General features: G+C 43.8%; 2 protein-coding genes across 4 annotated transcripts; both read left to right on the top strand.

Annotated features, from left to right (window-relative positions):
• The first annotated feature begins 709 nt into the window (after window positions 1-709).
• On the top strand, window positions 710-28724 carry paox (polyamine oxidase). The gene is made up of 10 exons (XM_014154375.2): window positions 710-979; window positions 10241-10417; window positions 10683-10813; window positions 10903-11090; window positions 11897-12087; window positions 13798-13967; window positions 14090-14175; window positions 14275-14387; window positions 27323-27471; window positions 27564-28724. Exons 1-10 carry the CDS (start codon window positions 820-822, stop codon window positions 27714-27716), a joined length of 1518 nt encoding a protein of 505 aa, XP_014009850.1. The 5' UTR covers window positions 710-819; the 3' UTR covers window positions 27717-28724.
• Window positions 28725-34811: 6087 nt separating this feature from the next.
• mtg1 (mitochondrial ribosome-associated GTPase 1) lies at window positions 34812-65881 on the top strand. Of its 3 annotated transcripts, none has more exons than XR_006760297.1 (12): window positions 34812-35067; window positions 40380-40444; window positions 41602-41706; window positions 41983-42069; window positions 42990-43046; window positions 60289-60379; window positions 60505-60566; window positions 60663-60759; window positions 62001-62082; window positions 62287-62399; window positions 62603-62856; window positions 65858-65881. XR_006760297.1 is itself a non-coding variant. In XM_014154376.1 (11 exons), exons 1-11 carry the CDS (start codon window positions 34965-34967, stop codon window positions 62698-62700), a joined length of 960 nt encoding a protein of 319 aa, XP_014009851.1. In that variant the 5' UTR covers window positions 34812-34964; the 3' UTR covers window positions 62701-64336. The 3 variants fall into 3 exon arrangements, 1 of the variants encoding a protein (XP_014009851.1); XR_001322026.2 differs by lacking the exon at window positions 65858-65881 and adding an exon at window positions 64365-65851; XM_014154376.1 differs by lacking the exon at window positions 65858-65881 and having other exon boundaries at window positions 62603-64336.
• Window positions 65882-66232: the final 351 nt, after the last annotated feature.

Genomic DNA, 66232 nt, shown 5'->3' with positions numbered 1-66232 from the left:
AAGATGTGGGGCTCCACTGCTCCCTTCTCATATAAACTTAGGATTCATGAGATACCCAGTAAGAGCTTTTGTGCACAAACCCCTTCAGTGTCATAAATGTAAAATATTTGGTCATGTGTCAAGTGTGTGCAGAATGGAAGAAATGCTGCAATTGTGGTGGTGAACATGCGCCTGAATTATTGGAGTGCCCTATGAAGGGTGAAGGAGAATGAGGTGGCAAGGGTAAGGAGTGTCCAGCGTGTCTCTTATCTGGAGGCGGTGAGAAAATGTAAAGGAACGTGTGGTGGGGAACAAGCAATGATAAGTACAGCCACCACGACCAGCGAAGGTTTCTCATCAACCGAGGGATAGTGAAATGCTACATGTTAAAAAGGTGGACTTTGTATTATTTATTGCGATAGTTATAAACTGTACAGCACAAGCGGAGAAGAAGTCTAAGAAAATTGGAATCATTGTGAATGCTGCTGAAGTTTTTTGGGGTCTTCTTGATTTCACAGCCAATGCAGTGCAAGAAATCCTGTCGATGAATGTAGCCCCAACACAGGCCCCTGAGCCTGTGTAGGGATGCATTTTGGAGTGGACTGTGATTGTAGAAGTATGATGTTTTTATTTTACTTGTTATTTTACGTGTTTTATTTAGTGTGATGTCGTTTTCCCCCTTTCCCGGAATGTTTTTTGTTGTTCGTATTCAATACCCCGTCCAGCTGGTGGCGGTAATGAACCATTAACATTGGATGCCAACCGCCGTTAAACCCCATCGAAAAAGAAGAAGATCGAGTAGAGAGTCGAAGACTGGTTGATAGACATCAGGACACCGTAATGGCTTTGCGGCACGGTTTGGACTCGCAGATAGTAATAGTTGGCTGTGGAATATCTGGTATTGGAGCAGCTTTGAAGTTAACCAAACATGGTTACCGCAATGTGAGGATCCTGGAAGCGACGGGGCGGAGTGGAGGAAGGATAAAGACAGGCAAAATGGGTGAGTGTAGAGGGGACATGAGAAAGGGGTGCGGTCCATCGGATCACTTAATTTTGCCAAGTCGATTCTCACCGCTTTTCAAAGTGTTGCATTATGGCGATAAAATCGTCCGATTTACGCTTAACTGCAGGAACTTTACAAAAATCATGTGATCAAAGGTCATGAATTTATGTCTTCACTTCACCAACCGCATCCTGCAACCATCAAGGTGATGGGCGAAAAACGTGAAGTTCATTGATCCCAGTCTAGGAAGTAGCTGTTTTGTTGTATATGACAGTACAACATTCTTATGATGACTATAACATGTGTTGGCACCTTGAATCTTCTCATAAAAAGTATACTTCTCTGTCGACTCAGGCAAATTTGGCGAACGGCTAAACTTGGACTCTCGTACACCTCGTAATGAAGACAGCCAATGGCCTGCTTCTATCTACTTAGGAGTCGTAAACACAGCCCGTTGTGAAAACGCAAGTTGCTGTCTGATGAAGAGGAATAGCTATAGATAAATATCTGTTTTCGAGTGCACTTGAAATATGCAGCATGCAATACAATTTGTTTTGATCGTATGAAGAGGTAACATCGTTGACCATTTAGCCAATTTTTTAATTTTTTTATTTTTTATTTATTTCACCTTTATTTAACCAGGTAGGCAAGTTGAGAACAAGTTCTCATTTACAATTGCGACCTGGCCAAGATAAAGCAAAGCAGTTCGACAACATACAAAAACACAGAGTTACACATGGAGTAAAACAACATACAATCAGTGATGCAGTAGCAAAAAATAAGACTATATACAATGTGAGCAAATGATGTGAGATAAGGGAGGTAAAGGCAAAAAGGCCATGGTGGCAAAGTAAATAAAGTACACTGGAATGGTAGATTTGTAGTTTGAAGAAAGTTAAAATATAAATAATATGGTGCAAAGGAGCAAAATAAATAAAATAAATAAATACAGTAGGGGAAGAGGTAGTAGTTTGGGCTAAATTATAGATGGGCTATGTACAGGTGCAGTGATCTGTGAGCTGCTCTGACAGCTGGTGCTTAAAGCTAGTGAGGGAGATAAGTGTTTCCAGTTTCAGAGATTTTTGTAGTTCGTTCCAGTCATTGGCAGCAGAGAACTGGAAGGAGAGACGACCAAAGGAGGAGTTGGCTTTAGGGGTGACCAGAGAGATATACCTGCTGGAGCGCGTGCTACAGGTGGGTGCTGCTATGGTGACCAGTGAGCGGAGATAAGGGGGGACTTTACCTAGCAGGGTCTTGTAGATGACCTGGAGCCAATGTGTTTGGCGACGATTATGAAGCGAAGGCCAGCCAATGAGAGCGTACAGGTCGCAGTGGTGGGTAGTATATGGGGCTTTGGTGACAAAACGGATGGCACTGTGATAGACTGCATCCAGCTTGTTGAGTAGGGTATTGGAGGCTATTTTGTAAATAACATCACCGAAGTCGAGGATTGGTAGGATGGTCAGTTTTACGAGGGTATGTTTGGCAGCATGAGTGAAGGATGCTTTGTTGCGAAATAGGAAGCCAGTTCTAGATTTAACTTTGGATTGGAGATGATTGATGTGAGTCTGGAAGGAGAGTTTACAGTCTAACCAGACACCTAGGTATTTGTAGTTGTCCACAAATTCTAAGTTAGAACCGTCCAGAGAAGTGATGCTGGACAGGCGGGCAGGTGCAGGCAGCGATCGGTTGAAGAGCATGCATTTAGTTTTACTTGTGTTTAGGAGCAGTTGGAGACCACGGAAGGAGAGTTGAATGGCATTGAAGCTCGTCTGGAGGGTTGTTAACACAGTGTCCAAAGAAGGGCCAGAAGTATACAGAATGGTGTCGTCTGCGTAGAGGTGGATCAGAGATTCACCAGAAGCAAGAGCGACATCATTGATGTATACAGAGAAAAGAGTTGGCTCAAGAATTGAACCCTGTGGTACCACCATAGAGAGAGGTGCCAGAGGTCCGGACAGCAGGCCCTCCGATTTGACAAACTGAACTCTGTCAGAGAAGTCGTTGATGAACCAGGCGACGCAATCGTTTGAGAAACCAAGGCTACTGAGTCTGCCGATGAGGATGTGGTGATTAACAGAGTCAAAAGCTTTGGCCAGGTCAATGAATACGGCAGCACAGTATTGTTTCTTATCGATGGCGGTTACGATGTCGTTTAGGACCTTGAGCGTGGCTGAGGTGCACCCATGACCAGCTCTGAAACCAGATTGCATAGCGGAGAGGGTGCGGTGGGATTCGAAATGGTCGGTAATCTGTTTGTTGACTTGGCTTTCGAAGACCTTAGAAAGGCAGGGTAGGATGGATATAGGTCTGTAGCAATTTGGGTCAAGAGTGTCACCTCCTTTGAAGAGGGGGATGACAGCAGCTGCTTTCCAATCTATGGGAATCTCAGACGACACGAAAGAGAGGTTGAACAGGCTAGTAATAGGGGTTGCAATAATTTCGGCAGATAATTTTAGAAAGAAAGGGTCCAGATTGTCAAGCCCAGCTGATTTGTAGGGGTCCAGATTTTGCAGCTCTTTCAGAACATCAGCTGAATGGATTTGGGAGAAGGAGAAATGGGGAAGGCTTGGGCGAGTAGCTGTGGGGGGTGCAGTGCTGTTGAATGCAGTAGGGGTAGTTAGGTGGAAAGCATGGCCAGCCGTAGAAAAATGCTTATTGAAATTCTCAATTATAGTGGGCTTATCGGTGGTGACAGAGTTTCCTATCCTCAGTGCAGTGGGCAGTTGGGAGGAGGTGTTCTTATTCTCCATGGACTTTACAATGTCCCAGAACTTTTTAGAGTTGGAGTTGCACGAAGCAAATTTCTGTTTGAAAAAGCTAGCCTTGGCGTTTCTAACTGCCTGTGTGTATTGGTTTCTAACTTCCCTGAAAAGTTGCATATCGCGGGGGCAGTTCGATGCCATAATTTATTGAAAGCTAGGCAATATTACAGTTTGACTAGCCTAGCCAGCTAGTATAAACGTCAATTTGTGTTTAATTATCCATATCCCTGTCAGTGAATTAAAATGTTTTGGCATGATTTCTCATTTCAAGGAACTAGCTGCAAGCTTAACAAAACATTCTATAATATACTTTGCATAGAATCCCAAATAAAAGCATGTGTATGCTAGAATGGAGGTTAACAGGCTTACTACACCGCTCGCGTCGCAAAATACATTTAGAAATCTATATAAACCCATAATGCAATATTCCACAGCCAACCATTGCACCCACACTGCTCGCGCGCTTCAACAAGCGAACTCACGCTGCAAGTCCTGCCTCTCCCATCTCATTGGTTTATAGAAGCAGGTACCCATGTGCCATCTCCTCATTGGTTATGCCCACGTGGGTGATTGAAAGCCGAACTGTGTTGTCGGTTGTCGTGGTAATACTATGAAAGTTTAGATGCCAATCGCCATTTAAGTTCAAAGATGAAAAAGCCTGGAAAGAGGAGAGATGACTAGAAACGATTCGGTTGACCGTTTTATGTGTGGATTAACCTCTATGGGCTAGGTGGGACGCTAGCGTGCCACCCGTGGTGCACTCCATCAACAGCAGGTGCATTTCAAGAGCGGCAAATTTGAATCCAAATAAATGTCAAAATTCAAATTTTTCAAACATACAACTATTTTACACCCTTTGAAAGATAAACATCTCCTTAATCTAACCACGTTTTACGATTTCAAAAAGGTTTTACGGCGAAAGCATAAATTTAGAGTATGTTAGGACAGTACATTTACAAGAGTTGTGTGTAATGTTTTGTCAAGCCAAAGACAGGGTCACCAAAACCATAAAACCAGCTAAAATGATGCACTAACCTTTTACAATCTCCATCAGATGACACTCCTAGGACATTATGTTAGACAATGCATGCATTTTTAGTTCTATCAAGTTCATATTTATATCCAAAAACAGCGTTTTACTATGGCATTGATGTTGAGGAAATCGTTTCCCTCCAATAACCGGCAGTCAAGTCAGCGTCACAAATTAAATAATTAAAATTAGAAAACATTGGTAAAATATTATATTGTCATTTAAAGAATTATAGATTTACATCTCTTGAACGCAATCAACTTGCCAGATTTAAAAATAACCTTACTGGGAAATCACACTTTGCAATAATCTGAGCACTGCGCCCAGAAAAATACGCGTTGCGATACAGACTAGACGTCATGTTGGGGAGATCTAAAATCGAAAATACTATGTAAATAATCCATTACCTTTGATTCTCTTCATCAGATGTCACTTCCAGGTATCACAGGTCCATAACGAATGTAGTTTTGTTCAAAAAAGCTCATCATTTATGTCCAAAAATCTCCGTCTTGTTAGCACATGATCTAAGCCAGCCGGACTTCCGTCATGAACGAGGGGAAAAAATATATTTCCGTTCGTTCAAACATGTCAAACGTTGTATAGCATAAATCATTAGGGCCTTTTTTAACCAGAACATGAATAATATTCAAGGTGGACGAATGCATACTCTTTTATAACGTATTGGAACGAGGGTACCCAACATGAACTCGCGCCAGGTGTCTAATGGGACATCATCGTTCCATGGCTCTTGTTCGGTCAGATCTCCCTCCAGAAGACTCAAAACACTTTGTAAAGGCTGGTGACATCTAGTGGAAGCAATAGGAAGTGCCAAAATATTCCTCAGCCCCTGTGTTTTTCAATGGGATAGGTTTAAAGTCAATACAACACATCAGGTATCCACTTCCTGTCAGAAAATGTCTCAGGGTTTTGCCTGCCAAATGAGTTCTGTTATACTCACAGACACCATTCAAACAGTTTTAGAAACTTTAGAGTGTTTTCTATCCATATATAATAAGTATATGCATATTCTAGTTACTGGGTAGGATTAGTAACCAGATTAAATCGGGTAAAAAAATTTATCCAGACGTGCAAATGCTGCCCCCTAGCCCTAACAGGTTAATTGTCGGAGTAGAGGACCTTGTGCATTTCAGGTAAAATAACTCAATGTTTATATCCCAGGACAAATTAGCTAGCAACAGCAAGCTAGCTAAATAGGACAAATTAGCTAGCAAGTGAAAGCTAACTAGCTAAATTGCCATAAATGTTTTAATGCTTTTCGACCTGTTCCCAAATTAATGTAATTGGTTCAGAGTTTGTTTTGATATTTTAACCTGCGTGTCGTGATTGCGTTTGGTGTGGGGGGACAAAATAAATGTATGCACGATGGTGCACTTGCGCAGCTGGTTTGGGTTCCGTGTTAGAGACCGCTGCAATATGCATATTTGCCAAAACATATTTAAGCAATAAGGCCAAGGGGGTGTGGTATATGGCCAATATACCACTGCTAGAGGCTGTTCTTAGGCACGACGCAATGCGTTTCCATATACCACAATACCCTGAGGAACCTTATTGCTATAATAAACTTGTTACCAACGTAATTCGAGCAGAAAATATACATGTTTTGTCATACCTGTGGTATAGGTCTGATATATCATGGCTAACTTAATTGACAGAGTAAAAAGAAGGAAGCTTGTACAGACTAAAAATATTCCAAAATATGCATTCTGTTTGCAACAAGGCACTAGATTAAACTGCTAAAAATGTGGCGAAGAAATTAACTTTGTCTTGAATACAAAGCCTTATGTTTGGGGCAAATCCAACACATCACTGAGTACTACTCTTCATATTTTCAAGCGTGGTGGTGGTTGCATCATGTTATGGGTATGCTTGTCATTGGCAAGGACTAGTGCGTTTTTTCCGATAAAAATAAACGGAATAGAGCTAAATCTTAAGAGGGGAAAACCTGGTTCAGTCTGCTTTCCAACAGACACTGGGAGACAAATTCACCTTTCAGCAGGACAAATAACCTAAAACCCAAGGCCGAATATGCACTGCAGTTGCTTACCAAGAATGTTCCTGAGTGACTTAGTTACAGTTTTACTTAAATCTGCTTGGAAATCTATGGCAAGACTTGAAAATGGCTGTCTAGAAATGATCAACAACCAACTTGACAGAGCTTGAAGAATTTTATTGTACGATCCAAAAATATTGTACGATCCAGGTGTGCAATGCGCTTAGTCTTAACCAGCGATTAGGCTTAGAGTCTTAATCGCTGCCAAAGGTTATTCTAACATGTATTGACTCAGGGGTGTGCATTCTTATATAGGTACGATTTCTGTATTTAATTTTTCTAAAACATGTTTTCACTTTTGGGGCATTATGTGTAGATGGTTGAGAAAAATATATTTCATCCATTGAGTTCAGGCTGTAACAAAACTAAATTAGTTCTCAACCAGATTAGTTCTCAAATAGCAGCTGACCAATTCCATAGTGGGCATGCATAGAGTTTGATGCATTGGAATATAAGGTATGGAGAATGATAAATGACCTGTAGGGTTATAGAAAAAGCATTTGGGAAATTAATATTTGAGATTCAAATACTAAATGTTCAGTGAATGAGTATATTTAGGTGGTTTAAATTATTAACTTTCCTACTAACCTCAAAAGGTGACTGTGCCTAAATCTTTCCAATCCATTTGTTATTCTACTAACTATGACTGAGTGTGAATGTTTCACCATTTATTGAGAACGGAGACAAACTTCAAATACTGCCTGAGACACCTTTGCTATATCTAATTATAGGTTAAACTACCAATCAATGTATATCAAGTGCTGTGGAGGGCACAATCTTACAATGTTGCAGTCCAGAAATGAGAGCTTTACCATCTATGCCAAAAGCCTGGGCCTCTGTCGACTGTAGAACTGTCATCAACGGATGCTTCAGTATTCCCCCTTCTCTCTAGGAGAATTTGTGTGCCCAGGCCCCATAGGCATGTCGAAAGCAGTGGAGGTTGGTGGGAGGGGCTATAGGAGGCGGGCTAATTGTAATGGCCGGAATTGAATTAATAGAACAGAGTCAAACGTTGTTTCCATAAATTTAATGAGTTTGATACCATTCCATTCCAGCCATTACAATGACCCAATCCCCCTATAGCTCCTCCCACCAGCCTCCACTGATCGAAAGGATCCCACCCTGGTCACCAATGTAGCTGACCGATGTAGAGAGCAACAAGTGCCTTAGCAGTATGCAATCTAAAGCTTGTGTGGTCCAGAGATGAGAGCTCTACCATCTATGTCAAAAGCCTGGACTCCTGACGGGAACAAAAGAATTCTCCCCACTGCATGTTACAATAGTAAAATAATCTGTTTGTCACCTGTTAAACTGATTCTACATTGCATTGGTTGGTGTTCTTCAACTCTAAAATGCACTACACTGTGTAAGACAAACTCCACGACGAGCAAATGCATATGTGGTATCAATGTCTAAAGGGTGACAGCAGGGCTAATTTCGAAATCAAATAAAATACATTTTTATTTGTCACATGCGCCGAATACAACAGGTGCAGTAGACCTTACCGTGAAATGCTTACTTACAAGCCCTTAACAATGCAGTTTTAAGAAAAATAAGAGTTAAGAAAAAAATCATTTTACTAAATAAACCAAAATTAAAGAGCGACAATAAAATAACAATAACGGTGCTATATTGAGGTAATATGTACATGTAAAGTGACTTTGCACAGATAATAGTTAATTAACAGCGAGTAGCATCAGCGTAAAAATGCAAGTAGTCCCGGTAGCCATTTGGTTAGCTGTTCAGCAGTCTTATGGCTGGGGGTAGAAGCTGTTCAGAAGCCTTTTGGACCTAGACTTGGTGCTCCGGTACCACTTGCAGTGCGTTATCAAAGAAAACAATCAATGACTATGGTGGCTGGAGTCTTTGGCAATTTTTAGCATTCTCACATAGGTGTTCCTTTTGTCCAGGTGGGAAAGGGCAGTGTTTAGTGCAATAGAGATGATGTCATCTGTGGATCTGTTGGGGCAGTATGCAAATTGGGGTGGGTCTGGGGTTTCTGGGATAATGGTATTGTGAGCCATGACCAGTCTGTCAAAGCACTTCATAGCTACAGACGTGAGTGCTACGGGTCGGTAGTCATTTAGGCAGGTTTCCTTGGTGTTCTTGGGCACAGGGACTATGGTGGTCTGCTTGAAACATGTAGGTATTACAGACTCGGCCAGGGACAAGTTGAAAATGTCAGTGAAGACACTTGCCAGTTGGTCAGCGCATGCTCGCAGTCCACGTTCTGATAATCCGTCTGGCCTTGTGAATGTTGACCTGTTTAAAGGTCTTACTCACATTGGCTACTAGCTTACAGAAACAAAATAACAATGTAGACCTATCTTTGCTAAATATGTTAACTTGAACCCGTTTGCAGTCCACATTGTTCTAAGTAATTGCATGGCTGCAATAGCATTCACACTGATCTAGGTCTATTGTAAATTGCATTATGGCTGTGCATGGACATGCCAAACATTGTCAATAAGCAAGATTACATTAATTATTGATAAGGCCTAAAAAGAAAATGAATAATAAAATTCAAATTCTAAATAGGCTATGTCACACTTACAGGCACCATCATTTCTCCCTGTGGGCATATAATGTTAAAACAACGCAGACTATGGATGGTTTTACACACATCCAAACTTTTCACAGTAGCTGGACAAAGATCCAATATATGCTGAACAAAAATATAAATGTAGCATGCAACAATTTCAAAGATTTTACTGAGTTACAGTTCATATAAGGAAATCAATTGAAATAAATTAATTAAGCCGTAATCTATGGATTCCACATGACTGTGCAAGGGCGAGATCATGTTTGGGCCTGGGAGGGCTTAGGCCCACCCACTTGGGAGCTAGGCCCAGGCAATCAGAATGAGTTTTTCCCCACAAAAGGGCTTTATTACAGACAGAAATGTGCAGAAGCCAAATGTGGAGGTCCTGGGCTGGCGTGGGCTTCACGTGGTCTGCGGTTGTGAGGCCAGATGGACGTACTGCCAAATTCTCTAAAACAACGTTGGAGGTGGCTTATGGTAGAGAAATTAACATTCAATTCTCTGGCAACAGCTCTGGTGGACATTCCTGCAGTCTGGCCATCTACTCCGATTTCAGGGCACCTCTCGTCTGATTGTGCAGAATAACTGATGAATTTAGAAACGTGCAACACCCGTTGAATATGACCGGTGTCAGTAAACATTGTCAAAAAAGCATGTGATACAGTAGGCTGTATCTTTATCAATATGCCGTAATATATCAAATCATGATGCTTTTTTAACTGCAGTCTGTATCATAAAACAAACACTTATTTTTATTGCTGTGTAATTGTGTAACCTACTCATATGCTGTATGTTGCTAAACTTGTTTGAATGTATTACTCTCTCTCTCCCTTCCCACTCTCTCCTCTAGGTAATAACATCATAGAGATTGGTGCTAACTGGATCCATGGTCCATCGGAGGCTAACCCAGTGTTCTGTCTGTCCAGACAGTACAACCTGCTGGACCCAGAGAGCCTGACTCAGGAGAACCAGGACCTGGCTATAGGAGGTCACCCACCATGGGTACCAAACTGGTTCTCCAGCTCCGGTAAAAAGTTGGGCCAGACAGAGACTGATTTTAATGGATGAAAATGTAATATTACGTCACCCAGTCAGTTTTTGTCTGTCAAAAGTTAAAATGAGTTGAACTAACATGAGTTGCATATGTACACGCGACAGACCAAACTGTGGATGCGCTCTCCGTTCTTTTTTTCCCAGGTCAATGTATGAACCCCATAGAAAAACCATTGGCTCATACAAAGTCTTACTTAGCTAGTCAGTAGTTTGTTAACATTATGTTATGTTTCTACCAGGTCATAAGCTGACTCCAGAGCTGATGGGTCCTGCTCTAGAGCTGTTTGCTGAGCTGTTGGAGGAGGGAGGAGAGTTCAGCGAACAGGGAGGAGAACCGTATAGCAGTGTTGGGGAGTTCATAAGGACAGAGGTACGTCACACATGCGCCCACATATATACACACACCGTATACCTATATCTCTGTCTGCCTGTTAAATGTGTGTGTGTGTGTGTGTGTAGGTGCGTCAGCGTGCAGCAGAGCGGTGGCAAGGTGACAGTCTGTCCTGTCAGTCTGTCCGTCTGTCTTTGATCAGTACTCTGCTGAAGGTGGAGTGTTGTGTGAATGGAACACACACTCTGGACATGCTGGGCCTGGGAGCCTTTGGACTGTACAAGACCTTGCCTGGATTGGACTGCACCTTCCCCCGGTCAGTTTGTGTGTGCTCGCAGGGATGGGGAAAGTAGGGATGCGGCTGGGTTAAATGGAATAGTAACTGAAATCTGGACAATGACTACTCCTATAACCTCTCACATGTAGCCTAATAGAATATTAGTAGGCTACAAAATTAACATTTGATGTATCATTTTACAGCAAGAAACAATTTTGTCTCTGGAACAGGAGTGGAGAGAAATGATGTATTTATTTCAGCATCTTGAGAGCATGCGAATGGCCCGTTAAGTACTTTGCAAGCGTGCTATCTTTTTCAGAGAAATAAAGCTGACAGTAGACTATTTTAACCACATAAAATATGCATCCAAGACCAACTGAAATATTACCTGAATCTTGTTGGATCGTTTTCACAGCTTTCCATTAAACCGGTCAAACTGATGTCATTTGGAGTTTTACAGAAAATCTTTCTGGGTAATTGCAGTTTCTCCCCGGTCTCTAAACATTAATAAATAACTTTACAGATGTCAACTAGATTATTAATACATTTATTCTATTGATTTATGACTTTATTCTGGTGAGCAAGGCTTTATTAAGTATTCTAGGGCAACAAGTAATGACCGAAGAGAAGCTGCATGTATCTAATTCTAAACAAGTTGAGTAACAAATAGCCTACCAAATGTCATAAATTCTAAGCATAAAAATATCTAAATTAGGCTGTCAAAAAATCCTTCTACTGTCTGTGTGTGTCTGTGCATGCTTGTGTGTGTATAGACATCGATTGCACTTTTCTCAGTTTACCGCTGTGTGAGTGACTTGACTAGACTGTTGTTCTGTCTCTTTCAGAGGTTATGAAGGGTTAATCAACAACTTGATGAAAGAGCTTCCTACTGGGATAGTCTCTTACCATCGACCAGTCAGCTGTGTCCACTGGCAGAGGGTGGTGAGCAAAGGAGGGAGAGGGTACCCTGTAGTGGTGGAGTGTGAAGATGGAGAGAGAATCCCAGCGGACCATGTCATCCTCACTGTCCCTCTCGGTAGGTCTCTCTCACACACACACACACACACACACACACACACACACACACACACACACACACACACACACACAGAGATGTCAAATGACTACTGTTAAAATGTTCTCTTTTATTACATTTATTATTACATTTTATGACATGTTTCTAAACATTAACCTTTTATAACCAGTAACAAACATTGTGACCTTACCTTCTCAAAGAACTGGAAGTCTGAGTTTTCTGTGCTGCCAGGCTACCTAAAGAGGCACCATGCCATGTCTCTCTTCTCATTTACTATTTTTTATAACAATCTCCATAACTACACTGAACAAAAATATAAATGCAGCAATTTCAAAGATTTTACTGAGTTACAGTTCATATAAGGCAATCAGTCCAGATATGCATCTGTTGGTCACAGATACCTTTTTTTTTTTAAGTAGGGGCGCGGATCAGAAAACCAGTCAGTATCTAGTGTGACCACCATTTTCCTCATGCAGTGCGTCACATCTCCTTCACATAGAGTTGATCAGGCTGTTGATTGTGGGATGTTGTCCCACCCCTCTTCAATGACTGCGCGAAGTTTCTGGATATTGGCGGGAACACGCTGTCGTACACGTCGATCCAGAACATCCCGAACATGCTCAATGGGTGGCATATCTGGTGAGTATGCAGGCCATGGAAGAACTGGGACATTTTCAGTTTCCAGGAATTGTGTACAGATCCTTGCGACATGGGGCCGCGCATGAACATGCTAAAACATGAGGTGATGGAGGCGGATGAATGGCATGACAATGGGGCTCAGGATCTCATCATGGTATCTCTGCGCATTCAAATTGCCGTTGATAAAATGCAATTGTGTTCGTTGTCCATAGCTTATGCCTGCCCATACCATAATCTCACCGCCACCATTGGGCACTCTATTCACAACGTTGACATAAGCAAACCGGTACAGTTGAAACCAGGATTAATCTGTGAAGAGCACACCTCTCCAACGTGCAGGTGAGCAGTTGCCCACTGAAGTCTGATACGACGCTGAACTGCAGTCAGGTCAAGACCCTGGTGAGGACGACGAGCACGCAGATGAGCTTTCCTGAGACGGTTTCTGACAGTTTGTATGGAAATTCTTTGGTTCCGCAAACCCCCGATTTCATCAGCTGTCGGGGTGGCTGGTCTCAGACGATCCCGTAGGTGAAGAAGCTGGATGTGGAGGTCCTGGGCTAGCATGGTTACACGTGGTCTGTGGTTGTGAGGCCGGTTGGACATACTGGCAAGTTCTCTAAAATGACATTGGAGGCTGCTTATGGTAGAAAAATGAACATTTAAATTCTCTGGCAACAGCTCTGGTGGACATTCCTGCAGTCAGCATGCCAATTACACGCTCCCTCAGAACTTGAGACATCTGTGGTATTGTGTTTGACAACTTCACATTTTAGTGGCCTTTTATTGTCTGCAGCACAAGGTGCACCTGTGTAATGATCATTCTGTTTAATCAGCTTCTTGATATGCCACACCTGTCAGGTGGATGGATTATCTTGGCAAATTAGAAATGCTCACTAACAGGGATGTAAACAAATTTGTGCACAACATTTTTGAGAAATTTGCATAATGTGCGTATGGAAGATTTCTGGGATCTTTTATTTCAGCTCATGAAACATGGGACCAATACTTTTTACATGAAGTGTTGACATTTTTGTTCAGTTTACCTAATAATATCTACTATTATCCTATCAGGTTATCTGAAGAAGCATCATGGTACCCTCCTCTCCCCTCCTCTACCCCTCCACAAGCTGCACTCTGTTCAGAGGATGGGCTTTGGAACCAACAACAAGATCTTTGTGGAGTTTGACCAACCCTGGTGGGACGACGACTGTGAGGTCATATACCTGGTCTGGGAAGACGAGGTATGAAACACAGCATGCGGTGAAAAGAGTAGTGGGCCCAAAACGGATCCTTGAGGAACACAATATATATCTATCATTGCAAACACATAGACAGTAACAGTAGTTTTACTGTTGCCCTCTAGTCAGACTTGGTGGACCAGGTATCAGATGTGGAGAGACTCTGGATCAAGAAACTGTTTGGTTTCACTGTCCTCAAACCCACTGAGAGGTAACTAAGACATACACACAAACAAAAAATCTTGAACTTGAACTCCCCACGCCTCTTGCCTCTCACCCTCTTTCCCCCTCTCTACCCCTGTCTCTCCAGGTATGGCCATGTGTTGTGTGGCTGGATCGCTGGTCATGAGTCTGAGTTCATGGAGACTCTGCCAGAACAGGATGTCACACACTCCATAACACACCTGATACGCAGGTTCACAGGTAAACCTTCTAACATCTAACCCCTCTATCACATGCCTCATACACAGGTTAACCCATTGTACTTTCATGTCTGTAATCTACACTTCAGTCAGTAGTGTGTTAATCTTTTGTTCCCTTTTTGTTCGCAGAGGCGAACTAGCTACTACTAGGTATTCCTGCTTCCCCACGGTGGAGTTGCTTGGGTAGCTCTCTTGTTTCGTATAGCGTTAATTCGCTTGGTTATTCTAAACGGACCGTGCTTTGGTCAATAAGGCTATCTAGCCTAGCTTGGACTGAAAAGACTCCTGGCTAACGTCAGCTAGCAGGCTTGACTTCCTGTGAATGAAGCTTTCCCCCAGCATTATGGCAACCCCATTCCTATTTCCAATTCCTGGAGTTGGAGGATGACGAGGAAGCGGGTCTTGCGTGCACCTCCGATGAGGAAGCAGCCCCTTTAAACTTGGCCAGGCTAACCCCCGGAGCGAGGGGCCTTAACACAGGTCTGAGCGACCAATGTGCCGCGCCCCTCCCCTCCACCCTGGGTGTCTCATTACTGGGATTCATTGATGATTCCTGCCTGTAGCTCACTAGTCCCTATGAGGTGTCTAGTGGTACAGGTTATGGGCTCTGTAGGCGATTGGTTGTTGGTAACGGAGTCGAGGGAACAAGCAGGGTTGGATCCCGAAAGGAGCGGTCTTTCTCGAGCTCAACACTTTTCATTTCTGGGAATTCTATTTTATTATGAATCTACCCTGGGTCATTCCACCACCAAAAAGAACAAGAAAAAGGGGTTATGACACCCACCATCTCAGATTGTTCAGAAATCGTTTATTATGTTAAAAACGGATCAAATTAGCATTCCTGCAACATTATTTTGTTGAAATAGAATTTGATCTCTGAGAAATTAAGCTAATTGATTGCACCCAAATTGGCAATTTTTTTATTTATAGGATTCATATATTTTAGTATAGTACCTAACAGCTGATTTGAATCAAACTTATTTGGACATGAAGAATCCAAAGAAATGGTAAAAAGCCACCCATGGACACACCATGCCAATCCCACCCCAAAAACTAGTATATAGTATCAGTGCTCCATGTCTGAAAAGTAGTATGGAGCTGCGGCTCGGAGTATTGTTTCTTCATCCTCGGATATGAAGTGTGAAAATGCTAATATAGGTTCCATTGACTTGCATTGGATTTGTGCCACAAACGCTAAAAAGGTTAGCATTTGAAACATTGGTCAGGTAAACAAAACCAAAGCATGGGTTTCTGTCATACCTTATCCATAGACTGCTTACAGGGTAAGGAAACTAATATGTAATTGGGGTGATCTATTCCTTTAACATTGAGGGGGGGTGATTCTTAAAAAAAAAGTCATCTAGTCATCAGAACCTGATAATATCAGGATGTACAGTTTATTCGGAAAGACCCTTTCACTTTTTCCACATTTCGTTACGTTACTTATTCTAAAATTGATTAAATCATTTATTTTTTCTCATCAATCTACACACACAATACCCCATAATGACAAAGAAAAAACAGGTTTTTAGAAATGTTTGCAAATGTATTTAAAATTGAAAACATATCTTATTTACATAAGTATTCAGAGCCTTTACTCAGTACTTTGTTGAAGCACTTTTGGCAGCGATTACAGCCTCGAGTCTTCTTGGGTATGATGCTACAAGCATGGCATACCTGTATTTGGGGAGTTTCTCCCATTCTAATCTGCAGATCCTCTCGAGTTCTGTCAGGTTGGATGGGGACCATTGCTGCACAGTTATTTTCCGGTCTCTTCAGAGATGTTCGATCGGGTTCAAGTCTGGGCTCTGGCCACTCAAGGACATTCAGAGATTTGTCATGAAGCCACTCCTGCATTGTCTTGGCTGTGTGCTTGGGGTCGTTGTCCTGTTGGTGAACCTTCGCTCCAGTCTGCACTCTGAAGCGGGTTTTCATCAAGGATCTCTCTCTACTTTTCTTCGTTCATCTTTCCCTCGATCCTGACTACTGAAAAACATCCCCACAGCAGGATGCTGCCACCACCATGCTTCACTGTAGGGAGGGTGCCAGGTTTCCTCCAGACGTGACGCTTTGAGTTCAGGCCAGAGAATCTTATTTTTCATGGTCTGAGAGTCCTTTAGGTGGCTTTTGGCAAACCAAGCAGGCTGTCATGTGCATTTTACTGAGGAGTGGCTTCCGTCTGGCCACTCTACCATAAAGGCCTGATTGGCTGAGTGCTGCAGAGATGGCAGAAACTACCAGAAGGACAACCATCTACACAGAGGAACTCTGGAGCTCTGTCAGTGACCATCGGGTTCTTGGTCACCCCCCTGACCAAGGCCCTTCTCCCCCGATTGCTCAGTTTGGCCGGGCTGCCAGCTCTAGGAAAACTCTTGGTGGTTCCAAACTTCTTCCATTTAAGAATGATGGAGGCCACTGTGTTCTTGGGGACCATCCTTTCTCTGAGCTCTACGGACAATTCCTTCGACCTCATTGCTTGTATTTTTGCTCTGACATGCACTGTCAACTGTGGGACCTTATATAGACAGGCATGTGCCTTTCCAAGTCATGTCCAATCAATTGAATGTACCACAGGTGTACTCCAATCAAGTTGTAGAAATATCTCAACGATAATCAATGGAAACAGGATGCACCTGAGCTCAATTTCAAGTCTCATAGCAAAGGGTCTGAATACTATTTAATATTTATTTATTTTTTATCTGAAAACCTGTTTTCATTTTGTCATGTGGTATTGTGTGTAGATTGAGGAATATTTTGTAATTTAATCAATTTTAGAATCAGGCTGTAACGTAACAAAATGTGGAAAAGTGAAGGGGTCTGAATACTTTCGTAAGCACTGTAAGCACAAAAACTTTACTTTGTCATGACTCTCCTGATAGGATCCAAAGATCAGGTTACAATGGATCAGTGTTTACTGAGCCCTCTCACCCGCAGAGGGGAGGAGGAATTGGTGTGGGGGTTTTATGACACCTCACGTCGATCGTAAATTGTAGGCAGCAGACAACTCCTTTTGGTCTCTAGTATTGGTGAATGGAATACCTTTGTTACAGAAGGTTTTGCCGCTCAAAAACTCTAACGTCCAACAGTGAACACTGAGACAATATATTTCAATTTCAATCTGAATGTGGGGAATGATGAGAGACGGAATATGGGAAATGAATGTCTATTTTGTGATGTCATTAAAAATGGTATAAAAGTGATATAACAAAACCTTGTAACTTGAAGAGCTTTCACACTGTGTATATCAGGTTTACATCCTTTACGCTGTGTAGGAAATAACAAGGATGAAGATAATATTTTTGTTAACTAAATTCACATTCCTATCTTTTCTAACAAGATCATAGTTTTTGATGTTTTGCCCTGTAACTAGCCACGCCCGGGGAGCTCAGAGAGCGTGTCAGTATAATTAACATGTCAGACTAGAAGGACCACAAGCTGCAGCTTGGTTTCCATTGGTCACTACCCTGAAAATCAACATGAGTTGAAGAAGACAAAGTAGCCTCTAACAATCAATGTCACGGTTGAGTAGCTGTTCTGTGTCTAAGAAAGTGAATTTAAGTAGGACCATCTGGTTATTCTCTTCAAATCATCGTTGACTACACAGCTCTCATCACAACTCTGGGGATCAACGACACGGCTAATTAGCTTTCCTCAGAAGACCACTCTTCCAGTCCGAGTGAAAGTAAACACAGGCAACTAAGGAGAAGGACACAAGATGTCACAATCAGAGACTTACACTTACGTGCCCTCCTCACAACTGTCTTGGTGTGTTTGGACCATGATACTTTGATGTGGACACAAGAAACTTGAAACTCTTGACCCACTCCACTACAGCCCTGTCGATGTTAATGGCGGCCTGTTCGGTCTGCCTTTTCCCGTAGTCCATGATCAGCTCCTTTGTCTTGCTCACATTGAGGGAGAGGTTGTTGTCCTGGCACCACACTGCCATGTCTCTGACCTCCTCCATATAGGCTGTCTCATCATTTTCAGTGATCAGGTCTACCACTGTTGTGTCGTCAGCAAACTTAATGATGGTGTTGGGTCGTGTTTGGCCACGCAGTCATGGGTGAACAGGGAGTACAGGAGGGGACTAAGTACACACCCCTGAGGGGCCCCAATGTTGAGGATCAGCGTGGCAGATGTGTTTTTGCCTACCCTTACCACCTGGGGGTGGCCCGTCAGGAAGTCCAGGATCCAATTTCAGAGGGAGGTGTTTAGTCCCAGGGTCCTTAGCTTAGTGAAGAGCTTTGTGGGCACTGTGATGTTGAACCCTGAGCTGTAGTCAATGAACAGCACTCTCACATAGGTGTGAAAGGGCAGTGTGTAGTGCGATTAAGATTGCGTCATCTGTGGAGCTGTTGGTGAATGGATCGGGTGTGCGAATTGGATTGGGTCTAGGGTATCCGGGAGGATGCTGTTGATGTGAGCCATGACCAGCCTTTCAAAGCACTTCATGGCTACCAACGTAAGTGCTGCAGGGCGGTAATTATTTAGGCAGGTTACCTTCCCTTCCTTGGGCACAGGGACTATGGTGGTCTGCTTGAAATATGTTGGTATTACAGACACGGTCAAGGAGAGGTTGAAAATGTCAGTGAAGACACTTGACAGTTGGTTTGCGCATTCTTTGAGTACACGTCCTGGTAATCCGTCTGGCCTCGCGGCTTTGTGAATGTTGACCTGTTTAAAGGTCTTGCTCACATCGGCTACCGAGAGCATTATCACACAGTCGTTTCAGAACATCTGGTGCTCTCGTACATGCTTCAGTGTTGCTTGCCTCTAAGCGAGCATAAAAGGCATTTTGCTCGTCGGATAGGCTCGTCACTGGGCAGCTCGCGTCTGGGTTTCCCTTTTGTAGTCTGTAATAGTTTTCAAGCCCTGCCACATTCGACGAGCGTCAGAGCCGGTGTAGTAGGATTCAATCTTAATTGTGTATTGACGCTTTGCTTGTTTGATGGTTCGTCTGAGGGCATAGCGGGATTTCTTATAAGTGTCTGGATTAGTGTCCGGCTCCTTGAAAGCGATAGCTTGATGCGGATTTTGCCTGTAATCCATGGCTTCTGGTTGGGGTATGTACGTACGGTCACTGTGGGGATGACGTCGTCGATGCAATTATTGTTGCGTCTCCATATTCAGGCTCACGATTGTCAATGGAAAATGGAAAAATAACCAATCGCTCCCAATCCTCCAGGTGGCGTCCCGCCCTTTCAGATGGCACTTCACGGGTTGCTCGCTGTCTGCTCCGACCGATGACACTCATGCGCAGTGTCACCCTGGATCATGCGAACAATGATGGAGTGCGGGTAGCTAACACCACCACCATTTTCCGGTCACAACTTGTAGACTTGTTTACGTGCTGCTGTGCGTTTTGTTGCTAACCTTACTTTGCTACCTGCCAACTTTACGGTTTTTACTTTTTAATTACCGTTTATATTTTTAGTTTTTCCCTCGCTCGACTTTTTTCATTCAACGTTTTCACTCCGGACGCTTTATCTGGACGTGGTTCGTTAGGACCTCCACCAGCCGAAGCTAAATAGTAACATTAACATGATGCCTTCTAATTGCGATCGCTGTACTCAAAATATACAGGAGAACGATCGCCTTATGGCAAGGATAGCTGTGCTGCAAGCCCATCTTCAGACGCAACGTTAGGGTCATTTAAGGGTAATTTAAGTGTAGGAAAGGATGAAGCAGCATCTGTGCCACCAGTAAGTACAGATAGTAGTATAAATCCCCTCGCACAGTCCCCACAGCCGGACAATTTTCTCATGGCTTCTGGAAGGAAATGCTGTAGGAATGCTCAACCGGTGTCGCTTATTCAGCTGACAAACTTTCAACCGGTTCTCCCCATTAAGCAACGAGTTGGAGTCAGAGGGCCGAGCCTTCTCTGGTCTCTACTCCTCCCATTACGGGGTCTGAGACGCCGAAGCCTCCCACCCATTACGGGGTCTGACAAATTGAAAACCCTAGTCATTGGCGACTCTATTACCTGCAGTATTAGACTTAAAATGAATCATCCAGTGATCATACACTGTTTACCAGGGGGCAGGGCTACCGACTTTAAGGCTAATCTGAAGATGGTGCTGGCTAAAGCTAAAACTGGCGAGTGTAGAGAGTATAGGGATATTGTTATCCACGTCGGCACCAACTATGTTAGGATGAAACAGTCAGAGGTCACCAAGCGCAACATAGTTTCACCTTGTAAATCAGCTAGAAAGATGTGTCGGCATCGAGTAATTGTCTCTGGCCCCCTCCCAGTTAGGGGGAGTGATGAGCTCGACGGCAGAGTCTCACAACTCAATCGCTGGTTGAAAACTGTTTCTGCTCCTCCCAAATGATAGAATTTGTAGATAATTGGCCCTCTTTCTGGGACTTACCCACAAACAGGACCAAAGCCTGGCCTGTTGAGGAGTGACGGACTCCATCCTAGCTGGAGGGGTGCTCTCATCTACAAACATAGACAGGGCTCTAACTCCCCTAGCTCCACAATGAGATGGGGTGCAGGCCAGGCAGCGGGGTGCAGGCCAGGCAGCGGGGTGCAGGCCAGGCAGCAAGCTTAGTGGAGTCTGCCACTAGCACAGTCAGTGTAGTCAGCTCAGCTATCCCCATTGAGACCGTGTCTGTGCCTCGACCTAGGTTGGGAAAAACTAAACATGGCGGTGTTCACCTTAGCAATCTCACTGGAATAAAGACTTCCTCCATTCCTGCCATTATTGAAAGAGGTTGTGATACCTCACATCTCAAAATAGGGCTACTTAATGTTAGATCCCTCACTTCCATAGTCAGTGAACTAAAAACTGATCATAATCTTGATGTGATTGGCCTGACTGAAACATGGCTTAAGCCTGATGAATTTACTGTGTTAAATGAGGCCTCACCCCCTGGTTACACTAGTGACCATACCCCCCGTGCATCCGGCAAAGGCGGAGGTGTTGCTAACATTTACGATAGCAAATTTCAATAAAAAAAAATTAAAAAAAACGTTTTCGTCTTTTGAGCTTCTAGTCATGAAAACTATTTAGCCTACTCAATCACTTTTTATAGCTACTGTTTACAGGCCTCATGGGCCATATACAGCGTTCCTCACTGAGTTCCCTGAATTCCTATCGGACCTTGTAGTCATGGCAGATAATATTCAAATTTTTGGTGACTTTAGTATTAACATGGAAAAGTCCACAGACCCACTCCAAAAGGCTTTCGAAGCCATCATTGACTCAGTGGGTTTTGTCCAACATGTCTCAGGACCTACTCACTGCCACAGTAAATCTCTAGACCTAGTTTTGTCCCGTGGAATAAATGTTGTGGATCTTAAAGTTTTTCCTCATAATCCTGGACTATCGGACCACCATTTTATTACGTTTGCAATCGCAACAAATACTCTGCTCAGACCCCAACCAAGGATCATCAAAAGTCGTGCTATAAATTCTCGGACAACCCAAAGATTCCTAGATGCCCTTCCAGACTTCCTCCGTCTACCCAAGGACGTCAAATTCCATATTCAGTTAACCACCTAACTGAGGAACTCGATTTAACCTTGCGCAATACCCTAGATGCAGTCGCACCCCGAAAAACAAAAAACATTTCTCATAATAAACTAGCTCCCTGGTATACAGAAAATACCCGAGCTCTGAAGCAAGGTTCCAGAAAATTGGAACGGAAATGGCGCTAGCTTGGAAAGACAGTACCATGCAGTATCGAAGAGCCCTCACTACTGCTCGATCATCCTATTTTTCCGACATAATTGAGGAAAATATGAACAATCCAAAATGTATTTTTGATACCGTCTCAAAGCTAACTAAAAAGCAGCATTCCCCAAGAGAGGATGGCTTTCACTTCAGTAGTGATAAATTCATGAACTTCTTTGAGGAAAAGATCATGATCATTAGAAAGCAAATTACGGACTCCTCTTTCAATCTGCGTATTCCTCCAAAGCTCAGTTGTCCTGAGTCTGAACTACTCTGCCAGGACCTAGGATCAAGGGAGACACTAAAGTGTTTTAGTACTATATCTCTTGACACATTGATGAAAATAATCATGGCCTCTAAACCTTCAAGCTGCATACTGAACCCTATTCCAACTAAACTACTGAAAGAGCTGCTTCCTGTGCTTGGCCCTCCTATGTTGAACATAATAAACGGCTCTCTATCCACCGGATGTGTACCAAACTCACTAAAAGTGGCAGTAATAAAACCTCTCTTGAAAAAGCCAAACCTTGACCCAGAAAATATTTTAAAAACTATCAGCCTATATCAAATCTCCCATTCCTCTCTCTCAAAAAAAGCTGTTTCACAGCAACTCACTGCCTTCCTGAAGAAAAACAATGTATACGAAACACTTCAGTCTGGTTTAGACCCCATCATAGCACAGAGACTGCACTTGTGAATGTGGTAAATTACATTTTAATGGCGTCAGACCGAGGCTCTGCATCTGTTCTCATACTCCTAGACCTTAGTGCTGATTTTGATCGATCGCTACATTCTTTTGGAGAGATTGGAAACCCAAATTGGTCTACACGGACAAGTTCTGGCCTGGTTTAGATCTTATCTGTCGGAAAGATATCAGTTTGTCTCTGTGGATGGTTTGTCCTCTGACAAATCAACTGTAAATGTTGGTGTTCCTCAAGGCTCCGTTTTAGGACCACTATTGTTTTCACAATATATTTTACCTCCTGGTGATGTCATTCGGAAACATAATGTTAACTTTCACTGCTATGCGGATGATACACAGCTGTACATTTTGATGAAACATGGTGACGCCCCAAAATTTCCCTCCCTGGAAGCCTGTGTTTCAGACATAAGAAAGTGGATGGCTGCAAACTTTCTACTTTTAAACTCGGACAAAACAGAGATGCTTGTTCTAGGTTTCAAGAAACAAAGAGCTCTTCTGTTGAATCTGACAATTAATCTTGATGGTTGTACAGTCGTCTCAAATAAAACTGTAAAGGACCTTGACGTTACTCTGGACCCTGATCTCTCTTTGACGAACATATCAAGACTGCTTCAAGGACAGCTTTTTTCCATCTACATAACATTGCAAAAATCAGAAACTTTCTGTCCAAAAATGATGCAGAAAAATGTATCCATGCTTTTGTCACTTCTAGGTTAGACAACTGCAATGGTCTACTTTCCGGATACCCGGATAAAGCACTAAATAACTTCAGTTAGTGCTAAACACGGCTGCTAGAATCTTGACTAGAACCAAAAAATTTATCATATTACTCCAGTGCTAGCCTCTCTACACTGGCTTCCTGTTAAGGCAAGGGCTGATTTCAAGGTTTTACTGCTAACCTACAAAGCATTATATGGGCTTGCTCCTACCTATCTTTCCGATTTGGTCCTGCCGTACATACCTACACGTACGTTACGGTCATAAGACACAGGCCTCCTTACTGTCCCTAGAATTTCTAAGCAAACAGCTGGAGGCAGGGCTTTCTCCTATAGAGCTCCATTTTTATGGAATGGTCTGCCTATCCATGTGAGAGATGCAGACTCGGTCTCAACCCTTAAGTCTTTATTGAAGACTCATCTCTTCAGTAGGTCCTATGATTGAGTGTAGTCTGGCCCAGGAGTGTGAAGGTGAACGGAAAGGCACTGGAGCGACGAATCGCCCTTGCCGTCTCTGCCTGGCCGGTTCCCCTCTCTCCACTGGGATTCTCTTCGTCTAACCCTATTACAGGGACTGAGTCACTGGCTTACTGGTGCTCTTCCATGCCGTCCCTAGGAGGGGTGCGTCACTTGAGTAGGTTGAGTCACTGACGTGATCTTCCTGTCCAAGTTGGCGCCCCCCTTGGGTCGTGCCGTGGCAGAGATCTTTGTGGGCTATACTCGGCCTTGTCTCAGGATGGTCATTTGGTGGTTGAAGATATCCCTCTAGTGGTGTGGGGGCTGTGCTTTGGCAAAGTGGGTGGGGTTATATCCTGCCTGTTTGGCCCTGTCTGGGGGTGTCGTTGGACAGGGCCACAGTGTTTCCCGACCCCTCCTGTCTCAGCCTCCAGTATTTATGCTGCAGTAGTTTGTGTCGGGGGACTAGGTTCAGTCTGTTATATCTGGAGAATTTATCCTGTCTTACCTGGTGTCCTGTTTGAATTTAAGTATGCTCTCTCTAATTATCTCTCTCGCCCTCTCTCTCGCCCCTCCTGGAGGATCTGAGCCAAAGGACCATGTCTCAGGACGACCTGGCCTGATGACTGCTGGTTGTCCCCAGTCCACCTGGTCATGCTGCTGCTCCAGTTTCAACTGTTCTGCCTGTGGCTACGGAACCCTGACCTGTTCACAGGACGTGCTACCTTGTCCCGGACAGACTGACCCTAGCCCCCCGGCACATTGACTATTGCAGCATAGATACTGGAGGCTGATCAGTTATCCCAGGCGCACATTTGGCACACTTGGACAGAGATTTCGGGTCTGTGGGCTTGTCCCCTGAGATGTCCAATTGTTCCTTTTCAGAGTGTTAGGGTCCCTACATATTCCTCCACTTTGAAAGTGTACATGGCTGCTATTTCAGTGTGTCATGTGGAAATTGAATGCGCAATCTCAGACCGGTTTGTAAACCTATTGTGCCCACTTGGGATTTAGCTTTGGATTTGGATGCTCTGTGTGATGCCCCCTTTTGAACCACTGGAGTCTGCGGATCTGAATATCCTCCTACATAACCTCCTTGCTCGTGTCTTTGGCCTCAGCTAAACGCGTTGGGGATCTCCATGTGTTATCCGTACACCCTTCTGGCACTCAGTTCGCTGCTGGCGACTGTAAGGGGACGTTGCATCCTAATGCGGCCTTCACCCCAAAGGTCTTGACTATGTCCTACATACAGGTTTCTAGCTATGAGCTATTTCCTTTTCGACTCCTTCATTTGCTTCTGAGACGCAACGGATCCGGGCTATCTACTTACGTGACCAGCTTTTTGTCTGTTTGCTAATCCAGCTCGCGGCAGGGCGATCTCTGAGCAGCGTCTCTCCCAATGGATTATGGAGGCGATCTCCCTGGCATATACAGTGGCAAGAAAAGTATGTGAACCCTTTGGAAATACCTGGATTTCTACATAAATTGGTCATAAAATTTGATCTAATCATCATCTAGGTCACAACAATAGACAAACACAGTCTGCTTAAACTAATAACACACAAACAATTATAATTTTTCATGTCTTTATTGAACACACTATGTAAACATTCACAGTGCAGGGTGGGAAAAGTATGTGAACCCTTGGATTTAATAACTGGTTGACCTTTGGCAGCAATAACCTCAACCAAATGTTTTCTGTAGTTGCGGATCAGACCTGCACAATGGTCAGGAGGAATTTTGGACCATTCCTCTTTACAAAACAGTTTCAGTTCAGCATTATTCTTGGGGTGTCTGGTGTGAACTGCTCTCTTGAGGTCATGCCACAGCATCTCAATCAAGTTGAGGTCAGGACTCTGACTGGGCCACTCCAAAAGGCATATTTTCTTCTGTTTAAGCCATTCTGTTAATTGATTTACTTATGTGTTTTGGGTCGTTGTCCTGTTGCATCACCCAACTTCTGTTGAGCTTCAATTGGCGGACAAATAGCCTAACATTCTCCTGCAAAATGTCTTAATAAACTTGGGAATTCATTTTTCTGTCGATGATAGCAAGCTGTCCAGGCCCTGAGGCAGCAAAGCAGCCCCAAACCGATGATGCTCCCTCCACCATACTTTACAGTTGGGATGAGGTTTTGATGTTGGTGTGCTGTGCCTTTTTTTCTCCACACATATTGTTGTGTGTTCCAAACAACTCAACAGTAGTTTCATCAGTCCACAGAATATTTTGCCAGTAGTGCTGTGGAACATCCAGGTGCACTTCTGCAAACTTCAGACGTGCAGCAAGGTTGTTGTTTTTTTTAACAGCAGTGGCTTCTTCCTTGGTGTCCTCCCATGAAAACCATTCTTTAGTGTTTTACGTATCGTAGACTTGTCAGAGATGTTAGCATGTTCCAGAGATTTCTAGAAGTCTTTAGCTGACACTCTAGGATTCTTCTTAACCTCATTGAGCGTTATGCTCTGTGCTCTTGCAGTCGTCTTTGCAGGACGGCCACTCCTAGGGAGAGTAGCAACAGTGCTGAACATACTCCATTTATAGACAATTTGTCTTAGTGGACTGATGAACATCAAGGCTTTTAGAGATACTTTTGTAACCCTTTCCAGTTTTCTGCAAGTCAACAGCTCTTAATATTAGGTCTCCTGAGATCTCCTTTGTTTGAGGCATGGTTCACATCAGGCAATGCTTCTTGTGACTAGCAAACTCAAATTTTGTGAGTTTTTTTTATAGGTCGAGACAGCTCGTCTCATTGATTGGACTCCAGGTTAGCTGACTCCTGACTTCAATTAGCTTTTGGAGAAGTCATTAGCAAAGGGATTCACATACTTTTTCAACCTACACTGTGAATGTTTAAATGATGTTTTCCATATAGACAAGAAAAATACAATAATTTCTGTTATTAGTTTTTAAGCACTCTAAGTTTGTCTATTGTTGTGACTTAGATGAAGATCAGATCAAATTTGATGACCAATTTATGCAGAAATCCAGGTAAATCCAAAGGGTTCACATACTTTTTCTTGTCACTGTAGCAGCAAGGGTTACCTAGCGGTGTACGTGCCCACTAGATCCAGGGGTCTGGCAGCATCTTGGGCTTTATTTAAAGGATTGCCTGTTGGATAATTGTGCGGTGGTGAGTTGGGCATCACCACACTTTTGTGAGGTGTGTTGCTTGGATGTCACTGCTCCAAGTGTAGCCCATAGCGTGCTGATAGAAGGCAGGGCTTCCAGCAAGGCGTGGATTTCATTGGCCTTGTCAGGAGTGACTTTAGTTCTTCAATATAAGTTGCGACTGTGTTACTCCACATAGTTGGATTGTACCTCGTTTCCCTCCTTCAGGGAACAGTAGTTATAGTCATAACGTTACGTTTGTTTGTGTGTGTAGGGAACCCAACCATCACCCCACGGCGTGTCCTGAGGTCTCAGTGGTTCCATGACCCATGGACCTGTGGCTCCTACACCTACACCGCTACTGGAACCTCACTGCAGGATATACACAACCTGGCTGAACCACTACCAGAACAAGGGGAACAGGTATACACAGTTCATGTAGTGTATTCTGTCATCTTTTGACCCACTTTCTCTCTCATATATTCTCTCTCTTTTATATATTCTCTCTCTCTCAGCCTCTCCAGGTGTTGTTTGCTGGAGAAGCCACCCATCCTTCCTTCTTCTCCACTGTCCATGGAGCGCTGCTTACTGGCTGGAGGGAAGCTGGTAGACTCATATCTCACTACTCCGCCCCCAGCACCTTCCAGCCAACCAGATCAAAGCTATAAGGACAAGAACTCACTCGTTGTAAAAGTGTTATACTGAACAAAAATATAAATGCAACATGCAACAAGATTTTACTGAGTTACAGTTTGTAGAAGGAAGTCAGTCAATTGAAATAGATGAATTAGGCTCTAATCTATTCATTTCACATGACTGGGCAGGGACACAGCCATCCACTGAGGAGGCAGGCCCAGCAAATTAGGTTCACCTGTGTGATCATTTTGCTGTTTAATCAGCTTCTTTATAAGCCACACCTGTCAGGTGGATGGATTATCTTGGCAAAGGAGAAATGCTCACTAACAGGGATGTAAACAAATTTGTGCACAAAATTTGAGAGGAAAACGCTTTTTGTGTGTGGAAGATTTCTGTGATTTATTTTGTATTTTTTATTTAGGCTCGAGAAACATAGGACCAACACTTTGCATGTTGTGTTTTATATTTTTGTTCAGTATAACTCTGGGTATAAGTTACCCTTATGTTTAGTTCTAGGATCCGCTTACCCTCCACAACTCCTAATATTAACCATTAGGGGAGAAGCACAAAACAGAACTTAAAACAGTGTGTAGGGACAACTTGATCTTACACCAAAGGGCTCCATATCTTTGACTGTCCAACATGGGTTAATGTTCCCAGAACCTATTGCTACTGAACCATTTGTTGAGTATTATGATCTTCACCAAAGATTTGTTTTAGATTATTCACAATTTGAAATTGTTTTGATTATTACTTAAATCAAATTAATTTGAAGCCACTTAGTCTCATGGTGTCTGATTTTACTATTAACAATTGGTGTTTAATTCAAATTATTTTAGATTTTCACAATGTTCACCATTACTTTCAGTGTCTTAAAGTATTTTTTTATGTAATGTTTAATATCACGGCTTAAATCTGTCCTCTTAAATATACTTCATATCAATAAAAAACTGATGTATTGCACAAAAACTTTCATAGGAAATGTTTTGTTCTCTCTGTAATATATACTGCTCAAAAAAATAAAGGGAACACTAAAATAACACATCCTAGATCTGAATGAATTAAATAATCTTATTAAATACTTTTTTCTTTACATAGTTGAATGTGCTGACAACAAAATCCCACAAAAATAATCAATGGAAAACCAATTTATCAACCCATGGAGGTCTGGATTTGGAGTCACACTCAAAATTAAAGTGGAAAAACACACTACAGGCTGATCCAACTTTGATGTAATGTCCTTAAAACAAGTCAAAATGAGGCTCAGTAGTGTGTGTTGCCTCAACGTGCCTGTATGACCTCCCTACAACGTCTGGGCATGCTCCTGATGAGGTGGCGGATGGTCTTCTGAGGGATCTCCTCCCAGACCTGGACTAAAGCATCTGCCAACTTCTGGACAGTCTGTGGTGCAACGTGGCGTTGGTGGATGGAGCGAGACATGATGTCCCAGATGTGCTCAATTGGATTCAGGTCTGGAGAACGGGCGGGCCAGTCCATAGCATCAATGCCTTCCTCTTGCAGGAACTGCTGACACACTCCAGCCACATGAGGTCTAGCATTGTCTTGCATTATGAGGAACCCAGGGCCAACCGCACCCGCATATGGTCTCACAAGGGGTCTGAGGATCTCATCTCGGTACCTAATGGCAGTCAGGCTACCTCTGGCGAGCACATGGAGGGCTGTGCGGCCCCCCAAAGAAATGCCACCCCACACCATGACTGACCCACCGCCAAACCGGTCATGCTGGAGGATGTTGCAGGCAGCAGAACGTTCTCCACGGCGTCTCCAGACTCTGTCACGTCTGTCACATGTGCTCAGAGCTCAACACCATGGGACCACGCAGTAATGCGGAAAATTGGTGTGAAAAGTGCAAATCAATCCCAGAACAACAGCAAAGTACCTTGTGAAGATGCTGGAGGAAACAGGTACAAAAGATATCAATATCCACAGTAAAACGAGTCCTATAGCGACATAACCTGAAAGGCCGCTCAGCAAGGAAGAAGCCACTGCTCCAGAACCGCATAAAAAAGCCAGACTACATTTTTCAACTGCACATGGGGACAAAGATCGTACTTTCTGGAGAAATGTTCTCTGGTCTGATGAAACAAAAATGGAACTGTTTGGCCATAATGACCATTGTTATGTTTGAGAGAAAAAGGGGGAGGCTTGCAAGCTGAAGAACACCATCCCAAACGTGAAGCACGGGGGTGGCAGCATCATGTTGTGGGGGTGCTTTGCTGCAGGAGGGACTGGTGCACTTCACAAAATAGATGGCATCATGAGGTAGGATAAATATGTGAATATATTGAAGAAACATCTCGAGACATCAGTCAGGAAGTTAAAGCTTGGTCGCAAATGGGTCTTCCAAATGGACAATGACCCCTAGCATACTTCCAAAGTTGTGGCAAAATGGCTTAAAGACAACAAAGTCAAGGCATTGGAGTGGCCATCTCAAAGCCCTGACCTCAATCCTATAGAAAATTTGTGGGCAGAACTAAAAAAGTGTGTGTGAGCAAAGAGGCCTACAAACCTGACTCAGTTACATCAGCTCTGTCAGGAGGAATGGGCCAAAATTCACCCAACTTATTGTGAGAAGCTTGTGGAAGGTTACCCAAAACATTTGACCCAAGTTAATAAATTTAAAGGCAATGCTACCAAATACTAATTGAGTGTATGTGAACATCTGACCCACTGGGAATGTGATTAAAGAAATAAAAGCTGAAAAAAATAACAGCCCCAGTTCTTCCAGAATAATATCTACTATTATTTCACATTCTTAAAATAAAGTGATCCAAACTGTGCTAAAACAGGGAATTTTTACTAGGATTAAATGTCAGGAATTGTGAAAAACTGAATTTAAATGTATTTGGCCAAGGTGTATGTACACTTCCGACTTCAACTGTATATATACAGTCAGTACCAGTCAAAAGTTTGGACACACCTACTCATTCAATGGTTTTACTATTTTCTACATTGTAGAGTAATAGTGAAAACATAAGCTATGAAATAACACATGTAGCAACCAAACAAGTGTTAAACAAATCTAAATATATTCTATATTTGAGATTCTTCAAAGTAGCCACCCTTTGCGTTGATGACAGCTTGGCATTCTCTCAACCAGTTTCACCTGGAATGCTTTTCCAATAGTTCCCACATATGCTGAGCACTTGTTGGCTGTTTTTCCTTCACTCTGCGGTCTAACTCATCTCAATTGGGTTGAGGTCGGGTGATTGTGGAGACCAGGTCCTCTGATGCAGCACTCCATCACTCTCCTTGGTCAAATAGCCCTTACACAGCCTGGAGGTGTGTTGGGTCATTGTCGTGTTGAAAAACAAAGGATAGTCCCACTAAGCGCAAACCAGATGGGATGGCGTATCGCTGCAGAATGCTGTGGTAGCCATGCTGGTTAAGTGTGCCTTGAATTCTACATAAATCATAGACAGTGTCACCAGCAAAGCACCATCACACCTCCATGCTTCATGGTGGGAACCACACATACGGAGATCATCCATTCACCTACTCTCCGTTCACTTACATGGCGGTTGAAACTAAAAATCTCAAATTTGGACTCGGAGCAGCCTTGCTGCTGCTCCAGTTTCAACTGTTCTGCCTGCAGCTATGGAACCCTGACCTGTTCACCGGACGTGCCATCTGTCCTAGACCCGCTGTTTTCAACTCTCTAGAGACAGCAGGAGCGGTAGAGATGCTCTGAATGATCGGCTATGAAAAGCCAACTGACATTTAGTCCTGAGGTGCTGACCTGTTGCACCCTCAAAACCACTGTCATTATTATTATTTGACCATGTTGGTCATTTATGAACATTTGAACATCTTGGCCATTTTCTGTTATAATCTCCACCCGGCACAGCCAGAAGAGGACTGGCCACCCCTCATAACCTGGTTCCTCTCTAGGTTTTTTCCTATGTTCTGGCCTTTCTAGGGAGTTTTTCCTAGCCTCCGTGCTTCTACACCTGCATTGCTTGCTGTTTGGGGTTTTAGTCTGGCTTTCTGTACAGCACTTTGAGATATCAGCTGATGTAAGAAGGGCTTTATAAATAAATTTGTTTTGATTTGATTTAAGAAACTTTCAAAGTACTGAGTAAAGGGTCTGAGTACTTATGTAAATGTAATATTTCTTTTTTTTCTGTTATATCAATTTGCTAAAATTTCAACAAAACTGTTTTTGCTTTGTCAATATGGGGTATTGTGTGTAGCTTGATGGATGCACTGTGTGTGTGTGTGTGTGTGTGTGTGTGTGTGTGTGTGTGTGTGTGTGTGTGTGTGTGTGTGTGTCACAAAAGTATGTGGGATTTGCTCGTTGAACATTTATTCCAAAATCATGGGCATTAATATGGAGTTGGTCCTCCTTTTGCTGCTAAAACAGCCGACTCTTCCGGGAAGGCTTTCCACTAGATGTTGGAACATTGCTGCGGCGACTTGCTTCCATTCAGCCAGCCACAAGAGCATTACTGAGGTCGGGCACTGATGTTGGGCGATTAGGCCTGGCTTGTAGTCAGCATTCTAATTCATCCCAATGGTATTCTATGGGGTTGAGGTCAGGGCTCTTTGTAGGCCAGTCAAGTTCTTCCACACCGCTCTTGACAAACCATTTCTGTTTGGACCTCACTTTGTGCACGGAGGCATTGTTATGCTGAAACAGGAAAGGGCCTTTCCCAAACTGTTGCCACAACGTTTCAAGCAGAGAATAGTCTGGAATGTCATTGTATGCTGTAGCATTAAGATTTCCCTTCACTGGAACTAAGGGGCTTAGCCTGAACCATGAAAAACAGCCCCAGCCCATTATTCCTCCTCCACCAAACTTTACACTTGGCACTATGCATTCGGGCAGATAGTGTTCTCCTGGCATCTGCCAAACCCAGATTCGTCTGTCAGACTGCCAGATGGGGAAGCATGATTTATCACTCCAGAGAACACCTTTCCACTGCTCCAGAGTCCAATGGCAGCGAGTTTTACACCACTCCAGCCAACGCTTGGCATTGCGCATGGGGATCTTAGGCTTGTGTGCGGCTGCTCGGCCATGAAAACCCATTTCATGAAGCTCCCCGACAAACAGTTCTTGTGCTGATGTTGTTTCCAGAGGCAATTTGCAACTGCAGAAGTGCAAGCCTTCCCAGAAGAGTGGAGGCTGTTATAGCAGCAAAGGGAGGACCAACTCCACATTATTGCCCATGATTTTGGATGTTTGACAAGCAGGTGTCCAGATACTTTTGGTCATGTAATGTCCACACATCCTGCCCAGGGATGAAATTTCACTTTCTTATGTTGTAAAATAAAGTGAACAAAAATATAAACACAACGTGTAAAGTGTTGGTCCCATGTTTTATAAGCTCAAATAAAAGTATCCCAAAATTTTCCTACACACACAAAAAGCATATTTCTCTCAAATCTTGTGCACAAATTGGTTTATATCCTTGTTAGTGAGAATTTCTCCTTTGCCAAGATAATCCTTCCACCTGACTGGTGTGACATATCAAGAAGCTAATTAAACAGCATGATCATTACACAGGTGTACCCTGTACCGGGGACAATAAAAGGCCACTTTAAAATGTGCAGTTTTGTCACAAAACACAATGTCACAGATGTCTCAAGTTTTTAGGGAGTGTGCAATTGGCATGCTGACTACAGGAATGTCCACCAGAGCTGTTGCCAGAGAAGTTAATGTTATTTTCTCTACCATAAGCCGCCTCCAACATCCTTTTAGCAGAACGTCCAACCAGACTCAACCGCAGACCACGTGTATGGCATCATGTGGGCGAGCAGTTTGCTGATGTCAACGTTGTGAACAGAGTACCCCATGGTGGTGGTGGGGTTATGGTATGGGCAGGAAAAAGCTACAGACAACGAACACAATTCCATTTTATCGATGGCAATTTAAATGCACAGAAATACTGTGACAAAATCCTGAGGCCCATTGTGAGGCCCATTTCTTTTAAGGCTTCTGTCACCAACAGATGCATATATGTATTCCCAGTCATGTGATATCCATAGATTAGCGCCTAAAAAATTGTCAATTGACTGATTTCCTTATATGAACTGTAACTCAGTAAAATCTTTTAAGTTGTTGCATGTTGCGTTTATATTTTTGTTCAGTATACATTTTACCAAAACAAATATGATTCTTCATGTTCTGAATCATTCAGTGGGCTCTTTCTCTGATATGTCATTAACATTATATCCAAAAAAGTGTATTTCATAATCTAATGCACATCCCATAATAAGCAACAAGCTCTGTTGACAGAGCGGTGCTGCTTTCTCGCAGCGACTTTTGAGGATTTTATATGTTGTTGTGGTCGTCTGCAAAGTTGTGTCCACTGGTCCCAAAAAACAAAATTAAAATGACACGAGCTTAATTAAATGTAAAAGGACTTCGAAAATAAAAGGCTTGCGGTATGCTTAGTGCTCCGTTGACATTTCACAGATATACTTGTTTTTGTGAGAAATCTTTGAACAACAGGAATTTTGCATTAATATGAAAAGTGTATACTAAAATATTAAAATACTACATGTAATGTCTCAAAATCGATAGCTATCATACCTCTATATTGTTTTATGTCCATTGGATTTAAGAAGAAAGATGAATTCAACAGTGAGCCTGTCACTTAATTCTCGCAGAGCATCCAGCCATGATCCAATGCCTTTTTCCAGATTTTTTTTCTCTGGCCTCTGTTGCTTTAGTCATCCTAATTTTGGCCATTCTACAAGGATACATTTTAGTAAACACTCGTATCCAGAGCAACTTACATTTGCAGTTAGGGTTAAGTTTAAGGGCACATGGACAAGATTTTTTTCACCTTTGGGATTCTAGGCTACCTGCTAACAATTATTTCTGATTCCCCCACCTCTACCTGTTTATTATGATAGGGACATGAGGTTTGGACCATTTATTTTCTTAGAGGAGTATCTATTCTACACAATTAAGATATTCGTTTACTCATTGGTCAAAAGATGCGTTTTTGATTGGACACCCTAAGTTTTATTATTAGCTATGAGTATTATTTTTTATGATTATTGGTATTGTTATGATGATTATTATACAGTATAATTCTGACATTTAGTGCCGAAAGAATAATTGTAATGGCGGAACTCAATCGCTGTGACAATAGGGAAAGTCGGGATGTAAACAGTGTAACACCAATGTGAACATGGCTTCAGTAAAACGCTGTCAATGACAGAGGACTTCAGACCAATGGTTTACATATACACATCATTGCTTCAGACACGTGAAAGAAACTAATATTTAGTTTTTTTAAACAACAAATATGAGGCTTCATCAGATACTCCGCAATGCAGCAAACTTCAGGACGGTCTTTGACTTCGGCGACAGAGAGGTTGCACACTGGTTCCCCAGACATATGGCAAAAGGTTGGTGAGCACTCTCAGCTAACGTTACGCGCGTGAGCGGTCTGGTCAGCGTGTTAGCTAGCTAGCTAGGTATCTTTATGTCAGTTGTAGGCTATATCTAGCTAAACGCTTGTAATTAACTTACTATGTGACATGACTTATTAGAGGTCACAAAATGAATACAGAATCCAAGAAAGCAAAAAGTCAACTAACATAGCTAGCCCAGGTTTCTAACATAAACCTAGTAGCCCCCCCCCACGCGTGAACGCGCACGCACTCAATTCTTCAACGCTGCGACTTGCTTGCTAGTTGGGATTTCTGCTCTTCACTCCGTTGACATTTTTTTTTTTTTTTTTACTTGTGTCCTTTGATCGCGGGGGAGGCACCAGTAATGTCTGCAGTTTTCGGTTTGGCTATTTGTTTCAATTGTATTAGTTTAAATAAATCTCTGCCAAAAGTTGTAGTGAAATGTTTATAGCTTGCCTACATTTTACTCCCTCCTCAATGTTTAATATAACACATAGATTAATTATTAATTTCGGTTGCCTATCCTGACGTGAAGTTTGTTCTATAGAAAGTATTTGACTCTGATGTGTGCCACAGAAAGTGTTTGACTGTAGTGCCAAAATTAAGGAAATTAGAAGGGGGGGGCTCGGCAAGGCAATCTTCTTGCCTGCCGAAATTCTCCCCGCCCTTCTATCTTGGGACTGCAAGGCCTGGCACACTTCAGAATCATTTTGGTAGCTCACGTTGACAAGTAGTGTGTGCCACATAAAGTATTTGACTCTAGCCACAAAATGAAGGAAATTAGAAGGGGGGTGTATTTCGGCAGGCAAGAAAATGGCCTTGCCGACCCCCCTTCTAATTTCCTTAATGGGAGGGCACATCCATTGCGACAACCAGACCAGCCCGTGGACTCTTCTAATGGATGCAGAGTCCTTGGGGCTAGACCACTATCCAGAGATGGATGACGAGATCGTTGGCAAGGACTGGGAGAGGCAGGTGGTATCCCTCCAGGACTGTAGTGGGCACAGTCCTGAGTAGGAATGGGTACCGAAACCCGATATTAAACGAGCCCCGGGGCTAAATTATGAAATACCGTAGTATCGATAAGCTCCGACGTTATCGGTTCTGCTTTCGGTACTGGAGAAATTAAGAAAATACATTTCCTATTTATTATTGCTACATAAATGTTATTTTGCACATTTTATCTCACCAACCGTTTCTAATTTGCAGTAAGATTAAGACATTTGTCTATGATGCATTTTCGCTATTCCCAAACGCTACAGCACCTTGCTCTTAATTAGTGACCATGGCGGAGAGAGCTAAATGTTAAAAAGTGTGGTTACACTTCGCCAGAGTCGATAATGACAGTGCTCGTTGCCACTAGTGCAACAAGACTTTTGCTTGTGTTTCCGCCCTTACAAGCAATCTGTCCAAACATCTATCGAAAGTGCATCATGTACAGGCAGAGAAATGCACAATTTTCGACTGCCTAGCTCGTGGTTAATTTCTCGTTGCCCGGTCTACGTTAGGTAAGTATGCTAGCAGCCTAGAGCCCACACACTGGAGTTAACTCAATTATGCAAACATGGGTTCATGATCAAAAGTAACCATTGGCAAGCTGATTGTTTAGCCGAGGGTGCATTCATAAATTCAATCACCCATTTTAAAGATTTTGCTACTTTTTTGTTAAAGTTGTAACTACAATGAACCAACCCACTCCTCCCTCTAATACCGCTGGTCCAAGCCAAAGACCAGCCCAAAGCCCCTTCATGCTGGCAGTTAGTGGGATGATGATTGAGGAAAGGGTGAATGAGTGCCACCTAGCCGTGACCAAGTTCATAGTGAAAGGCCTACACCCCTTTGCAACAGTGGAGTCCAAGGGCTTTAGGTAACAGTCTGTCAGTAAATATTGAGTTGTATTAATTTTTAGGATATAGTAGTATAAAAGGGTTGTATGTTAGTCCCATCACTCCACAATACGATACACAACACAATAATGATAATTCAGCACATGAAAACAATCCTTTTTTTTTTACTGTAGGGAGATGAGCAAGGCACTCAACCCCAAATATACCCCTCCCTCCAGGAGTTACCTCAGTGACACATTAATTCCTACCTGGTATGGTGTAGAAAAGGCCAATGTGATCACTGAGTTGAAGGATGTTCCAAAGCTGGCCATCACATCAGACGGGTGGACCAGCCTCTGTCAGGACCACTATCTCACTGTTACAGTGCACTACACAAGCCAGGGCAGTGTAAAACAGAAGGTTCTCCACACCAGGGCAGTGTACAAATCGCAAACTGGCCAAGTAGTGGCAGAGGAGATCTCAGACATTCTGGAAGAGTTTGAGATCGAGCCGAACAAGATTGTAGCTGTGACTGTTGATAGTGCTGGAAATATGGATGTTGCCATCAAGAGGCTACACATCCTAAAAATAGGACACATTGAATCTGGCAGAGCAGAAAATCTACAAAATGACTTCCATTAATAAATGGGCAGCATGAATCAGAGCAGTGGTCGTGTGGTTCAAGAGATCCTCAATGTCCAAAACAGTCTTGAAGGAAAAGCAGCAGCTCCTTGGTAAGAAGCCAGTTCAATCTATTAAAGTATTATTTTGAAATTCCCACATTTAACAATTTAATTGAATATTCAAGTGTGCGGTAATTAAATGTATGTTGTTTCAGGCATTCCGCAACACTCACTCATCCTTGATGTCAAGACCAGATGGAACTCGCTCTATCTAATGATAGAGAGATTCATGGAGCAGTATCCTGCGATCCAAGCAGCAGCCTTGGACCCACGACTGCGAAAAGCAATGACCAAGGACAACCTGGACTGTCTGAAGGATGAGGACTTCCATAAGGCTGAGGAGTTTGTCCAGCTCATGAGAATCCTCTATACATCCACACTCAGTGTGTCATGTGAAAAGAATGCCATCTGTGGACAGATCGAACCCATCCTCCAGAAACTGGAAGAGCACTTCACTGTGAAGCATGAAGATACAACGTTTGTGTCAACCATCAAAGAGAATGTATGGGAGAACCTCTCAAAGCGCTATCAGGATGAGGACATTCAAGCCTTCCTGCGTTAGGCCACAGCAATGGACCCCATATTTAAAGGGAGTCCGGTGAATGACGCCGCCTGGAACAGGCTGAGGAAGGCAGCTGTTGAGGCCAATGTGACAGGAGCAACACCAGGGCTGTCAGAGGAGCCGGAGCAGACAGACAGACACAGACCAGCGCTCCCGAGTGGCGCAGTGGTCTAAGACACTGCATCTCATTGCAGGAGGCGTCACTGCAGGACCTGGTTCGAATCCAGGCTGCATCACATCCGGCCGTGATTGGGAGTCCCATAGGGCGGCGCACAATTTGGCCCAGCGTCGTCTGGGTTTGGCGGGATAGGCCGTCATTGTAAATAAGAATTTGTTCTTAACTGACTTGCCTAGTTAAATAAAGGTTAAATAAAAAAATATATTTTTTAAATGTACAAAAAAAGGAATGCCTCGGAGGAGCTGTTATCAGAGGAGGACAGGGAGTTGAGGTTGACAATCCAACAGGTCCCTCTCCCTCAGTGAGCGTGTTGACCTAGAGGTCGAGCTCTACAAAGGCCCATGGCTGAAGATCCTGTGATGTGGTGGTGGGAGAAGAGATACTCTGCCCCTCCTCACAAACATTGCAACAAGCTACCTCTGTGCTCAAGCCTCCTCCAACACTAGCGAGAGGGTATTTTCGACTGTAGGAGAGGTCCCCACTTCTGCCAGAGAAAGCAAATATGTTGATCTTTCTCCAGAAGAACTGCTAAGAACTGTTAGTCCTTTTGCAGCCTACCTGCATGCCCCACCACTGTATTTTCTTTTGCAAGAAAATATTGTTTATTTCATTTGTTTTACATTTCCATCATCACAACATTCGTCTATAATAGTGAGTTGTTCAAAACATTGCTGTTTCTTTTGCTGTAAATAATTGTTTATTTTATTTATTTTACATTTCAGAAAATAAAGCAATGTTAATTCTGTTCTTAATTTGTTTCAGGTTTTTTTCTCATAAAAAAATAACAAAAGAACCGATAAGAATACCATTAAAGTACCGGATCAATAAGCAGTATCGGTAAGAGTAGTAAATCCGTTAAAATCTTAACGATACCCGTCCCTAGTCATGAGGGATACAAACTCCAGTTCCGATGCCGACCACCGTCCTACAGAGACATCTGGGTCACCTCAGTGCTCCGGTTGGAGATAGCCTTGCTCCTGAGCAAGGACGCAATCAGGAAAGTAGAGCCGCTAGAATGGCTAAGTGGGTTCTACTCCATGTATTTCATAGTTCAGAAGAAGGTCTGCAGCTTTCGGACGATTCTGGACCTGCGAGGCCTCAACAAATGTTTAAAAGAGCTCAAGTTCAAGATGCTCTCGCCAGCGTGGGTATTGCAGGTAATCTTGAGCGGCCAATGGTTGACCACGCTCGACCTGACGAATGCATACTTCCATGTTCCTGTTCATCGAGATCACTAGAAGTACCTCCGGTTTGCCTTCGAAGGAGTGGCTTATGAAAGGTCCTCCCGTTCTGCCTCTCATTGGTGCCGCGTACATTCACAAAGTGCATGGACGCAGACCTAGTGCCTATCATGTTCCAGGGCATTCTAGTGCTGAATTACCTGGATGACTGGCTGGTGTGTGCTCAATCAAGAGAGCAAGCTACAGCAGACAAGGATAATCTTGAAGCACATTCAAGACCTGGACCTCACCATAAACAGGGAGAAGAGCAACCTGACTCCCTCACAGATGGTGGTTTTCCTGGGGATGTTGATAGACTCAACTCTTATGAGAACACGTCTCCCTCAGGTGAGATTGGAGAAGATACAGGCCTACCTAGACCGTTTCTGGCTTGGACGAGCTGTGTCCGTATTTGAGTGCCCGGAAGTTACTCGGCCTACTCACGTCGGCTTCTCTGATTCCGCTGGGCCTTCACCTCAGGCCACTCCAGCCGGCTTCTCTCACCATCTACACAAAAGACGACACAGACATCATCAGCTATCGGTGACAAATGCATGTGTGACGACTATGTTGAAATGGCACTTTCACTCCTTCCTATTGGAGTGATACAGAACAGTCCACCGCAGGGAGCTAGTGTGCATCGATGCCTCGCTAGTGTTTGGGGGGGCGGAATGTTTCCTGCCGAGTGGAAGGATACCATATTGTAGTGCGCCAATAGCTCACATAACCATGGTTACACACGTAACCTTCGTTAACCTTGATACCTGTGTAACTCTCTTTTTCATAGTAAGGGAAGGTTACAGTAACCCATCCTCCTCTCCTCTGGTCTCTCTTCAGGTCTGAAACAGATGAAGGCCAGTGTGAAGAATGTTGACTGCATCCTAGAAATCCACGATGCCAGAATATCCTTTAAAGGGCGATTGCCCTTCCTGATTTGCCGTTGTTTTTCATCAATGCTAATTAAGAAATGCTAGCGGCCTTGACTGAAGGCAAAAGAGAGTTGTCTTGAGGGTAGGTTTTGATGTGGGTGTGTCTTTGCCATTCAATCACAACAAACAAGGCCAGTAGTGAGTACAGCGTGATAAACTAAGCTAGCTTTGCTATGGAGAGAACAACGTTTTGAAGTAGAGGACTTCTCCCTTCTCATAATGGTCAGCAAATTAAGAAATGTGTAGGCTAAAGTCTGAGCTGACCTTGTCTTTAGCCAAGCGGAAAGCAGCTTGTGGGGTATTCAATGTGAACATCGCACATATCTTCCTCTGAAATGCTACATCACATAACACGTTAGCTTGATGTATTTAGCTAGCTACAGAATCGTTCCCCTTTAATCTGTAGTATCATAGATAGCCTGGCTCGCTAGCATTATCAAATTAGTTTGTATAACCAAAAGTAGCTACTAGCTAGCTAGTACCAGCTATCTACTTAGATAACATACTCACCAACACCAGTAGTTTGACGGTTGACAGGCAGCAGAAGTGACCATGTCGGTTGTAATCCATTCCTGGCCATCTGGCAATATTGTTGAAATGCATTGGAAGTTTGAACTAAATTTATGGAAGCCCATTTTCACTCCTATTTGCCAAGCTAAATGCTCGTGCTTTGCGCCCATATGCAGACTTGACAACACATGCCCACGTGGCAGCTGGGGACAGACCTTAATGTGTTGTCTCTGGGAAATTGGACATCATTGGCAAAAGTGGGCATGTATGTAATCCATACCCCCAGTAAGTCATGACGAACTCACGTAAGACTGACTTTATGACCAAAATGATCCTATTTACACTTTGTAGTCAATTTTGACACTATAATAAATGTTTATGGCTCATATTGATTCCACACAAGCAGTTTAAAACCAGAGAAGTTGGTTCTAAGAGCAAGTTGTGGCATACATCGCTTGCCCTACCTTGCCCCATCACCCTCTGATGGACTCACATCACCAACCACGGTTGCGGGATGAGTCGCCTTGTCTGAGACCTGAAGAATTTCATTAGCTCCCAAACGAATTACTTTAGCTCAGTGGGTTAACACGGACTTGCACAAGTTTCTTTAACAGTAGAACATCCCGTTCTCAGGTAGAAACCCTCTTTTCCAGGATAGTCTGGACGTCAGACCTCATCTTCTGGTGCTGAACAAGATGGACCTGGCTGACCTGTCTGCCAAGCATGTAGGCTACTGTAGCAGATCATTGTTTTGTTTCTGTAACCTGGAAGCTTTGTTCAGCTCTGTTTCTGTTGATGCATGACAATGTCTGGCATCCAGACTGGTTGTTTTTGTGTTTTTCCAGACAAACCCGTTTGAGTGTATATGGCCAATCGTGCAGTAGATTAATTGGAATGGCCTCTATATAATGAATTGAGACCAAGCGTCCAGTGCAGCGCTGTATGTAGTCCTGATGCAGACTTATGAGTCCTGATCCAGATCTGAATGTTTTGCTCTCCAGATGATTTTGAAACAGCTTGAAAGACATGGAGTGAAGAAGGTCCTGTTCACAGACTGCCTCAGACAGAGAGATGACAACGTCAAAAAGGTAAGAGAGACCGAGAGACGGAGAACAACATCAAAAAGGAGAGGGAGAGCCTGTGAGATCCTTAAAGGAAATATCCACCCAAAACCACAAATTCTTATAATTTACAGTGTTAAATATAACACTAATGTGTGAGAACAATATTTTTTGGTGAACAAATGTTTCATTTTGTTATAATAAGATTGGTAGCAACGTGAAAATTGTAGAAATCTTTTGCAGCTCTAGTCGACTACAAAACTCACAATGCTCTCTATGGGCTGGCTGGCTAGCTAGCAAGGTAGAGCAAGGTAGCTAGCTAGCAAATTTAACTACACACAATTAATACCAAAGTCAATATCAGTGACTTAGCTGTAAAATCGCCTAAACAAACTGCACTATCAATTTAGGAGTCATTTTCAGTTCAATGTGCCTCGCAGAGTGGAGTATGACATTCGCAACGGCCATGCAATGCACCCTGGACTGCAGAGGCAGACAAATAGAAGAAATGTGTGGACCCTCTATCAAATTACAAATTTCTCGAGGTAGGAATATCACAAAAATATGATCAAATAGCTCATTGCAGAGAAGACAAACTCGCGCGTTATGACATTGGCCAGAATTGAAATCTGACGTGTATAATAGACATTTTTGCGATCTAAAAGTTGTATTCCTATTAACTTCCAGTGTAGTGAGAGCAGTTTTATCATACCAGACGAGGTTCTGTCTGCTTTAACGGCAGTAGCTCAGATATACATGAAATGACCCCGGGAATCGATAGATCACTCAGAGATGCACAAAAACAATATAACATTCAAAATGGGTGAATCTTTCCTTTAAGAAAGGGTGACTTTGCAGTTTGGTTATAACTGTTCCACAGAAGACCGAGTTAGTAACATTGTGACAGCTCTCTCCTACTCTGTTAATCTTCCTTTCTGTTGTTGCAGCTGGTTCCCATGGTCACAGAATTAATCGAGAGCCAGCCACGCTTCCACCGAGAGGAGGTGAGGTCACGGCCTATAACTGATTGAGGAATGATTGATTGGTTTAGATTTTGTGTTTAGAAAAAAACAAATGTGTAGTATAGGGCTACGCTCAGTCCTAGACGATAACAAATGAGAGTTTTACAACCCTAAATTCCAGTTCATTTGGTTGTCAATTTGAAGCTATGTTTGTGTGTCTAGTCTCCTTTCCATCCTCCTGGAATGCTTAGGGGACCAGCCCTGAGCTCGTTTTTCAATTGTGTTGTCCCAGAAGGATCCATTCTTGGACACATCCTGTTCATTCTGTTTACCCTCGGTCGTGTCATCAGCCATAATGAAATCTCATTCCACTGCTATGCTGATTACACAGCTGTATCTGAAAACTTCCCCAAGTCCCTCTGCTCATCTTAACACCTGTCTTGAGGAGATAAGGGCATGGATGACGCAAAACTTCAACTCAGCAGCAAAACCATTCGCCTATAACCCACCACTCAAGCAAGAACATCCCCCTCTCATCCAATGTTTACAATCTGGGCATTAAGCTTGACTCCTCTCTAACCTTCGACAATCACATCAAACATCTGTGCAAAGCATCACTCTTATCACCTTAAGAACATTGCCAAACTCCGTCCCACCCTTACTCAGTCTGATGCAGAGAGGCTCTTCCATGCCTTTGTCGCCTCAAGGCTGGACTACTGCAATGCACTCTGCACTCTTCACGGACACTGTGGTGAAGAAGGCACGACAGTGACTCTTTAACCTCAGGAGGTTGAAAAAGTGTGGCCTATCCCAGAGTGCCCTCAGTGTTCTACAGGAGCACCATATAGAGCATACGTTTGGGCTGCATCACAGCTTGGTATGGAAACTCCACTGTCGCTGACCGCAAGGCACTACAGAGAGTGGTAAGCTCAGCTGAACGCACCATTGGGTGCACACTGCCTGCCATCCAGGACACCTACAATACCACGGCCTATTCTCCCAGCTTCCACCACTCAGACACGGGCAGTACAGGAGCATTATAGCTAAAACGAAGACTGGCCAATAGCTTCTACCTCTAGACCATCAGGCTGCTGAATAGCAACACTACCAGTCAAAAGTTTTAGACCACCTACTCATTCAAGGGTTTTTCTTTATTTTTACTATTTTCTACAATGTAGAATAATAGCGAAGACATCAAAACGATGCAATAACACATGGAATCGTGTAGAGATGGCACCGAAGAACATGGATGACGTTTTACATTCTCCCAACCAATTGTGCTATTTAAAAAAAAAAAAAAAGTTTTGTGTAACTTATTTTGTCAGATATCCTGCATTCACTCGACAGGCCCAGATCCACACTTTTTGCGTGAAGAAAAGACGCCGGAAAAGGGGAGGCAGATCGGGGATCCTTCTGAGAATCCGGAGGCAAGCGAGTAAACTCCCAATGCCTTACATTCTACTTGCTAACGTCAATCATTGGAAAATAAAATTGATGACCTACTATTAAGATTATCCTACCAACGGGACATTAAAAACTGTAACATCTAATGTTTCACCGAGACGTGGCTGAACGAAGATACAGACAATATAGAGCTAGCGGGATTTTCCATGCACCGGCAGAACAGAGACGGTACCTCTGGTAAGATGAGGGGGTGTGTCTTTGTCAATAACAGCTGGTGCTCGATGTCTAAAATTAATGAAGTCTCGAGGTATTTCTCACCTTAGAGTACCTTATGATAAACTGCAGACCACATTATCTACCAAGAGAGTTATCATCTGTATTATTCGTAGCCATCTATTTACCACCACAAAACGAAGCTGGCACAAAGACCGCTCTCAACAGAACTCTATATGGCCATAAGGAAAGAAGAAAATGCTCACCCAGAAGTGGCGCTCCTAGTGGCCGGGGACTTTAATGCAGCCAAACTTAAATCAGTTTTACCTCATTTTTACTAGCATGTCACATGCGCAACTAGCGGGAAAAAATTCCTAGACCACCTTTACTCCACACACAGAGATGCATACAAAGCTCTCCCCTGCCCTCCATTTGGCAAATCTGACCATAATTCTACCCTCCTAATTCCTGTTTACAAGCAACAACTAAAGCAGGAAGTAGCAGTGACTTGCTCATTACGGAAGTGGTCAGATGAGACAGATCTAACACTACATGACTGTTTTGCTTACACAGACTGGAATATGTTCCGGGATTCATCCAATGGCATTGAGGAATACACCACCTCAGTCATCGGCTTCATCAATAAGTGCATCAATGACGTCGTCCCCACAGTGACTGTACGTACATATCCCAGCCAGAAGCCATGTGTTACAGGCAATATCCGCATTGAGCTAAAGGCTAGATCTGCTGCTTTCAAAGAGCGGGAGACTAATCCGGAAGCTTATAAGAAATCCCGCTATGCCCTTAGACGAACCTTCAAACAAGCAAAGCATCATTACAGGATTAAGATTGAATCCTACTACACCGGCTCTGACGCTCGTCGGATGTAGCAAGGCTTGCAAACTATTACGGACTACAAAGGGAAACCCAGACGCGAGCTGCCCAGTGGCGCGAGCCAACCAGACGAGCTAAATGCCTTTTATGCTCACTTTGAGGCAAGCAACACTGATGCATGCACAAGAGCACCAGCTGTTCTGGATGACTGTGTAATAACGCTCTCGGTAGACGATGTGAACAAAACCTTTAAACAGGTCAACATTCACAAAGCCGCTGGGCCAGACGGATTACCAGGACGTGTACTCAAAGCATGCGCGGACCAACTGTCGAGTTTCTTCACTGACATTTTCAACCTTTCCCTGACCGAGTCTATAATACCTAAATGTTTCAAGCGACCACCATAGTCCCTGTGCCCAAGGAAGCGAAGGTAACCTGCCTAAATGATTACCGCCCCATGGCACTCACGTCGGTAGCCATTTAGTGCTATGAAAGGCTGGTCATGGCTCACATCAACAGCATCCTCCTGGACACCCTAGACCCACTCCAATTCGCATACCGCCCCAACAGATTCACAGATGACGCAATCTCAATCGCACTCCACACTGCCCTTTCTCACCTGGAAAAAAGGAACACCTACGTGAGAATGCTGTTCATTGACTACAGCTTAGCGTTCAACACCATTGTGCCCACGAAGCTCATCACTAAGCTAAGTACTCTGGGACTAAACACCTCCCGCTGCAATTGGATCCTGGACTTCCTGACGGGCTGCCCCCAGGTGGTAAGAGTAGGCAACAACACGTCTGCCACGCTGATCCTTAACACTGGGCCCCCTCAGGGGTATGTACTTAGTCCCCTCCTGTACTCCCTCTTCACCCACGACTGCGTGGCGAAACACGACTCCAACACCATCATTAAGTTTGCTGACGACACAACAGTGGTAGGCCTGATCACCGACAACGATGAGATGGCCTATAACGACCTCTCCCTCAATGTGAGCAAGACAAAGGAGCTGATCGTGGGCTACAGGAAAAGACGGGCCGAACAGGCCCCCATGAACATGACGGGGCTGTAGTGGAGCGGGTCGAGAGTTTCAATTTCCTTGGTGTCCACATCACCAATGAACTATCATGATCCAAACATACCAAGACAGTTGTGAAGAGGGCACGACAAAAACTTTTCCCCCAAAAGGAGACTGAAAAGATTTGGCATGGGTCCCCAGATCCTCAAAAAGTTCTACAGCTGCACCATCGAGAGCATCCTGACCGGTTTCATCACTGCCTGGTATGGCAACTGCTCGGCATCTGACCATAAGGCGCTACAGAGGGTAGTGCGAACTGCCCAGTACATCAAGCTTCCTGCCATCCAGGACCTATATAATAGGCAGTGTCAGAGAAAAGCCCCCCCCCCCAAAAAAAAAGCTCATCAACACAAAAAAAAGCTCCTCAACAGCTTCTACGCCCAAGCCGTTAGACTGCTGAACAATTCATAACAATCGCCATCGGACAATTTTACATTGACCCCCCCCTACTCCCTTTTGTACACTCGCTGTTTGTTTGTTACCTATGCATAGTCACTTCGCCCCCACCAACATGTACAGAATGCCTCAACTAGCCTGTACCCATGCACACTGACTCGGTACCGGTGCCCCCTGTATCTAGCCTCGTTATTCTTATTGTGTTACTTTTTACTATTACTTTTTATTTTAGTCTACTTGGTCAATATTTTCTTCTTGAACTGCACTGTTGGTTAAGGGCTTGTAAGTAAGCATTTCACGGTAAAGTCTACACTTGTTGTATTCGGCGCATGTGGCAAATAAAGTTTGATTTGATGTAGTAACCCAAAAAGTGTTAAAATATATTTTATATCTGAGATTCCTCAAATATCCACCCTTTGCCTTGATGACAGCTTTGCACACTTTTGGCATTCTCTGTCAGCTTCACCTGGAATGCTTTTCCAACAGTCTTGAAGGAGTTCCCACATATGCTGAGCACTTGTTGGCTGCTCTTCCTTCACTCCGTGGTCCAACTGATCCCAAACCATCCCAATTTTGTTGAGGTTGGGTGATTGTGGAGGCCAGGTCATCTGATGCAGCACTCCATCACTCTCCTTCTTAGTCAAATAGTCCTTACACAGCCTAGAGTTGTGTTGGGTCATTGTCCTGTTGAAAAACAAATGATAGTCCCACTAAGCCCAAACCAGATGGGATGGCGTATCGCTGCAGAATGCTGTGGTAGCCATGCTGGTTAAGTGTGCCTTGAATTCGAAATAAATCACAGACCGTGTCACCAGCAAAGCACCCCCACACCAAAACACCACCACCTCCATGATTTACGGTGGGAAATACACATGCGGAGATCATCTGTTCACCCACACTACGTCTCGTAAAGACACGGCAGTTGCAACCTAAAATCTCCAATTTGGACTCCAGACCAAAGGACAAATTTCCACCGGTCTAATGTCCATTGCTCGTGTTTCTTGGCCCAAGCATTTCTCTTCTTCTTATCGGTGTCCTTTAGTAGTGGTTTCTTTGCAGCAATTTGACCATGAAGGCCTGATTCACACATTCTCCTCTGAACAATTGATGTTGAGATGTGTCTGTTACTTGAGCTCTGTGAAGCATTTATTTGAGCTGCAATTTATGAGGCTGGTAACTCCTAATGAACTTATCCTCTGCAGCAGAGGTAACTCTGGGTCTTCCTTTCCTCTGGCGGTCCTCATGAGAGCCAGTTTCATCATAGAGCTTGATGGTTTTTGCGACTGCACTTGAAGAAACTTTCGAAGTTCTTGAAATGTCCTGTATTGACTGACCTTCATGTCCTAAAGTAATGATGGACTGTCGTTTCTCTTTTGCTTATTTGAGCTGTTGCCATAATATGGACTGGGTCTTTTACCAAATAGGGCTATCTTCTGTATACCCCCCTACCTTGTCACAACACAACTGATTGGCTCAAACCATTAAGAAGGAAAGAAATTCCACAAATTAACCTTTAACAAGGCACACCTGTTAATTGAAATGCATTCCAGGTGACTACCTCGTGAAGCCGGTATAGAGAATGCCAAGAGTGCAAAGCTGTCATCAAGGCAAATGGTGGCTATTTAAAGAATCTCAAATATAAAATATACAACTTTTTTTTGGTTACTACATAATTCCATATGTGTTATTTCATAGTTTTAATGTCTTTACTATTATTCTACAATGTAGAAAATAGTAAAAATAAAGAAAAATCATTGAATGAGTAGGTGTTCTAAAACTTTTGACCAGTAGTGTACCTGCTCCCCCTGGTTGCTCCCCATTTGGACATTTCCCGCCCCTCAACAGACCTCTACCCGCAACCTAAGATCGAGCAATATATCCTGCTCCTCCAGGACCAAGCTTTGCTCCATGGGGAGGTCAGGCTTTTTGCTCGACCCAGTCAGGGGCGAAAATCCGATATCAACTTTGGGGGGGACAATTACATGAAATTTTCTCAAGAGTAATTCCTGAGGGGGACACCAAAAGTAGTGCTGTAACACATAGCCTACATTGTAATATGGTAAATGTATATTGAGGAACCAAAGAAATAAGGTGTTTGCCGTACTCCTAACTACCGGTACCCAAAACTACACAACTACTCACAACAGCAATACCATTGCCTTTAACAAATCTTAGTTCAGTCACCAGTTTAAGTTGAGAGTGGGGGTATCCATGGCATTTTCCAATTATGTTCCTATTTTACAAGTAAAAAAAAATGGAGAACCTTTCATAATGTTGCCAAACAAAGACTCAACAAACTTACCTGAGACTCCCTGTCTCTGCCAGTCTGTCCCTGCATATCTGTCCCCAACTCTGCTGTCTGTGTGCCATCTGTTGCCTGCTCTGCCTAATGACATCATTGTGAAACATTTCCATTAGAATTTCATTTCTTTCTTATGAACATTTTATCAACTAGTCTTTGAGATATTAGGCTACTAGGGTTCTTACTTTGCGTTTTGGTGTACTGAAAAATACTCTGATGTCCGTCTTTTATTTTTCTGCCATTTTTCTACCTGGCTGGCTGGCTACACACACACACTGTGTGTAGGTTATTTACAGTAGGAGATGGGCTTCTATCATCTTATCTTTTATCATTCTATTTGGGCTTCGATCTAAAAGGTAGCTAGCAAATGTGAAACGGATTAAAATGACAAGAGTTGACAGCTGTATGAGTTCACCATTTACACAACATATGCTGCAACCTTTTGTAATTTTAATAGTTTCTTTCATATTGGCTGGCTTCCAACAATAGCTGAATTTGCAAAGCTAGCGAGCACCAATTCAGTTTCAGTGGTGTTTGCTATAATCTTTGCTACCCGGGTTAAATAAAATAAATAAATAAAAGTTCCCTTGCGACAATTTAGCTTTTGCAACGAGACCATTAAATATATTTAAGACAATGGTAGAAGAGAGTGTAGTTCTGTTCAGTTTGGACTTCAGTTTATCGCTAACCTTATCACAGGGACTTTGAAGCACTAACTTACATCATCTGCATGCTGATCTCGGAATAAATTGACGATAGCAAAGATTCCATCTTTGACGAGGCCACATAAATGGAATAGGTACTAGCTAGCTTAATAGTTAATATTTGCGCGCTAGCTCTGCATATTCAGCTATTGTGTGTGCGCGATTGACTGGATTAACCACACGTCAGTTACGTTCATTGAGTGCCTTTCAGACAGTGGCTACGACCCCTCTGTTACCTTGCCAGTGGATCAAACCATTGTGAGGAAAAGGGTGGGGGGGTCGCAATCTTTTGAAACTTAAAAACGCGCTATTAAGTGTCTATAATCAGCACAATTGCTTTCATTGCGTATTATTAATATTATTTAAATTACATAGTTATGTTTCAGTGATATATTGGGGGGGACAAATCATATTTTTCCCAGGGTGGGGGGGTCGTGTCCCCCCCGGGATTTCCGCCCCTGGACCCAGTGTTCATTTTTGTCTAGTGTTAGTCATTCTGACTTAAATATAATTAAGTGCTAGTCACATTTGTCATTTGACTAATGATTTAGTCTAGTTATTGTCAAAATGATAAACTGTGGGCCATTTTAGTCAGGTAAATGTCCTTTTGCTTTAGTCACATTTTAGTCGCATCACATTTGTATTGAGTCATTAACCTATAATAAACATTAATCACTGACTTGTGTGCTTGTGCACAAATAGCCTTGTCCTACCAATATATTTTTCTGCATAACATCCTTTTATCTTTCCAACAGAATAAATCAAATCAAAATCAAATCAAATTTATTTATATAGCCCTTCGTATATCAGCTGAAATCTCAAAGTGCTGTACAGAAACCCAGCCTAAAACCCCAAACAGCAAGCAATGCATGTGAAAGAAGCACGGTGGCTAGGAAAAACTCCCTAGGAAAAACTCCCTAGAAAGGTCAAAAACCTAGGAAGAAACCTAGAGAGGAACCAGGCTATGAGGGGTGGCCAGTCCTCTTCTGGCTGTGCCGGGTGGATATTATAACAGAACATGGTCAAGATGTTAAAATGTTCATAAATGACCAGCATGGTCAAATAATAATAATCATAGTAGTTGTCGAGGGTGCAACAAGCACGTCCGGTGAACAGGTCAGGGTTCCGTAGCCGCAGGCAGAACAGTGGGAAGTGGAGCAGCAGCATGGCCAGGTGGACTGGGGACAGCAAGGAGTCATCATGCCAGGTAGTCCCGAGGCATGGTCCTAGGGCTCAGGTCCTCCGAGAGAAAGAAAGAGAGAGAAAGAGAGAGAGAGAGAATTAGAGAGAGCATATTTCAATTCACACAGGACACCGGATAAGACAAGAGAATACTCCAGATGTAACAGACTGACCCTAGCCCCCCGACACATAAACTACTGCAGCATAAATACTGGAGGCTGAGACAGGAGGGATCAGAAGACACTGTGGCCCCATCCGATGATACCCCCGGACAGGGCCAAACAGGCAGGATATAACCCCACCCACTTTGCCAAAGCACAGCCCCCACACCACTAGAGGGATGTCTACAACCACCAACTTAGCGTCCGAAGACAAGGCCGAAATATGACAGATGTGTAAGAAACAATTATCTGGCCATGTAAATTCCTATTAATCCTACATAGAAATTGCACATTACATACAAAAGAGACACACACATGCGCAGAAAGAGAGTAGCACAATCATCAGATGGTCCCGCAAAGTATTAGCAAAGTAGTATGGGTTTCACCTCCATCACTTGGTCGCGTCATTTCCATTGTTATGAATGTTCCAAAATGTTGCCCGAGTTTGTTAGCTATAGCTAGCTAATGAGGTAACATTACTGAACAAGGTGTAGTCTAAACAAATGTCTAATGGTCCAGTCCACAAGTATCCTAGTTTTAGGATGGCCCAGGATATGCTTTATGAATGTAAAATGTGGCTCGCCAATGCACGATAGAAAGAAAAAACCTAGTGCCGTTATTATGAGTCGTATCTTTTGAATGGTAATGGCTAGAATCTATACTCACGGGAAATGAAAACATAGCTAGACTGTTCTTTTACTATTAAACTTAATGCTGCTATTGTTTTTAATTTTGTAAAGCAGCTTGTGTTTCTTAACTAGGCAAAGGGTAGCTAACCAGAAGTGTCGTGTATTTGGCATCATTAACCTGTTTGGGCTAGGGGGCAGTATTGAGAATTTTGGAAAAAATATGTGCCCATTTTTAACTGCCTCCTACACCAACTCAGAAGCTAGAATATGCATATTATTGTTCAGGTTTGGATAGAAAACACCCTAAAGTTTCTAAAACTGTTTGAATGGTGTCTGTGAGTATAACAGAACTCCTATGGCAGGCAAAAACCTGACAAGGTTTCATGCAGGAAGTGGCCTGTCTGACAAGGAGTCGTGCGTCTTGCATCTGTTTATTGAAGAGTAAGGATCTTAGCTGTAACGTGACAATTCCCAGGGCTCCAATAGGCTCTCAGAACCCGGGAAAAACCTGAACGATGACAAGGCAGCCTCTGGCTGAAACAGATTATCGCCTTATCCAAGTGGCCGATCAGAGGACCATTGAATGAGGCACGTGCACGATTCGCCCCGTGGAGAAATTTCATTCGGCTGTTTAGCTTATTGCAGATTCCCGGTCGGAATATTATCGCTTTTCTACGAGATAAATGGCATAAAAATTGGTTTTAAACAGCGGTTGACATGCTTCGAAGTACGGTAATGGAATATTTAGACATTTTTTGTCACGCCATGCGCCATGCGCACGACCGTTATTTACCATTCGTATAGTGTCTAGAACGCATACGAACAAAACAGAGGATATTTGGATATAACGATGGATTATTTGGGACCAAACCTACATTTGTTATTGAAGTAGAAGTCCTGGGAGTGCATTCTGACGAAGAACAGGAAAGGTAAGAACATTTTTCTTATAGGAAATAGGATTTTGGTGAAGGCTAATCTTGCCGGGTGTCTAAATAGCTAGCCGTGATGGCTGGGCTATGTACTTAGAATATTGCAAAATGTGCTTCATCCGAAAAGCTATTTTAAAATCGGACATATCGAGTGCATAGAGGAGTAATGTATCTATAATTCTTAAAATAATTGTTATGCTTTTTGTGAACGTTTATCGTGAGTAATTTAGCAAACTGTTAGTAAATTCCCCGGAAGTTTGCGGGGGTATGCTTTTTCTGAACGTCACATGCTAATGTAAAAAGCTGTTTTTTGATATAAATATGAACTTGATTGAACAGACATGCATGTATTGTATAACATAATGTCCTAGGTGTGTCATCTGATGAAGATCATAAAAGGTTAGTGCTGCATTTAGCTGTGGTTTGGGTTTTTGTGACATTATATGCTAGCTTGAAAAATGGGTGTCTGATTATTTCTGGCTGGGCACTCTCCTGACATAATCTAATGTTTTGCTTTCGTTGTAAAGCCTTTTTGAAATCGGACAGTGTGGTTAGATTAAGCAGAGTCTTGTCTTTAAATAGCTGTAAAATAGTCATATGTTTGAGAAATTGAAGTAATAGTATTTCAAACGATTCAAAAATCGCGCCACTGAATTAAGGTGGCTGTTACGTAGGTGGGACGAATTCGTCCCGCCTTGCCCATAGAGGTTAAAGGTGAAGACTTATTTTATCAAATCAATTCTCTGTAATTATTATTACGTGATTAAACTAATCATGTCAATTTAATTAACTAGGAAGTTGGGGCACCACAGAAAATCTTCAGATTACAAAGTTATACTTTTCCGAATGTAACTCTTCAGATATTTTAATATCTGATCAATTAGTCTTCTATTAATGAAAGTCTCAGTCTCAGTCAGTCTCATCTGAACATCATAAATTGTTGGTTATCTGCACAAACCCAGCCTTTACTATAAATCATCCATACACCAATTGACTTAATAATTTATTTACTAACTAAATAATCACAGAAATGCATAAACAAACAGTAGATATTGGTTACTAACAATGATAGGGAAGATTCCCTAGTGGGCTAAACCGATATGACGGCTTAGTGGACAAAGGGAAGGGGGTGTGGACTGAGAAAGAGCGGGAAAGACCAAATGGATTCATTACACAGTCTATAATTATATACTATGAAATGCTAATCCTTCGCACATGAACGGCTGCTCATTCGAGAATAATTGCAAGTACATATTTACGGTGTATGTCATTGTTGTCTTCTCTGTTGGAATCCGGTCTGTCTGCTGGAGAGTTCATCCGAGTCTCTGTCTCTTTCTTTTCCCTGAAGATCCAAGTCTTTCAAGGTTAGAATGGATACTTCAGAGTACCATTCAGAAATGTTCTCATAGAATAGATGTTTCGGCGGTTGTCGGTATTCGCATCCCAGGTTTACATAATTTCTAGCTGCAGACTAGTAATTAGTATCTAAGATTTGCTCTTATTCTGTAGGGATCGATAGTCTCAGAGTTTAACCATTTCCAGCTGTGTAGCCAATGCTCCACGTGGTTTGGTTTTCTAGTGTTGGTACGCAAACCTGTGCCACCTCAGCTTACACGAGGTATGCGTGGTCTGAAGAGGATTTCCTCTGGAGGGGGTTTGATTCGTAACAATAGAAAAGGCGGTTCCATGACGCCAGGTCATGTCTGTGCTCATGGGGGCGTGGCCGGTGACTAGTTAAACTTTACAAAAATAAAATTCTCTCAAAATTGAAGGTTAACATCACATTACATCAGTTCGCAAATAGTTTAATCTTTACTCGTTCATTTTATACAAGAATTAGATGCAAACCCCATAATTGAGAAATGTACACATTCAGAGATATAGTTGTGTGTTTCCTGTCCTTCATGAGGTCACAAAATGAAACACACTCAACATAACTGTCCCTTAAGTGTCCACGGACCATTCCTACACTCTCAAAGGTGGACATATTGTTTAAAACTCCCATTTTGGGGATTTAGGAGTTTGGCCAAGTGAAATCCCTTGTTCACTCTGTGGTCTCTCTCTCTGCATGAAAAGGGGTAGAGAGTCTCCGCCAGGAATTTACGACCTGAGATAACAGAACCTGGGTGTAGGAGAGAGTGAGAGAGGGGGAAGCCACGATCTACACCCACCCAGAAAGGGCCACGTCATGACAGAAGGCTAGTGGTGACTGGTTAGCTACGGGGAGAGACGCCTGTGCAATGTGTGTAATCGATTACATTTTTTTTTTAAAGAAAGTATTATTTACCTCATCTGAAATCCACAACAGAAGCTAGCCAGAGGTTAGCCATTTTCACTGGCTAACGTTGGAGTTCAGCTAGCCACGGTTGGCTGTCCTCAGCTATCCATTAGCTCGAAAAGCTATCGCCAGTTTTTGTACAGAGCGACTCAGACCAGAGCATACCGGACCTATTCTCTCTCCTTTCCCCGATTTCTACCGCAGGCTCTGGACATTTACACCTGGATCTTGCCGCTAACTAGCTGCTACCTGAGTGACTATTGGCAACGTCGGTCCCGGAATTAACACACATTATTCCGGAGCTAGCCAGCTGAAGAGTTCCGTCAGCCACTCGTGGGCTTTTCCTGAGCTAGCCAGCTGAAGTGTCTCCTGGGCTACAATCACCTATCCTGACCCATTTTACTGCCGATGCGGAGCCCCATCGGGCCTTCACGACTGGACCACCGACGTTATCTGCCCGAGGGAGTTATCCAACTGGCCCCTCCGTCGCGACATAACCTGATCGCCCATCTGCGGCCGGCTAATCGTTAGCTGTCTTATCGGCTGCGATCTGAATAGGTCTATCGGACACTTTTCTTGGACCACTATAACTAACTATTTTGCCAACTTGGACAGGTCCCCCCTTCCACACGGAACCCCACTAACCCACAGACGGAAACGCACGAGGTGGCTAAAAACAGACCTCCCTCCATCTTCCACCAGCTTGCTACCTATGGCCCGGCTAGCTGTCTGAATCTCACTGGACCCTTTGATCACTCGGCTAAGCATGCCTCTCCTTAATGTCAATATGCAATGTCCATTGCTGTTCTGGTTAGTGTTTATTGGCTTATTTCACTGTAGAGCCTCTAGCCCTGCTCATTATACCTTATCCAACCTCTCAGTTCCTCCACCCACACATGCTATGACATCTTCTGGTTTCAATGATATTTCTAGAGACAATATCTCTCTCATAATCACTAAATGCCAAGGTTTACCTCCTCTGTATTCACAGCCCACCATACCTTTGTCTGTACATTATACCTTGAAGCTATTTTATCGCCCCCAGAAACCTGCTCCTTTTTCTCTCTATTCTGGACGTCACAGACGACCAATTCTTATAGCTTTTAGCCGTACCCTCATACTTATTCTTCTCTGCTCCTCTGGGGATGTAGAGGTGAATCCAGGCCCTGCAGTGCCTGGCTCCACTCCTACTCCCCAGGCGCTCTCTTTTGATGACTTCTGTAACCGTAATAACCTTGGTTCATGCATGTTAACATTAGAAGCCTCCTCCCTAAGTTTGTTTTATTCACTGCTTTAGCACACTCTGCCAACCCGGATGTCCTAGCTGTGTCTGAATCTTGGCTTAGGAAGTCCACCAAAAACTCTGAAATCTTCATCCCTAACTACAACGTTTTCAGACAAGATAGAACGACCAAAGGGGGCGGTGTTGCAATCTACTGCAGAGAGAGCCTGCAGAGTTCTGTCCTGCTATCCAGGTCTGTACCCAAACAATTTGAACTTCTACTTTTAAAAATCCACCTCTCCAAAAACAAGTCTCTCACCGTTGCCGCCTGCTATAGACCCCCCTCGGCCCCTAGCTGTGCTCTGGACACCATATGTGAACTGATTGCCCCCCATCTATCTTCAGAGCTCGTGCTACTAGGTGACCTAAACTGGGACATGCTTAACACCCCAGCCATCCTACAATCCAAGCTTGATGCCCTCAATCTCACACAAATTATTAATGAACCCACCAGGTACAACCCCAAAGCCGCAAACACTGGCACCCTCATAGATATCATCCTAACCAACGTGCCCTCTAATTACACCTCTGCTGTTTTCAACCAAGATCTCAGCGATCACTGCCTCATTGCCTGCACCCGTAATGGGTCAGCGGTCAAACGACCTCCACTCATCACTGTCAAACGCTCCCTGAAACATTTCAACGAGCAAGCCTTTCTAATCGACCTGGCCCTGGTATCCTGGAAGGATATTGACCTCATCCCGTCAGTAGAGGATGCCTGGTTATTTTTTTTTAAATGCCTTCCTCACCATCTTAAATAAGCATGCCCCTTTCAAGAAATTTAGAACCAGGAACAGATATAGCCCTTGGTTCTCCCCAGACCTGACTGCCCTTAATCAACACAAAAATATCCTGTGGCGTTCTGCATTAGCATCGAACTGCCCCCGCGATATGCAACTTTTCAGGGAAGTTAGAAACCAATACACACAGGCAGTTAGAAACGCCAAGGCTAGCTTTTTCAAACTGAAATTTGCTTCCTGTAACTCCAACTCTAAAAAGTTCTGGGACATTGTAAAGTCCATGGAGAATAAGAACACCTCCTCCCAACTGCCCACTGCACTGAGGATAGGAAACTCTGTCACCACCGATAAGCCCACTATAATTGAGAATTTCAATAAGCATTTTTCTACGGCTGGCCATGCTTTCCACCTAATTACCCCTACTGCATTCAACAGCACTGCACGCCCCACAGCTACTCGCCCAAGCCTCCCCATTTCTCCTTCTCCCAAATCCATTCAGCTGATGTTCTGAAAGAGCTGCAAAATCTGGACCCCTACAAATCAGCTGGGCTTGACAATCTGGACCCTTTCTTTCTAAAATTATCTGCCGAAATTATTGCAACCCCTATTACTAGCCTGTTCAACCTCTCTTTCGTGTCGTCTGAGATTCCCATAGATTGGAAAGCAGCTGCTGTCATCCCCCTCTTCAAAGGAGGTGACACTCTTGACCCAAATTGCTACAGACCTATATCCATCCTACCCTGCCTTTCTAAGGTCTTCGAAAGCCAAGTCAACAAACAGATTACCGACCATTTCGAATCTCACCGCACCCTCTCCGCTATGCAATCTGGTTTCAGAGCTGGTCATGGATGCACCTCAGCCACGCTCAAGGTCCTAAACGACATCGTAACCGCCATCGATAAGAAACAATACTGTGCTGCCGTATTCATTGACCTGGCCAAAGCTTTTGACTCTGTTAATCACCACATCCTCATCGGCAGACTCAGTAAGTAGCCTTGGTTTCTCAAACGATTGCGTCGCCTGGTTGACCAACTACTTCTCTGACAGAGTTCAGTGTGTCAAATCGGGAGGGCCTGCTGTCCGGACCTCTGGCAGTCTCTATGGGGGTACCACAGGGTTCAATTCTTGGGCCAACTCTTTTCTCTGTATACATCAATGATGTCGCTCTTGCTGCTGGTGAATCTCTGATCCACCTCTACGCAGATGACACCATTCTGTATACTTCTGGCCCTTCTTTGGACACTGTGTTAACAACCCTCCAGACGAGCTTCAATGCCATTCAACTCTCCTTCCGTGGTCTCCAATTGCTCCTAAACACAAGTAAAACTAAATGCATGCTCTTCAATCGATCGCTGCCTGCACCTGCCCGCCTGTCCAGCATCACTTCTCTGGACGGTTCTAACTTAGAATTTGTGGACAACTACAAATACCTAGGTGTCTGGTTAGACTGTAAACTCTCCTTCCAGACTCACATCAATCATCTCCAATCCAAAGTTAAATCTAGAATTGGCTTCCTATTTCGCAACAAAGCATCCTTCACTCATGCTGCCAAACATACCCTCGTAAAACTGACCATCCTACCAATCCTCGACTTCGGCGATGTCATTTACAAAATAGCCTCCAATACCCTACTCAACAAGCTGGATGCAGTCTATCACAGTGCCATCCGTTTTGTCACCAAAGCCCCATATACTACCCACCACTGCGACCTGTACGCTCTCGTTGGCTGGCCTTCGCTACATAATCATCGCCAAACACATTGGCTCCAGGTCATCTACAAGACCCTGCTAGGTAAAGTCCCCCCTTATCTCCGCTCACTGGTCACCATAGCAGCACCCACCTGTAGCACGCGCTCCAGCAGGTATATCTCTCTGGTCACCCCTAAAGCCAACTCCTCCTTTGGTCGTCTCTCCTTCCAGTTCTCTGCTGCCAATGACTGGAACGAACTACAAAAATCTCAAACTGGAAACACTTATCTCCCTCACTAGCTTTAAGCACCAGCTATCAGATCACTGCACCTGTACATAGCCCATCTATAATTTAGCCCAAACTACTACCTCTTCCCCTACTGTATTTATTTATTTTATTTATTTTGCTCCTTTGCACCATATTATTTATATTTTAACTTTGAACTTTCTTCAAACTACAAATCTACCATTCCAGTGTTTTACTTGCTATACTTTATTTACTTTGCCACCATGGCCTTTTTTGCCTTTACCTCCCTTATCTCACATCATTTGCTCACATTGTATATAGTCTTATTTTTTGCTACTGCATCATTGATTGTATGTCGTTTTACTCCATGTGTAACTCTGTGTTTTTGTATGTTGTCGAACTGCTTTGCTTTATCTTGGCCAGGTCGCAATTGTAAATGAGAACTTGTTCTCAACTTGCCTACCTGGTTAAATAAAGGTGAAATAAATAAATAAATCTAATCGGCGGCAGAGCCGGAGTGGAGCCTATCGTCCCACACTCATCGCTTGCTCCCCTGCAGCTCACCAGCTGATGTAGGCTAGGCTGTGTGTGCTGGGTGTGGCGCGTCCTTCCCACTGCTGAACAGAACTTTGCATTTGTGCTGGTAATTTTACTTGTCCTCATAACTGGAAAGCTTTCAATCTCTCCAACTCTTGTCCAGTCCACTTAGTTGTCAGAGTTTAGTCACATAGATAATTCCGTCTCAATTTAGTGAACTGAAATGGAAAAATCATTTTTATTTAGTGTTAGTTTTTTCTGGGTCTATTTAGTCAGTTATAGTCTCGTCAATTTGCCACTGAAAAATAGGTGTTTGACGATTATTTTTGTCACCATTTTTATTGACGAAATTAACACTGGCTCGACCGCCCCCCACCTCTGGAATGTACTCACGGCACCACAGACTCTGGGCTCCTTTAAAACTGGCCTAAAAACAACCCTCTTTAGAAAAGCCTTCTCTTAGTTATAGCTGTGTTCCTTGGTGTCTTTGTCCTTGTAGCATCAGCTGTGTTCTTTCAGTTGCCCTGTCTAGTTGTGTCCTTATTTCGTCTGTCTGTATTATTTTGTCTGTCTGTATGGTGAATAGAGGGGGTAAACAACGCTCTTTTATGTGGTCTGAATGTGGTTACGGCCATATTATGTGGTCATGTTATGACGTGTGTATATTCAATGTTCAGAACACCAACTTCTGTCTGATGGTGATTGGGGTGCCCAACGTTGGAAAGTCATCACTCATCAATGCTCTGAGGAGAACCAACCTCAAGAAAGGTACAACTTAACGTTACAATGAGATATGGGATTAGGAGAATTCCTTGTGGTCTGGATAGTTTTTTCATGTGCATTTCATTGAACCCTTGTTGAGGTAATGATGATCCACCTTTTTCTACCTTTAGGTCGGGGGTCAAAAGTAGGAGGGGAACCAGGCATTACCAAAGCAGTGTTGACTAGAATACAGGTGAGTGATGGTTTCACCTGTCTGCGTTCCTGTCACTTGTCTGTTTTTGTGTATATTCAGTACTTACTCAATGTGTTTCTGTGTTCCTCTTGTGAGGTGTGTGAGAGACCCATCATCCATCTTCTAGATACGCCTGGTGTCCTTCCTCCGAAGATACAGAGTCTGGAGACAGGCATGAAGCTAGCCCTATGTGGTGAGTACAGACTAGGTCTGGCCAATGATGTATAGCCTCTTTCCATGACATAGACTGACCAGGTGAAAGCATGATCCCTTATTGATGTCAGTTGTTAAATACACTTCAATCAGTGTAGGTGAAAGGGAATAGGTGCGTTAAAGAAGGATTTTTAAGCCTTGAGATAATTGAGACATGAATTGTGTATGTGTGACATTCAGAAGGTGAATGGGCAAGACAAAAGATTTAAGTGCCTTTGAACGGGGTATGGTAGTAGTTGCCAGGCGCACCAATTTGAGTGTGTCAAGAACTGCAATGCTGCTGGGTTTTCATGCCCAACATTTTCCTGTGTGTATCAAGAATGGTCCACCACCCAAAGGACATCTAGCCAACTTGACACAACTGTGGGAGGCATTGGAGTCAACTTGGGCTAGCATCCCTGTGGAACACTTTTGACACCTTGTAGAGTCCATGTCCTGACAAATTGAGGCTGTTCTGAGGGCAAAAGGGGCTGCAACGCAATATTAGGAAGGTGTTCTATTACATATATGGTTCTGGACCCACCTGGTCTCTGTATTCCAGGGTACTACAGTGCCACCTAGTGGAATCTAATATATTGTTTTATTTATTTATTTTCTCCCCAATTTCGTGGTATCCAATTGTCTCATCGCTGCAACTCCTGTACGGACTCGGGAGAGGCGACGGTTGAGAGCCATGCGTCCTCAAACACAACCCAACCAAGCCGCACTGCTTCTTGACACAATGCCCACTTAACCAGGAAGCCGCACCAATGTGTTGGAGGAAACACCATACACCTGGCGATCGTGTCAGCGTGCACTGCGCCCGCCCTGCCACAGGAGTCGCTAGTGCACAATGGGACAAGGACATCCCTGCCGGTTAAACCCTCCCCTAACCCGGACGACGCTGGGCCAATTGTGCGCCGCCCCATGGGTCTCCGGGTCGCGGGCCGGCTGCGACAGAGCCTGGACTCAAACCCAGAATATCTCGCGGCACAGCTAGCACTGCACCACTCGGGAGGCCAGTGGAATCTAATATAACAACAGCCAAGCTCTGATGGGCCTCTCACACTGTATGGATAAATATGAACTTTCCAGTGCTCTCAATCATATAACAATCGAAGCATGTGTGAATTATATGGCAGCCCTTTGACACAGTGACTCCACATCAAGCCATGTGATTGTCAGCAGGACATGCAGTATGGCCGTTATAATGATGACTCCCTCCTCTGCTGTTACTGTCAGGAACCATCCTGGACCATCTAGTAGGAGAAGACATCATGGCAGACTACCTACTGTTCTCTCTCAATAGACTGGAGAAGTACAGGTACAGGCAGATTTCCTGCCTCTATAACATAACATGGCCAGTCCTCACTGGCCATTTTTATAATTTTATACCATTGTTTGCGCAAAGCACTGATTGCAATATTGTATAGTTACTCAAAAGTGATTTGAATGTCGCTGAATGTAACCTTGAGAGTTGAGTGTTTCTTTGTGTCTAGTTACATGAAGTGTGTGTGTCTGTGTGTAGTTACGTGGAGAGGTATGATCTCAGGGAGCCTAGTGATGACATCCAGCAGGTGTTGAAACATATCGCTGTCAAACTGGGAAAGACTCAACGAGTTAAAGCCATCACTGGAGTGGGTAAGAGAAAACCATATCATACTAAATATATAGTAAAACTGTGTATTTACATATAACAATTTACATAGTAATTGCAGAGTAATAGTTCAGTTCTTACAACTATTACAGGGTCACGTTTTAGCATCAAGACAAATCTTTATACTTGCCTTATTAAAGGCTTTTGTTAGCTATTGGTGTATGTGCCTAATCTCTGTGTTCCCTAGGTAACATCACCCTCACAGTGCCTAACTACACAGCAGCAGCCTATGATTTCATCAGAGCGTTCAGGAAGGGAGAGCTGGGACAGGTCATGCTGGACTGACCACTACCACACCACAGACTGACTACAACACAGACCACTACTACAACACAGATGATTGGTCTGGCAGACACACACCGTACTCACAGACTCAGGAGTCTGGTCTCTCACCATAGAAATCTACCTGACAGAGACCTTGTTGGAAACTCAAGAGTGCAGGTATCCTCTCTACAGTAGACTGGTTTATAGTCTCTGCTTTCTAGTCTCTGCTCTCTAGTCTCACCCAACACAGAGCAGCTGATCAGTAAGAATGCCGTCACTGTTGTTTGTACATAATCTGTTTATGTACCTGTTAGTGTAAATGCACACAATCATAATAAAATGTATTTTATGTACAGTATCTTGATTGCACAACAGTTTTAAATGGGATTGTACAGTAACGGGCGAGGGGAAAGTGCTTTGGGAAGGGAGTAGCGGGTTAGGGATAGGGGGTTGATTTGGGATTGAGTGTGGCAGTTTGTAGTGTTCGATTCTTGGATGGGGTCAATTACATTTCAATTCAGTTGACTCATTGCTTTTGTCATGAACATTTTAGAAATAATTGTGTAGCTAGCAGTCGTCACTCATTCATAGGAACAGTACAACTATTGCTGACACAGTCATGGAAAGTCAGTGTCTAAGAACTTAGATGTGTTAATTAGCCTGCAGGGGCATTGTCATAAATGTTTACCTATAAAAGCCACATATTTAAGTGAATACAGTTCACAATGTATGCTAGCGATCCATTTGATATATAACTCTGTCTGCATATGAAAATATAGCTTCTTAGGTGTATGAGAGAGATTCGTAGTTAGTGAAAGTAACTGCAATGAAAATCCCATTTTTAAAAGCTCATTCTGTAAACTCTAAATAATGATGTTGACTCACCAAAAACCCCACTTCAAACTTGTATCTGAAACAGACAGTTTCAAAAATGCTTGCTATTTCCTGATATTATGTGACCTCACATACTTTGGCAAGATGTCTGTTTGGCTCATTGGCTGAGCTGGAAAATCAGATGTTTACTTGTAATATTTTTAATAACCAGTATACGCCCGCACCATTCTGTTTGTGAACAGGACAAACAGGGGTACACAGAAAAGCTGCTTTTTAACATACTTTAATACCTATTTCACTCGTATTGTAATTCATTATTAGGTCATATTTCATTAAAATCTGGAACACTGGACAGCTACTGAGACTAAGTGAGAGATTTGTCTCACAAATCATGTGATGCTGACTTGTCAATGCTCCTTTTTACCAATACATTTTAGTTCCCACCAATGTCTGGCCATCCTGACTTCTGTCTCGATGCTAAAATAGCTTTGCCTCCCCAGGGCAGGATAGCAGACCTGTAGAATGAGCCACAAGGCCCCTCTTGTCACATCTACTCCAGCTCCTCCCCTCTGGCGTTCCATGTCGCCGGTAGACTAACCACCGGTCCATCATTATGCACACCTGGCATCAATCATTCCGCGCACCTGCACGTCATCATGAGGCACACCTGGACTCCATTACCTCACTTATTACCTCCCCTTTATCTGGCACTCCCTTAGGTTCCTTCCCCAGTCAGTATTGTTTCTGTGTTTATGCTAAGACGCTACTGTTCTGTTGTCTCGTTCGATGTTTGTGTTTTATTAAACGTTTTACCTGCACCTGCTTCTCGACTCACAGCGTGTTTGTTACAGAATACTGACTCAAACAATGGAAGCAGCAGGAGAACAAAATATCTCTGACGGTTGACGAGCAGGGATACCTTCTACGTCAACACCAGGACCAGCTGGCACAACTGGGGACGGCTATGGGAGAGGTTCTTCGCAGTGGGCAACGTTTCAAACATACCTGGGAGGCGTTGCCGTCAACTAGCGGAGGATACTCTTCAACCAGTCGAGCCAGCACAACAGCACATTCAGCAACCCGCTCAGGTCAGCGATGCCCGTTTGTCCCTCCTGGATAAATATGATGGCACCCCATCTAAATGCCGTGGCTTCCTACTTCAGTGCTCCCTGTATACGCACTAGAGGGGAGCTCCCACCACCGAGAGGTCCAAGGTTACCACGGTTATTCCTTTGACTGGGCGGGTGTTAGTGGGCCATGGCCATCTGGGAGAGAGGAGAGGAGGAGCTAGATTCATATGAGGGGTTCATGACTCTGTTTAAATGCATCTTCGATCATCCCCCAGATGGCAGAGAGGTGGGTGAGCGTCTACTCCAATTACGGCAGGGGGTCCAGACTGCTGCATAGTACACGCTCACCTTCCGGACAGTAGCAGCATCCAGCGGCTGGAACGAGCCGGCGCTTCGTTCGCTATTCAGAAGAGGTCTGCGCGAGGAGGTCCAGATGGAACTGGCCTGTCGAGACGACAAGCTCTCCTTGCACGCACTCATTGCAATGGCCATCCGTCAGGGTAACCTACTTCGGGAGCGTTGGTACTCTCATCTCTTTCCTTAAGGGTGGTCCCCGTAGGTTGGTGTGGAGCCCAGCAGCCGACGAGGCCTTCTGTCTACTCAAGGGACGTTTCACCTCCGCCCCATTGCTCAAACACCCAGATCCCACGATATCCTTTGTGGTGGTGGACGCTTCAGAGTTGGGCATTCTGGGTGTAGTTCTGTCTCAACGAGATGGTAATCCTCCGACCGTGGCCCCCAATTCACATCACGGGTATGGAGAAGCTCGGGGTCACGGTCAGCCTCCGGGTACTGGCCTCAGTCCAACGGCAGGTGAAGAGGATGAACCAGGAGCTGGAATGGTTCCTAAGGAGTCACTGTCAGAACCGGCAAGGAGAGTGAGCTCGATTCCTTCCATGGGCAGAGTACACCCAGAACTCGCTACGTCACGCCTCCACTGGGTTTGACTCCCTACCAGTGTGTTCTGGGTTTTCAGCCGGCCCTGGCTCCGTGGCCCCGGGTTAGACCGAATCTCCTGCGGTTGATCTCCAGCTCGCCGTCCACCGTCAAAAGGAGCAGACCGACTGCCACCTCAGTGCGACCCCTGTGTTCCACCCTGGGGATCGTGTCTGGCTTTCTACCAGGAACCTTCCACTCTGCCTGCCCTGCAGGAAACCGAGCCCCCGGTTTGTGAGGCCGTTCAAGGTCCTCCGGAGCGTCAACGAGGTGACGTATAGATTACAGCTTCCCAGTGACTACCATATCTCACCTTCTTTTCATGTCTCCCTTCTCAGGGCGGTGGTTCCTGGTCCCTTAGCTGATGCTGTCCCCCATGACACCCCCCCGGCCTAGGCCATCAGATCCCGACTGGACTTCTGACGTCGTGGGGGTCGGCTCCAGGACTGGGAGGTGTATTGCCCAGAGGAGCGGTGTTGGGTTCCGGTGGAGGACATTCTGGATCCCAACATCATCCGTGATTTCCACCTTCACAGCCTGGACCGGCCCGCTCCTCGTCCTCGGGTTTGTCCCTCTGGTTGGCGTCGTCCTGCAGCTGGAGCTGCGCATCAGAGGGGCGGTACTGTCACGTCTGCTCCTCCCCTCGCCGGTATACTAACCACCGGTCCTAGGATCCATCATTACGCACACCTGCACGTCATCATGAGGCACAC

Source organism: Salmo salar, chromosome ssa18 (assembly GCF_905237065.1).
Source record: "Salmo salar chromosome ssa18, Ssal_v3.1, whole genome shotgun sequence".
Lineage (NCBI taxonomy): Eukaryota > Metazoa > Chordata > Actinopteri > Salmoniformes > Salmonidae > Salmo > Salmo salar.
Note: the sequence above shows the minus strand (reverse complement) of the source record. Positions and strands in the feature narration are given on the sequence as shown.

Excerpts from the sequence above, each read along its gene's own strand:
- paox (XM_014154375.2), top strand. The coding sequence starts at position 820 with ATGGCTTTGCGGCACGGTTTGGACTCGCAGATAGTAATAGTTGGCTGT. Across the intron at positions 10,814-10,902 it reads GGGAGTTCATAAGGACAGAG|GTGCGTCAGCGTGCAGCAGA; the intron begins GTACGTCACACA and ends GTGTGTGTGTAG. Across the intron at positions 14,388-27,322 it reads CCTGATACGCAGGTTCACAG|GGAACCCAACCATCACCCCA; the intron begins GTAAACCTTCTA and ends TTGTGTGTGTAG.
- mtg1 (XM_014154376.1), top strand. The coding sequence starts at position 34,965 with ATGAGGCTTCATCAGATACTCCGCAATGCAGCAAACTTCAGGACGGTC. Across the intron at positions 40,445-41,601 it reads TAGAAATCCACGATGCCAGA|ATCCCGTTCTCAGGTAGAAA; the intron begins ATATCCTTTAAA and ends TAACAGTAGAAC. Across the intron at positions 60,567-60,662 it reads CAGTGTTGACTAGAATACAG|GTGTGTGAGAGACCCATCAT; the intron begins GTGAGTGATGGT and ends TCCTCTTGTGAG.